At 33.3% G+C, this 68,302-nt stretch overlaps 4 protein-coding genes across 4 annotated transcripts; 1 reads left to right on the forward strand and 3 right to left on the reverse strand.

The window, feature by feature from the left end:
- Positions 1 to 15,745: 15,745 nt before the first annotated feature.
- On the reverse strand, positions 15,746 to 23,222 carry LOC120335168 (uncharacterized). The gene is made up of 14 exons (XM_078114609.1): positions 23,162 to 23,222; positions 22,740 to 22,896; positions 21,868 to 21,987; positions 21,325 to 21,440; positions 20,158 to 20,427; positions 19,985 to 20,087; positions 19,573 to 19,687; positions 19,213 to 19,395; positions 18,683 to 18,887; positions 18,329 to 18,440; positions 17,246 to 17,404; positions 16,891 to 17,000; positions 16,473 to 16,643; positions 15,746 to 15,978 (listed from the first exon to the last, which is right to left on the reverse strand). Exons 1-14 carry the CDS (start codon positions 23,220 to 23,222, stop codon positions 15,746 to 15,748), a joined length of 2,115 nt encoding a protein of 704 aa, XP_077970735.1.
- Positions 23,223 to 32,221: 8,999 nt separating this feature from the next.
- LOC120335096 (uncharacterized) lies at positions 32,222 to 39,527 on the reverse strand. The gene is made up of 12 exons (XM_078114995.1): positions 39,373 to 39,527; positions 38,951 to 39,107; positions 38,083 to 38,202; positions 37,543 to 37,658; positions 37,235 to 37,350; positions 36,705 to 36,909; positions 36,351 to 36,462; positions 35,938 to 36,069; positions 35,271 to 35,414; positions 34,914 to 35,023; positions 34,495 to 34,665; positions 32,222 to 33,992 (listed from the first exon to the last, which is right to left on the reverse strand). The coding sequence occupies exons 1-12, from the start codon at positions 39,431 to 39,433 to the stop codon at positions 33,661 to 33,663; spliced, it is 1,776 nt and encodes a 591-aa protein (XP_077971121.1). The 5' UTR covers positions 39,434 to 39,527; the 3' UTR covers positions 32,222 to 33,660.
- A 7,968-nt stretch (positions 39,528 to 47,495) lies between these two features.
- On the forward strand, positions 47,496 to 49,301 carry LOC120341312 (general transcription factor II-I repeat domain-containing protein 2A-like). Its single transcript, XM_039409801.2, has one exon. It carries the CDS (start codon positions 47,496 to 47,498, stop codon positions 49,299 to 49,301), a length of 1,806 nt encoding a protein of 601 aa, XP_039265735.2.
- A 1,500-nt stretch (positions 49,302 to 50,801) lies between these two features.
- LOC144422846 (uncharacterized) lies at positions 50,802 to 60,200 on the reverse strand. Its single transcript, XM_078112729.1, has 15 exons — positions 60,044 to 60,200; positions 59,640 to 59,796; positions 58,814 to 58,933; positions 58,295 to 58,410; positions 57,265 to 57,534; positions 57,092 to 57,194; positions 56,662 to 56,776; positions 56,301 to 56,483; positions 55,737 to 55,941; positions 55,488 to 55,596; positions 55,069 to 55,197; positions 54,278 to 54,436; positions 53,921 to 54,030; positions 53,503 to 53,673; positions 50,802 to 52,999 (listed from the first exon to the last, which is right to left on the reverse strand). Exons 1-15 carry the CDS (start codon positions 60,102 to 60,104, stop codon positions 52,671 to 52,673), a joined length of 2,337 nt encoding a protein of 778 aa, XP_077968855.1. The 5' UTR covers positions 60,105 to 60,200; the 3' UTR covers positions 50,802 to 52,670.
- Between the last annotated feature and the right edge of the window lie 8,102 nt (positions 60,201 to 68,302).

Raw genomic sequence — 68,302 nt, forward strand, 5'->3', positions numbered from 1 at the left:
ATAGAAAATGATAACACATACTCTATGATATTAGTAAGCTGATTCCCCTTGTGTTTAGGTAGCTTTGGTAGAACAAGCTTCTTCGTTTCCTGTAGTTTTTTGCATCACATTCGAATATAATGGGTTGTTGGAAGGAGTTGCTAATTGGTTGAAAAACAAATTTAAACAATTCCAATTAGATTTAATATATTGGTGTAATGGACTAATATCGAACCAATCCTATTTTAAATTTTAGTAATTTAAGATGGACATGTCTCTCAGATGGGCATTCACATTTATTTCATTATGAAAATTTTCTTGGGGCTTTTCAAATTTGCAAATCTCCGTGTCCTTATATTTATACATCAATAACCTACTAAACTTTTTAAATCTCACTAAAGTTCATTTCATGGTATTATAAATAAATTGAAGATACAAATTTGATTGCGACCATATGTTGTTGTAATTACAATATGAATATTTATTTATTTTCTTGAGTAGTCATAAAACTATTTGGTTATATAGGAACAATATTTTATCCAGGGAATAATGCTTTTCTGAAAAACAATTATTCTAAGTACCTTTTTCTTTTATAGTCTCGTGATTGTGTTTTTTTGCTTCCACATATTTTTCTTGATTATTTATTTTATTCATCAATTTGTATATGATCCAGGCAGGGACTAGCAGAAAGATCAAAGGAATAAGAAAACCGATCACGAAACTGATGACGTTGACTTTTTCTAAAAAAACATATTACTCTGAATTCCAGATTATCTTGAAGCGCTTTGAGTCCAATAAATATTGATAAAATTGGCAAAAATCATATTCTTCAAAAATGGTCGCTGATCATTATTTTCAAATCCGAAAAGATAGTGAAGGAGGCGAGCGTATTCCTAACACTCAGCCCGATGAGTCACACCGCCGCGTTCCTCTAATTTACAACAAAATTATCAATTTCGATAACTTACTAACGCTACAAATATTTTTATTATGTATTTATCATGTTCATAAATATAAACCCTCTCTCCTTTTGTAATTGAGGAAACATTGTCATTAAAAAGAATGCATCGCATTCACTTGTCAATTTTTGATATTGTTAGATTTTACGCTTCCTGCTATACGATATTTGTCATATCTAACCTCGGGATTGAAGAATACGACAAATGAAAAAGTTTCTTGAAGTTTGTTGATAATGGCGTAATTTCTTTTTGAATTTATTGTTGTCAATCTTTTGATGACAGGAGACTATTTGTTCAACAGAAAGTTGACTTAGAAGAAAAATGTTTTAATCCATAATTACTTTTTGACATTTTTTTTATATCTATTCCAGTATTTTTATCATTCGATTTGTTAATTGCAGCGAATTATTTATCGAGATATCATCTGAATACAAGTAAAACTGTTTTTTTTTTTTTTAATTGGGACAAAACTGGCTCAACGGCAATATTAACTGGCGTTAATCATTTAAATGAATTTTCAGGGTCAGTTGCAGAAAAGGACAATCACTATATGTCCTGATTTGTTTGCAAACGAACATTTATGTAATAAAAAATAAATGTGTGACTGAGTGTAGCTCTATATAACAAAACAAATTTCTTACATTTAATATACGTAGTATTTAATCCATTCATTAATTTTTTTTTTCATAACGAAACTATTAATTCTCTAATTATTTAATCACAATTTATCATGCAGTTTTTCCAAATTTAAAAAAGTTAAAAATAATCAGACCGAAATATTAGATTCGAAACATTCTGATTTGAAATTTGATTCAAAAATGAAATATTCGAAAATTACATCCCTATCTTTGTTCATGAGATCTGCTTTGCAACATCCAAGAGATGAGCTTGTGAGAAATGATCCGAGATTAAATTCTAAAAAATCCAAACACGTACAAAAAAGTATCAACATATGCTATTCATTGTAAGTACACGGTTCTTAGTTTTCTTTGTGATAAATATCAGTCATTCAGAAATTAAATGTACAGGACAAGGGACCGTTATCGCGTGGTATATTGCCCCCAATCGTCTTCGACTGTGTATAGATTCAGACAGAAGTTCTTTTTTACTTCATTTATTATTTAACACACCAATTCCTTCTTATGGTATTGCTTTTGGAATAATATTAAAAATTTTGAATCGTCAACAATATGCTTCATTCTCTAACATTATCGTTTTATATACGGAATACAGTTGATTTGGTATTGTATAACTATTGTGCAAAATTAATCAACGTAATTGTGGGTGTAAAAGCAGGATATTATATTGGTATTAATTCGTAGTTAATATTGTGAGTTGTCCAAGCTGAGCAGTTGAGGAAAAATTACAATTACAATTGAAGCCGGGTTTTAAATTTTCGGTTCGACACCAGTTCCGGACTCGAAGGAAGAAATTATATTTTGAAAACTTCATCGTATACAAGCCTACGTCAATACAATGTTAAGAACAATTATGACCTAAATGTGTTTTTGGTTTTCAAAGAAAAATCAGTTTCTATTTGAAATTCCGACTCCAGGGAATTAGAAAGTTGAACTCCGGATTCTGACAGTTCAATAATACGATTTAACACTCAAGCTACTCAACGTTGGGTACTCCTGAAGTATGCGCACCAAGATGTCGCATAACCTGAACCCCAACCTGGTACACAACCTGAGTTCAAGTTGTGCGCCCTCTTGGTGCGCATACTTCAGGACAGTGTTCCCTCTAAGGTGTGCGCGTGTGCGCGCGCACACAACTTTCAGAGGCCGCGCACACGCATAGATTTACTGCGCACATACGTATTTCGATGTAATGTAACAATGTTCTCGGTTGGCAGGTTGAGAAAGTTTGTTGTTGGCGCCCCTATTACCCGGTTAGAACGCCAAAATTTCTTCATTGGTTTTGCACAAATATTAGTCATTTCCAAAATAGTGCGCACACACCAAAATTTCTGCGCACACATACTACAAACAATTAGAGGGAACATTGCTTCAGGAGGTTCCAAAGTTGTTTTTAAAGTGTTCAGAAATTTGTTTCACATTTCATCATATAAAGTGTATATTATAAACAGAAGATATTCTCCCGTAAAATACTTTCCGAAGGGGGTAGGCGCATTTACGCATGCAATCTGTATCAAAAGTTTCTCTTTGATGAGCTGTTTTGATTTGCTAATATATGATGCGGGTGTTAGACTGATCTTATTTATCCGGTGGAATAGATTTAGGAATCATTTCATTTCTGAACGATTGCAATTCTTCCAAACACAATGCTCCTGTCCTGTGTGAACGCTTATATAAAGTTTTTGTTGTGTTGTGAAAGATCATTAACAAAAAAACAAAACAAGGTTCTCACTTTTTATGTGTGAGTAAGAAATAATATCGTAGGAGTGACAAGACTGTTGATTGAACATAGAGACGTTTACTTTTTGAAATTTATTTAGCCTAATAATGATTTGTCGAAAATGAGAGGGGTCCAGTGTAGGATGCGTGGATACCGAGAGTGACGTAGATAAACAAATAATTCATGGTTTTCATAATATGAAATTATGGCTGCAAACACAATCACAGCTGCATTAACGTTAACACATAAAAAAGTGACTCTTTCGTGTGACTTTATGCTATTGAATAAGATATAACTGAATCATGCGCACACAATTCATTATGATTGAAGTAATGTTGATTAAATGTTTATTTTGGCATGAGTAGACAACTATTTTGGTATTGTGGTTGGAGGTAATGAATTGATTCAATGCACAATTGAAAGAAATAATAATATTACTTATTTATTGTATGCAGAGTGGGTGTTAAGAAATGATGATGATAACGTTAGCTGACAGTGCTGAAATTTTTTAAAATGTCATTGCAGTTTTCATATATATCAGTATTCCGTGGTGTCGTCCACTGTGTCAGGGTACTTCCGTGAAAAAAACGATGAATTGCTTCTTGTAATTTACAATTTGACAGTTCTATTGATGTTACCATATATTGTAGAAAAAAAATAATGGATATGTTTGTCTTAGTATGATATCTTGATTAAAGTCTCGTCAGAGTAACTCACTACAAATATAAACAGAGAGCAGATACGTTAGGCCAATTATTTATGATTAACATAAAAACTAATAAACTTATATATATGATAAATGGGGAGTAGAGCGCATTTATGGAGTTTGCTCTACTGTTTTAAATTTATTTTTTATAATAATGACTTTTGATAAAATATATTTTATACATTGCAGTTATGCTAATTGAAAATCTAAGAAAATATAATCAGAAAGAGAGTTAGAATTTAGGTTTTAATATTTGAGTGTACCATAAATGTGAAAAAGTGTTGTTCAGATAATAAAAATGAACTATAGGTTGATTTCGGCAATATTTTCCTTGATCATCAGTACAAGTATTTCAGCTCAAGGTAAGTAAATAATCATAACTAAAACATTTATTTGTGCATAGTTTATACAATCTGATTAGGAATAGGATTTGCATTGTTCGGAAAAATACAATTTTGTTTTGTCCACACTATCACTAAAAGTTTTCTTTTGAAAGAATGAACACAATATATATATTTGATCAATTTTCAAAGTGAATGAAGACATTACTCTCAACCTGTTAAAATTTAAATGTTAACCCATTATTTCCCGCCAATCTGAGCCAATTTTGACACCCCTTATTGACAAATAGTTTTGTGATTATAATAACTTTTCGCCCAATATTAAAAAATGATAACAGTGACAAATAATTCGTCTTAAGATGCCTGGAAAAACGAATGTGTTGATGGGTTAGAACTGCTTTTCTTCAAACAGCGTAGAACTTACATGGATGCAAAATCTTCCTGTGAAGGAATGGGAAGTTACTTGGCTAAAGTTGATACTGAAAGAATGACGGCAGTCATTAATTCAACATTCGGGTGAGCAAGGAAAAATCCACTTTTTTATTATGGGTTATTTCTTATTCAGTATACATAATGAAAAATGTGCAGTTAAGGCGAAAGGTGCCAGCGTAGCTACTTTTTTAACATTTTAAGATCTTGCATCAAGATTCATAGTATTATTTATATGATATTCTGGACAGTTTTGCAATTTCAAATAATTTAAGTACTTCAATTACCTGACAAAAATTTCAGCGTTTACAAAATTTGCAATATTCGAAAAACTTGCAACTTTCGAAAAATTGCAGGTTGTCTTAAATTATTTTTTACATGCATTAAATTCTTATAACAAGAGAGCAGTACTTAAATATATGGACACATGAGGAAAAAAATGGGAAATGGATCATATCTTTTACCGGTAATATTGTTTTCCCAACTACGGTTGACCACCGCAACGCAACGGTCGTAAACGTGGACCCGCCATGAGATGATCAGACAAAAAATTATAGTAAAAAATTAATCACATGATGTCCACTGCAACCTTCGAAATAAATAAAAGTAATAAATAGAGACAACAGCCATATTCAAAAAACTAATTTCAAAGTATTTGGTAAAGGAGTTGGGGAGAAAAGCAACTTTTTCACAGCTAGAAAAAAATAAAGGATACTAAAAACAACATCTTAACAACATAACATAAGAGAACTTCAAAATATTCCAATTATTTTTCGAATGAATTCAATTTTCATAAAATTCACACTCATCATAACTTTTTGTTACTAAATTGTGGTATTTTCTCCTTATTATATACTAAATAACATATAAAATATATTTTGGTCTTAGCGAGTCAGTGGTTGCCTCCTTCTCAATTTAAATTGAGGAGCATAATCCTGTCTTTACATTGAAAAAACTATTTATATATTCTTAGCATACAAAAGAAGGAAAACTCTTTTTATATTGGTGGGAACGACGTAGCTAACAAGGGAGATTGGAAATGGCAAGATGGTATTGATGTGATCATGAGAGGAGAAGCAGGATATCAAAACTGGTTTGTTTGTTACTATGCCCTCAAAAATTGGAAGAAATTAGGGTGTTATATTCGCAGCGTAAATTATTCTCCAAAGCTCATAGGCGTGTAGTTTTTATTATCATTTGTGTCAGTAACTTGTTGTAAGTCGTAGACACAAGCAATTGAGTAACTATGCCGAGCTAAAACATATTGTAATCTTCTCATACTCAGTATCTGCATCGTTACCTGTTAAGTGAATAACTATTCACCAATTACATTTGATTGAAATTTATACGAAGCACTCGATCTAAAGAATATTGTTTAAATTGTTTTTTTTTTCGAACTAGCTTGATTTTTAGATTTAATAATCGCGACTTCTGAATTTACCAGGAAATGGATTCAACCAAACGGCGAGACATCAGCTAACAAAGCTGTTGAAGACTGTTTGTCAGTTGGAAGAGAAACGTACCAGTGGGTTGATGTATCTTGTAATGGAAAATTATACTACATTTGCCAGAAAGTTAAGAATAATTTTTCATGTTCGTTCCAGCTCAATTAAGCGAAGATACTCATTAAATCGTCGTGAGGTGATACTCAATGGTAAATCTCTTAGAACAAATCCTAATCTTTTGTGATTTGTTCTCTTACTGGTATTTTCTACGATTTACGATGATAGGTCGGTCTTCGGGCTTATAGTTTTTAGTTCATCGCAGATTGCATCAAAAGAAGTAGACCGGTAGACCTGGTTGCTAGTAAAATATAAATATATGCAAATAGGCAACTGTGTAGGAATATATATCAAGGCAGGTAGTCATTTTAGGAGTATTCTAGAAAGGAAGGAGGAATGTAACTGACTAAGACTTTATTCTACTATTTTATATCCAATTCCAAGGCCCTTCCACTGAAATACTAAGCATCAACGAAAACCCGAGAATGTGTACACCAACAAACTGCAGCACAGCGACACAAATTGAACGGTACAAATCATCTAACAAAGTATCAACCGCAACTACAAGTAAAGTTTATCAAACGATACAAAATGGATCAGCAACATTGAATCTTCAAAACGCAAATATTGCAGATGCGGGATCCTATAGTTGTCGTTTTCTAATTGGCAAAACCGAGAAAAATACAACTGAAACATATGGAGGTGAATGTAAATAACGATATCTGCCTAATTTTTAATCTCTTTCCTGTTTGCGCTAATTTTTTGGTATTTGATTTTCCAGTGGCTGGTAATCCCACAATTCATCAAATATCCAATAACGTCTGCAACTCTAACTTGATCATCTCATGGCAACCACATACAAATGCTGTTGGATTTCCGCACAAGTGAGATTATTTTTATGAATATTTAGGCATAATTTACAAAATCTTGTTTATGTGTCATCTTTTACTTTAAACGAGCCTGTCTATTCAAGCCGCTTTGTAGCATGTCATAATATGACAATGCTGAAGCGTCAAGTGTCAAATTTTTTCAAGTATATCAATGTCAACTTGGACTTGAGTATCAATGATGAGTTTATAATGATTTATATTGTTCAACGGTTCTGTTTTTTGTAGAATTGAAGTAAGTCCGACCTCAGGGGGATCAACAAGATGGGTGGATTCACCAACATCTGAGAAACAGTCAACTACAATAACCAGTTTGTCGCCCACCACAACTTATCAAATCAAAGTAAGCAATAATGTTTCAATATTGTAAAGTGTAAACAGCCAGTTATTTTTTTCATTAGTTCGTGAGCTCTAATTAGAGCAGAAGATATTCTCTTTTCGGAATACGTTCAACATGCTCTCACTGACGACTGTGTCCAACTTATATGGTGCTTTACTATAAAGTAAATATAATATTTTGTCAGATAACTGCATGTGTGGCAAAATATAAGTGTCCGAATAAATATTCTGCCAACCAAAGCGCAACAACAAGGGCAGGAGCAACCGTATATGCAGAATCGTCGTCTATTATACAGTACAAAAATACGCAAACTTGCGTCATCTCCTGGATCTTTTCTAACAAGTCCGAGACTGGTGATTCATATATCGTGGTAAGTGAATATTTGCACTGTTGATACAAATTATTCAAATCGCTTTCACAACTTGGTGGACGATGTATACATTGAACTTGCTGATTAGCCGCGTAATACGAAGTGAACAAAGGGTCATGAAGTTCACCTGATCACACCTTCATCCATTTTTCGTTACTCACAATCGTAAATATGAATTAGCCCGATATACTGGCATATAGTGTTCAATAATACTTTATATTTGTATTCGAATCCGAAGTTTTGGTTTACGATACCTAACATTCTTATTTGTCATCAATTTTTGACGGCATTTATAGATCAAACATTTAGCAATCGAAACAATATTTTGAGTATTTCTCATGCAAATGTTTAACTGTTGATTTATAGGAACTTAATCTAACCTCATCCCTGGCTTAATCACGAGATTCAAACTTGATGACAGACATAAAACAAATAAACGTGACGTCATCATCAATATTCCGTTTCGATAAAAATATTCGATTGTGCTGGATTTGATCAAACTGTAAGAGTTACTGGTACTTGTCTAGGAAATCCTTCAGGTATATGATTAAAGTTAAATATTAATAATTCATCTTAAGCATGTTTGTCACAACGCATTTGAGAAAACATTGTCTTATATTTTAGCTCCTGCAAAAGTTTTTCCGCCTGAAATTTTTGAAGATGTTCTAATCAGCGTATGTGGAATCAAGAAATTCGGAATACAAGCACCAGATGAGACCAATGGTCTTGTCAGGTAAGCTAGATGGAACAGAGTAGAAAATGCTATAAAGGTAATTATTTATTAAACAATTAAGTACGTCAGTCTTTTTATAAACGACAGTAAAAAATAGGTTCATATTTTATTATGTATCAAAATATTGCGCATCTCTTCTACCAATATAATCACTCTGCTTAATAGACACCAAATTTCAGATTCATTCTGATTATTATATTGTCACAATTTCGACATCTTCAGCAGATATTCCACTTTTCCTATTATTGCTTAATTTATTTGTTTACAGTTGCATATTTGTACTCGTTCACAAAACTTTGAAGACATCTGATGACGTACTTTTTATGACTGACATGATAAAACTTAACAATACAGTGGATAGAGATGAATATATTGCTAAAGCAATATCTGTGAAAAGGTTAAAAGTATTTTTTTTTTCGAATTCTACATAGTTATTTGAGTTGACTATGTGATTTCATGTAAATGATATTTGTCCAATTGAGGTGATGGATGTTATATATTATGATATGAGATTTTGTTTAAAGGTCATACCGGAATATATCATCGGAACTAAATGAATTTGTCTCTTTTATGCTACGCATATTTACGCCGTTCGCTTGAAAATCACATTTTTATCCGTGTGAACTGCTATGCGTTATTAATAATCAATGCTTACAATATTTTGAATAGCATCGGTAATTCTGTATAACAGATCATTGTGTAATCGCCATTGAATATTTTAGCGAGCGAATGAATATTACACTCGGTAAAGAATCAATGACAACGTGTGATGTAATAAAGACTGGAGAGTCAGGAATACAAAAGGAACAATCTCCTGAATAAGAAATTATATTTACGGGAAGAAATAAGAAACTAGATAAAGAGATATTCAGGTAGATATTTATAATCTATACTTCATCCAACACATGCTTCAATTGAAAGTTTTAGCATAAATACAATCAATACCTCTTAGTAAAGAAAAGATAAAGAAAGTAAAGATATTTCTTGACGCAAAATTAAATTTTTTACTTAATTTCTTTTTCAATATATAAATGTACATAAGTATATATTCTTTAATATATACTTTATCATTTTGTCATATTGTATAAGATAACCTATCTTGCTTCAGCATCTCAATCGTTTATTCGACCCCATCTGGCGACCAAATATTTTTCAAACAAAGTCCTTAAATTATTCTGAACAGCGCTGCTATAGACGATGAGGGTAAGGAAGACTTTTCTATATTTCAGCCAAGTGTAATAGATAATTTTGGTCTAGGTCAATAGGTTGAGATAAAAAAAAGTTAGCTGGATCAGGTCATAAAAAAATATTGAGAATGTAAGCTGAACGCGGTTTAGGTCAAAATATTGCGAGGGAATAGTTCTGAGAATTTTCCAGGAAAAGATAACTTGGCAAAACATTGGCTTGAAGATCAAGCGTTATTTTATCGAAAGCATCTTTCGCTATTTTTGATGTTTTGGAAATAAAGATCATGCGATTATCTTTGAAGATTGTGATTTTTGTCCATTTTATCAATATTTATTGAACCAAAAGCCCTTTAAGATCATTTGGAATTATTAGTAATATGGAATTATGAGGAAGATGTTAAAGCAAAAGAACACAATTACGAGACAATAAAAGAAAAAGGTACTTAGAATTAATGTTGATCAGAAAAGCATTATTCCCTGGATAAAATATTGTTCCTATATAACCAAATAGTTTTATGAGTATTCAAAAAACACATAATAATTACTCATTTTTATCGCGATGGTGTCAATGGATTAAAATTCTTACACGTCGACTCAATTATTAATCTCCATCCACTTTCTCTGAAGCTGATATGAATATACTAATACCATACGGCATGTGTTCTCATTTTCAATTAGGAAGAAACTTGACTCAAAGATAGCCACGTAGTAATTCGATGATATGTTCAAAATGCCCATCTTTCGTCGGCCATGGTTTTTCTCCTGATATAGATGTCTTAATCTGGTTCTCTCGAAGTTTGCGTACCAAGATGGCGGACACCGGAACGTAGTATGTGTACCGCATGTGTAATTTTATTCCAATTTTCCATATTTTAGTTCTATTACGAGTTCGAGGACTAGCCAAGTGACTACCGTAGTATTTGTATCTAAAATTAAGGCTTAACTCTAACCTGTTACATATACTACGTTCCAGTGACCGCCATCTTGGTTCACATATATTAATATACATACCCTTTATCTTACAAATCGTTACTAGACATTTTCAAATCACTTGGTTATTTAAGTGAGTATTTAGCGAAACCACGTGATACCTATTTTTATTGTTTATTGCATATTCACTCGCCTTTGTTATTTCGTTTTTATTTTATGTTATTTTTTATTATATCTGAGGGTGTTGTTAGCTCCATAGCTAAACAATCCGTCATTCGCAACTCATAATATTTATACATTTATCGTAACAACTTCGTCAATTCGTGATTTTTTTGTGTAATAAATCCATTAATTCTGATTCTTAATATGAAAAATCATCATTCAATTCTGAACCTTCGCTGACGCTGCAAATATCCCTATTATGTAAATCATTCTCGTACTTTTACTGGAAAAGGCAAATGTGACTTATTACGTTGATGTTATTACCTTGGCTTATTACTTTACCTTACTAGTGTGCCGCCAATATATGCAGAGTGTCCATAAAGTCCCTTTACAATTTTAATTTTGTTATGAAGCCAGTTTATATCTCAAGTATTTTTACTTCATTTAAGACATCTGTGAGGACCAAAATAAGGTGTAGCATCGATAAATTTCCTTTTGCAATTTTAAAAATGTTAAGACTTTATGGACACCCTACATCAGGGGTCGGGAACCTTTTTGGTCAAGAGAGCCATAAAATATACATATTTTCAATTGCATTTCCGTGCGAGCCATATAACATTTCTTCAATTAATCAGACCTGAAATGTTTACTCGAAAGTCAACACATACAATGTCATTATACATTTAATGTGATTTCTGATGCTGCATGTAAGCGCTGCGGACCTTGAACGGTTGCTCACCTGCAGCCCAATGTGGAAATCTACGATACTCATCACCCTTTTTCGTTTAGACATCTCCGTAGTTTTTTTATAACTATATCGCTTTGTGATGTCACAATATATGTTCCGGAATCCCCTTGTTTGTCACAATGCCTGTCTAGTAAATATCTTACATAACATAGACATGTGCTGGGCGCGTGTATTGAAACGTATTGGGAATTTCCTGCCAAATTCGGCTATAAAAGAGTTTGGGATCTCGTAACAATAGTAAGCTTAGTCTTAGAATATTAGATTTTTCTGGGAGCCATATGCCGTCACCAAAAGAGCCATATATGGCTCGCGAGCCATGGGTTCCCGACCCCTGCCCTATATAATGAGGCAAAAATCAAAACAATTTTCAAAGCCCCCAAGTTTATATATTTAAACAAATATATAGCCTACATATACAAAAACTGTTTTATACATAATTGATTTTATAGTAATTATTATTTATTATTAGTTAACCTGCCTGCGGAATATACTAGCAATATTCTTTATAGGCTATCTGGCTTTATCAACATTTTTAATAGTACTTTGCTTTACCACGCAAAGGCTATTATGGTGTTTTAATACGTCTATAGTCTCAACTTTTCAGTCAGTACTCTTTACGATGTAAATTGATGGCTCTGGTCTTTACTTCAAAATAAAAAAAAATGATAAGGTTTATATATTCTAAGCATATAAGGTGATGAAAACACCATTCATATTAGTGAAACGACCTAGCTGGAGAGGGACATTGGAAATGGCAAGATGGTACTGATGTGATCATGATAAGTGAAGTTGGATAAATATATACCAACCAACCAAATTATTCTCTAAACAGTCAAAGTATATACGTACTGCATTTCTAATAATGAGGTAGATTTTAGCTTAAGATAGTTGATCCAATTGGTGACTAGTACTTAACAAGTAATCCAAAAGGAGGAATTCCCCTACGACAGACAATGGCATTATTGAAGTCTCGCTAGCTGTTGACTTTGCTACACTCTTGTGGATACTACACGACATGAAATGTATGAAAAAAAATTTGCGGAGCAAATTTTTTTTGTTCAATTTTTTTAAATATAGTTGGGGACCTAATCAGTTTTGATATCTTACTTCACCTCTCATCATTTAAAATTTAAATTTATAAATACGAGAAAATTGTTTGCCGATCAATAATGGAATGTGTTCAACGTGCTCAATTCTAACTTTCGTTCCGCCAATGATTAAGTTTTTTTTTTTTTTTGCTGAATTGCATTCTAGTCGGAACTGGTGTTGAGACGTGACAACGGTACTGCTGTACTGTCTTGTTTACGTTTTAACCTGTGGTGCAGTGCAAGCTTAGCGATCGCCGTTGTAGTACTTAGCAAGATAGGTAGTAATTCATTCCAAAAGCATAAAGGTAAATTGTGGATAAGTACGCCGGACAATCGCCGAGTGCATAATGATACAATTCGCTGGCATTGAATGAATACCAATAAGGAGCCTACAGATGATGTAAAGATGAGAAGGACGTTAAGGCAGCATGACAGAATCGAAATATAATGAATCAGGTTTTATGAAGAAAAGTAATTGAAATTCAACTAACGCAGATAGGCCTACAGTAAAAGTTTTTATCGGTACTGCAAAATCTACTTATATATTGAATGACAACTCAAACAATATCTTTGGTATTATATATGCATAAACAGTTTTATGGTCCTACAATTTGACCATGCCAATTCGCAACGTTTTCAACATTTTTTTAATGGCGTGTTATTGTTTTGTTCTGTGTGCATATCGTTTTAAGAATATCGGTATTGGCCTCATCAATTACAGAGTTGGTGTGTTTCCTGTGAATTGCTTTTATGAGTGTCTGTGCACAGAATTTACCAACATAGCTTCGATTAAAGTTTGTATTTTGCTTCTTTAAACCAATGCCAAATCAATGAAGTTATTCGTGGCTTTCGACTATTCTCGTTAGTCGTTCCTTTATCGCATTGTATTTGTATCAGATTGTATAGATCATTATCAGCTTAAGTATTTTAAAAGTAGCCTACAACAGCCTGAACGTTCAATACATTCGCGTATTTTTTGCGTGTTTATTTCTGGCCCATTCCTCGTTTAACAAAGTTTGTGTTTTTTGTTAGTGACTTGATCAAGCTACCAAGAATTGGACCCGTCCCGCCATCTATATCATCGGAAATGAAAAGCTCAGTCTGATACCAGCATCAAATCTCAACGCTATCTCATCTATTACTATCAGGTGAAGCAACATTTATATAATATTTACAACGTTGCTAGTTATTTGCGTCAAATCGGAAATCACTGTTATTCACGAAACCACAAGCTTCTTATGTCTTTTGGTTACTGCATGTCGAAACTGTACAAACAGTAGTGACACCTCGTAAAATGATTATAAGTTCACACCCACAATTCATTGAGTCACTTTTGTACATAAGACATGCATTGCTAAACCAACTGTATTTAATCTGTATATACACATTTAATATTAGATGTCAATATCATATTGTTGAGCAATATAATGAACAAATATAAATTTAATACGAAGCAAAAATAACATATATTTTAGTTTCATAGAAGATAATGTGTGAGATTTTTAAGATTGTTGTGAAACGAGTTTGTCAAATATTGTTTATCTGTCATTTTTCCTTTTTCCACGTATATTTACAAAATTTGAAAGATCACATATAAAGCACATGAAGATTTTACACGACCCTGCTCAAATTTTGCTATATCACTTAAAACAGTTTTCATTTGGTTAACTTATAAAAAGCGAAATGCTTGTGCATGTCACATGTTTCCTGATTGCAGTAGACAGTGAAAATATTTTCACATTTAAACGCACCAACACCTATACATCTGAATAAAGGAGATTTTTTAATATATCGAGACTTAATTTTCATATAAACTTTTCTGAGAACGTTCTTGAGAAAAGTTTGAAATATGAAAGTTTTTACCCTTATTTAATTACACATGGCCAACTTTCAGAAAATTTGGAATAAGTAACAAACTCAAATCTGCATTTGCGATCTTTTCAACTGCTTACTCTATTTATACTTCTTGAAAACGTATATGTCTCAGATACAAGTATTTCCAAGCACAATATTGTTCTTCACTAGAAATTAGAGGTATCGGTGCTGGATGTTCAAGTGATATTAACTTTTGCTAGTCTTAATAAGTTTATAATAGTAGGTCTGTACGAATAAAGCAGCCACATTTACAAATAACAATAAAGAAAAATCAACGAAGTAAACAAAATGTCGCAGTAATGTAAAACACTCTTGAAAGTCAGAATTTCCTTTTCTGAGAAAATACAATAAAAATTTAGAAACTTACGAAGGTCTGATAGATCATCATCGAGTCAGCGATACCCCAATATAATTAAAAAGCAAAACAAAAATGTCAAGTGAAAATGCAAAAAACAATAGAATTAAACACCACTTGGTCTAGCTTGAGGCATTTGCAGGACCTGGTAAATAAAAATCTCTAGCCTCAATTGGTGACGATTTGCAAAATTACAGACAGGCGCATCACGTACCAGGAGAAATCCCATGTCCGACGAAATGCGTGCATTTCAGACATAACATCCAATTACTACTATAAGAATAACGGACTATTTTTAGTCGAAAGAAGCATTCTTTCATTTTTGTCTTCTATTTTTAGTCAACAAGAAGAATTCTTTCATTGTTGGAAATGACACTATAAAACTTTCCTATTTTATAGTATATGCGTATTAGTTGTCGGGCATGGAAATTATACCGAACGAGACAAAATGAGTGTGAACTTCTCAAGTAAGTTTTTTGATTTTTATTGCTGTATTATAATACACAGACTTAACTTGAACTACAAGTCGTTTACAAGAATGCATGCTGGAATATACATGTTTGCGACAGACCTACAGAGCTGATTACACTCTGGGCGTAAATGTGAACAGTACTACTGATGATTGCTCTGTCGTGGCTATGGGATAGAGATGTCGATCGACACCAACTTGACTGACTACTTGAATAATAACGACATTATATGTAACAAGTATACCTAGTGTTTTGTAAATAAACAACTCTTTTGAATTTTTCTACATTTTGTTATTTGCTGATAGTTACTGCTTAGCTGAAATTCATCAGGCGTTGTAAGATTCGTAAGCTGTTTCCACTTGTGTTTGCTTAGTTGTCGCAGGCAGAGCTTGTTCGTAACCGGCAGTTTCTTGCAGGAAATTTGATGATGATGGTTGTTCGTAAGCTGACTCCACTTGTGTTTTTTTTGTTGTCGCAGGCAGAGCTTGTTCGTAACCGGTAGTTTCTTGCAGGACATTTGAATATGATGGTTGTGAAGCTGGATTGTTGAAAAGAGTTGCTAATTAATTGAAAGAATGAAATTATCAACCACAGAACAAAAAAAAATTGATTCAAAATGCTTATCTTGATAGAAATCAGATCTATGTAAACCTGTAGTAGACAGTGTGTTAAAATAATAATTTTTGAAATAAAAAATATCACAGTTTTTTCCATCAGTTCATAGAAGGTTTGTTCACAGACAATCTCTTTCAAATTTTTAGTAATATTATGGGCGTGACTCCTAGTAGGGCGTTAATTTTATTCATTTTTATGGCATTCCAATTTTGTATGAACTCGAGATATACAAATTGTATTGCCCCATTATTAGAACCTGTATTGATTGATAAACGTTTTCTACCTCATTAACATTGATGGCATGTGTTTATCATTAAAGTGAGGTTACAACTTTTATCGTGACCGTTTTCTGTTGTGTTTATACACTTTGAATGACACTTCGAATTTGATTTTATGGGAATAATATTTTATACATCAGTTCTGATTATTCCTCACTACCTTTTTTTTTTATAGTTTCGTAAATGTGTTCTTTTACTTCTGCCTTTTCCTTCAAATTCTTTATTTCTTTCTTCAATTTGGATATGATCCAGACAGAGACGACCAAGAAGACGAAAGGAATGAGAAAACCAATCACAAAACTGATGATGTTGAACTCGAACGCTCCTTTCTCTAAAACAAATACGTTACTCTAATTTCCTGTTGATTTTTAAAGGTTTTGGGATTATAGTTTTATTGGATAGGCAACATCATCTCTAGAATTACAAAAATAGTATATAACGTTCATCATAAAAGAACACTTTATTCTTCTTTCAATTCTCAAAACTATTTGCTTGTTATCTTGTGTTGTTTGAAGTTTGCTAATTTTTTTCATAATCTGGCCTTGAACTAACCAAATCTGAATATTTGTTATTCTTACCGGTATCGTTCTTAGCAGTAGTTTCCTGTTCACCTTGTTTCAACGTTATAGAGGGGCTTTGACTGAAATGTATTTGGTCACCAGAGGGCGTAGAATAAACTATCGAGACACTGAAGTAAAATAAGTTATATTATGCATTGCGGAAATAAATTCCTTGAATGAAATACTGATAAAAGATCCGATATATTATATTTGAATTGATAGCACTATTAAATAGGTAAATCAATCTAATTTGACGGTAACATATTTCTTTACTGTCTGTCGGTTTTGAAATAGCATTATAACAATACCAAAACTTTCAATTAAGAATTAAAAGTCTATGATGATCTATAACCCTAAGATATATCTGGAATACCTGAACGTCTTTTTATCTAATTTTTTGTTCCTTCCTGTGAATAAAATTTCTTTTCCACGACTTTGTTCATTTTGTATCCCTGCTTTTCCGATATTTATTACGTCACATGTTGTCATTGATTCATCACCGAGTGTTATATTCATTCGCTTACCGTTCATGCTAAAATATTTTATTCAATGTAGAATAGAATATGATATGTTATGCAGGAAATACCGCTGCTGCTCGAGACAATAGAAAAATCGCGTTGCAACGACGCATACAGGTATATACACATTGAAACTCTTCAAAATACATCTATGGTGATACGAACATATGCAGTATCAAAGTTTCTTCTTGCATGTGCGTTGTATGCCCATACTATAGCCGAAAAGTATTGGAGTAAAGTATTCGTAGTACAAAGCGTTTCGTTATAGTTTTTCGAAAAAATCAACGTCAAAAATCTTATAAATTTATACCGAAATATCGCAGTTGTTCTGATATATTACGTAATACCTACATTGCCCTGGTACCGATTGCGAATAAATCTTTTATCCGATTAGTTAATTTTAATATCGCCAATAAACTTTCAATCATTTTCTTATGTTTCATATTTCAGGCAAATTCTACAAATCATGTTTAACTAAAACGCCGATTTAAATATTCACGTAATATAATTTTCTAGAAATAAAAACTATTTACAATCTTGAAACAGGTATTGCTTTAGCAATATACTTATCACCGCTCACTGTGTTGTTAATATTTATCATGTCAGTCAAGGAGAGGACCACGTCGTGTTCCTTCAAATTTGTGCGCACAAGTACGAATATGCAACTGTAAATTAATAGATTATACAATAACACAAATTGTACCGGCATCTTATTTTGTTGAAGAATAAAGTTCATATTGTAAAATGATACTAATCAAAATTAATCAGAACTTTCGTGTCTAATAAGCCGAGTGATTATATTGGTACAGGAGAGGAATAATATACCCAATATGATATATGAACAGGCACAGTTGATTTTTTTTTTCAGGCTAATAGGAAGATGAATTTACTACCTTTATTGTCGATATATTATTTTTACTCTGTTGCATTTAGCTTACCTGACAAGGCCATTAGTCTCATCTGGTGCTTGTATTCCGAGTTTTTTGAATTCACATACGCTGCTAACTAGGTTATCTTCAAAACTATCAGGCGGAAAAACCTTTGTGGGAGCTAAAATACAAGACAGTGTTTAGTCAAAGGCATTATGATATCCTTGATTTTTGCATTATGATTCACACTTTTGCTGCAAACTGCGTTCTGCAAATGTGTCTAATAATCGTTTCAATTTGAAAATTGATACATATTTAGAACGCAATGACTTACGCAACTTCGCATATCTTGGGTTAATCAGAGTTGTTGAGTAGATTAGTGATTAAAAAATTGAATTCACAAACATTGAATTCTGAATATACCTCTAGGTTTTCCTAGACAACTGCCAGTAACAGATAAAACTTGACCAAATCCAGCACAACTGAATATTTTGATTGAAGCGGAATAGTTACGATTTGATTCTGGTTGAAACGAATACACAGATGATGACGTCACGTTTATAAGTTTCATGTCTGTCTTCAAGTTTGAATCTCGTGAGGAAGCCAGGGTTGAAGTTAGATTCAGTTCCTATTAATCATGAGATAAGTAATTACATCCGAAAGTCACTAAAAATGCTCTGAAAATTGATACCAAATAAGGATGTTGAAGATAACGTAAAACCTTCCAGCTGAGTGGAATAGGAATTGGATATAAATTACTATTAAACAAAAAACCAATGTGCAATTTATATGAGCGGACCAAAACAGATCTACGATCGTAAGTATAAACAGTCAAACTTCACGACTTAATGTGGACTTCATGATACACGTTGGGATTCTAAATTCAATTGAATTATATTCAACCAAAGCTGTGTGTTTCGAATAATTTGAGTCAAAATAAAAATATTGCTTACCACAGTATATGAATCACCAGTCTCTGTCCTGTTAGATAATATCCAAGAGATGACGCAAGTTTGTGTATTCTTGTATTGTATAATAGACGACGATTCTGCAGATAACATTGCTCCCCCTGTTGTTGCGTTTCGGAAAGTAGAATATTTGGTTGGACAGTTATCTTTTGTTACACATGCAGTAATCTGACAAAAGATATTTATATAGGTATTTTAATAACGAAAGTATAAATGGGGCAGAAAACTAATTTAGCTTTACAGGTAAAGGCGATCTTGAGAAGAGAGACCTTCGTCCACAAATATTCGCATAAAATAAGTGCGGAACAATCGATGTGAACAATATAATGAATCGTAAATGCTTACTTTGATTGTATAGGTTGTGATTGGCGAGAAACTGGTTATTGTGGTTGACTGTTTCTCAGATGTTGGTGAATCCACCCATCTTGTTGATCCGCCTGAGGTCGGACTTACTTCTATCCTGTAAAACAGATGTTAGTTTACGCTGGCATTAATGCAAGTAACAACGGGTAGCAATATGCGTAATGGAATTGGGTCGTGACCAGCATGACAGATTTACGTTTTGACTTTTAGTAATACCTTTAGTAAATTTAACAATGTAAATCGAGCAGCTTTAGCCGTTTTCTCAAATGACTCTATAACATTGTTGTCAAAGCGAGTATTCAATCAGATTTGTCTATAGGCCTGTTCCGTGTAAAAGATGGCTCATAAACTAAATCTTGTGGATATATCAAATTATTCATAAAGATAAACATACTTGTGTGGGAATCCAACAGCATTTATATGTGGTTGCCATGAGATGATCAAGTTAGGGTTGCAGTAGTTATTTGATATTTGATAGATTGTGGGATTTCCAGCCACTGGAAAAGTAAATACCAAAAACATAGCTGACAGAGATTACAAAAAGCAGATATCGTTATTTATATTCACCTTCATATGATTCTGTTTTACCATGTTTCCAACTGTTGACTTTTCGAAAATAACAAATATAAGACCCTTCATCTGCAATATTTGCGTTTTGAAAATCCAATGTTGCTGATCCAGTTTGTATCGTTTGATAAACTCTATTTGTAGTTGCGGTTGATAGTTTGTTAGATGCTTTGTGCCATTCGAATTGTGTTGCAGTGCTGCATTCTGTCGCAGAACATCTTTTCTGATTTCCGTTGATGGTTTGTGTTAAAACGGAGGGGCCTTGGAACACTGAAGCAGAATTTCCAAAACCGGTTAAAAATTCGAAAAACTAGATTTATTACATTGGGTTATGTGGGCAGAAATACTGAACACTGAAACTACCTAAATTATTATTTTTTAAACAAATTAAACATTTTGAATTAACACTGATAATGCAACTCTGTATGTAACACAAGTTAAATTAAGTGATCAAAGCCGAATAATCTTATAATAATCATTCAGTGGCATCGACAAGCAATACGGATATTTGTATCGATGTGATCTGTATTGATGAGTCCCAAGTGAATAGTGCCAATTGGGCAATCTATTTTAATTCATATTTAATTCACAACCATCAATTAAGTGCTAGATTTTTGGGAACGAAATGGACCTATGGATTGTTTTGTTATTATGCTGTTGTTGATCATCATGTTATCGGTCTTTCTTTTCCTCACCTTGTTAACAAATTGCCTTTTTAATTACTGGACGAATTGTTTTGACAATTTTTGTATTTCATTTCACGTTAAAATTGGGAGCATGAATCATCATCACGGGACCTGGAAAGGTTAGGACACCCGGGTACCGTTACCCTTATGCAGGTACTGGTAACTTAGATGTTCCACAGTTGAAGCTTCGTTCAGAATATCGTATGAATTTTGTGGTATTGATGAAATATCCCGTATTAGCCATCGTTTAAATATAGTTGAGTTCTTTTTTATTGTTTCTCTAAATAACATCTATATGTAATACTTGTTACGTTCTCTCTACCTCCAGTTGAGCAAGCTTGCACAATCAGGCCACTTATACATTATCATATAGCTAGAAAAACCATGGAAATGTCATAAGGACGATTAATACAAGTTTGTTTTCAAACCATAACCATTTCTAAGGAATGTCATCAAATTGAGAGAAACCAATGAATATTACCTTTCTGGCAAATGTAGTAGAAGTTTTCATCACATAATGAATCAAGCCACAGGTACGTTCCTCTACCGACTGTCAGACAGTTTTCACCAGTCCCACCATTTGGCAGATTATATTTCCTGATAAATTTAGAAGCCGAATTAATGGAATCTAGAAATCACGCAGGCTCTAATAAACTAATCTAAGCAATAGTATTTGACAAAGTGATGCACAGATATAGCTACCAATTAGTTTCTGAACAAGAGAAGTATTAACATATTAAATAGGAAATTAGAATAAAGTGTGGCTTAGCATAATTTATCCAATTGTCGGTAACCGCAATCTAGTAAGAATTGTCAGCATTTCACCGCCGACAAAATGAATTTAACTACAACAAATATGAAATAGCAATATTTGAAGTCTTGCCGTGGTATTTCACTATACTATAATATCGATAATAATGAAAACTGCATGGTATACGAGATCTAAAAACTAATTCACGCAGTAAATGATTTCCTTTTTTTATTCCATTTTTGCAACTTTCCTAAATAATGCTTAGAAACAAACCAGTTTTGATATCCCACTTCTGCCCTCATGATCACATGAGTACCATCCTGCCATTTCCAATCTTTTTCTCTAGCTATATCATTTCCTCCGATGTAAAAGGTGTTATCCTCATGTTGTATTCTAAGAATATAAAAAACTTGGCAGTTTTTTTTTGAAGAAAATACCGAAAACATCGATTAAAATCGAGAAAACGACTGAAAGAAGAGCTGAAATAGACCACGGACAGGGTAAGATAAATAAATAGTCTGTTTCATAATGCAAAGTAGTATTAAAAAGCGTTGATTATGCCAGGAAGTCCGTAATAAATAATAAAAAAACAGTTGGTTCCGGTGTTTACGTGTGATTTGCAAACTTGAATTGATTTGTTTATTAAAAACTAGTTACTGAAAAACCCATTGCGTAAAGAACAATTTTTGCATCAATTCATTCAAATTTAGAAACTTATGAGCCATTAAAATTGATTCGTGCTTTTATTCTATTTAGGATAAACTACTAGCTTCAGTGCAACACACCCAAGGTAAATAAATCGCTATGTAAATGTCAAAACTAAAATGATTTCTGGATACATCAGGCTGGGATTGGATATACGATATTGTGTAAAAATAGAGAAGTACATAGTTGGGATTATTGCAGTACTACTATATGCTTTCTAAAAGAAAAATGATACCTTCAGCTCTTTTACATCACTGTACAGACAATATCCTATTTCAACTCACGCATATAATAAGTGTTTAATCTACATCGAGATGGTACAAACAACAGTGAGATAATCAATTCCGCTTATTTAGTGCTAAAGTTTCATTCAATACATAGAAATATTCACATATTAAATAACACCAAGATATCAAAAATAAGTTTCTTTTTTAACTCACTTGAATGCTGAATTAATGACTGTCGTCATTCTCTCATTATCAACTTTAGCCAAGTAACCTCCCAATCCTTCACAGGAAGATTTGGCGCTGTTGTAAGTTTTTTTTTGTTTGGAGAAAAGCAGTTCAAACCCATCAACACATTCTTTCTTCCAAGGATCTGAAACAAAACGGTATCTGGAATTGTAATCAGATTCAAATTTGAACAAGTGAATAAATAACAATTCTCATTTATTAACATAAAATTTGACAAAAGATAATATTGGAATGATAGATTGAATAAGTATACAATACTTTAAAAGCTGAGATTTTTTAATTTATTACAGGGAAACTTTGTATTTGTCCGTGAGAACGCAACCTATTCATAAACAAAAGGTTTCCATCGAGATATGACCAAAAGTTTTTATTCATAAAATTCAACTAACCTTTAGCTGAAACACTGCTGATAAGGATCGAAAACAATATCACCAAAATTGTAAGATTCATCTTTATTATTCGAAAGACACAGTTTTTGACATTTGTCGTCAACTTAAATATTACAACCTAATTTTATTTCTTTTGGATCAGATTGTTTCGGGTTTCAATTGTCATAACTACAATGTAAAATATAAAATTAATAAATGTCACTTTAATAAATAAAATTATAATTTATTGAAATATAAATCAAGCAACTCAAGTAAATGGACGTGAAAAACATCACAGTTCCTATTGTTGAAGCCATATTATGAATAACGGCAAATCACGTCGACTGATTTGAACCTTTGTGACGTAGAAGATCGACCTTTTCACCAGTATGCCCAGCTACATAAATTCGTCCCTTCTCTTATATTCAGATTTTAGTTGATCATAGGTCGTTGTTCGCTTAAGACTTAACTGGTTATTAATATATTTCGACATTGCGGCAATACCCATGAGTCTTTCTTGTGGTAAACTACAAGCAGCAGAAGTGGCTGTACCTGCTATGAAGCGAAAGCCTTGAAACACTTTTTCACGAGAATACTTTGATAGAGTGATAATAATTACATAACTTATGCGTAAGTTTCTTCATTCACATTTTGAAACTCCTACAAACTGCTACTAATATTACCGTACCAACATTTCTCGAAACCCGCTCTACATACAATCATGAGAAGTGAACGTAAATTGTCACGTAGGAGTGTTCAACTGTTTACGGTTTACTGAGTCAGTCTACCACTTCCCTCAACAATAACAAAATAGTTGGAAACGCACCGAAACAAGGACGTCCAATAACCGTTCCTAAATCACAATGAATTGTGTGTTCATGCATCAGTTATACCTGATGTAATAGCACATATGCATAAGGAAGTATTGCCTTTATACTCGTTAAGCAAACACTGAATTGTGATTATGCTTAGAATTGTTGTCACGAGTGCATATTATGAAAAACAAATATTATAACCAAGTGGAAATCGTTTTCCTCTGTCTTTTATTAGTGTGTACCTATAGCATCAACCCCCCAAATGCAATTGAGATCTAATCGCAACACACCCACCATACACTGTATCACACAGATCTTCGAGATGTTCGATAACAAATCAGAATACGTTAATTACAAAACGTAACGTCTCATACAAATATGCTAACTTGAACAAAAAAATTTCTCACACTTAAGAAATTTGCATTATTGTGATTTAAGACAAGTATTCCTTACCAGCTAGAAGATGTTTGAGGTGAACGAGTCTAACTCCCTATCTTCATCTAAGCCTTTATGCTAGAGATCTGCTTGAAAATAATGTAGGAACATATTTTATCATTATGTTGTTTTCTTCCATATTGAAAATACATCGAGTTCTGAATGAGGAATGCCGCATTGAACTAACTGCAAGACGACATTGCTTTAGTGAATTTTATTGAGGAAACGATATTTCCCGAGGAAGCTATTAGGCAATAACTTTATACGTCGTTTACATAATCTTTTCATGCTTTGTCACAACATTTAGGATTGTTCATTGTTTCAGGATAACCCATTTCATTTCTTACACTTTCGAGAGAATACTTTTTTAATGAAACTATTTTTTGCAAAAATGGACGGAACACGCGACTAGGTGATAAAAATGCATTATTATAAAGTGTAAAGTTTAATTTGCTCAATATAGGCCACGAACACCTCTGTATTCATGCTCCCGTTTTAACAACATATAAAATCTTACAATTAAAATTTGTTTGCTGAATATTTCAATATGTTTATTTTTTTTTAATCGGATGAATTGAGTTCTAATTCCCAAAAAGGTAAAATTTGACTAGTTCTATTCGTCCGCGTCACGTCGTGATACAACTTGGTCATTTCGAATCCAACACATACGAAAACAAACCACTATCGTCAATAAACGTTTTAACAATATGCCTTACGCGGGAACTGGTCACCAGAGCATGAATTCGCATTTTCTTGTAGTTTATGTCAGAATACGCTATGTTAGTCGGACAGCTTGGGTCGAGTGTTCGAACAAATCAGTTTGGCTAAACTAAAACTCCAAATCTCGACACTAGACCGGTACTAATCCCCGGTGTCGGTACGGAGTACGGAGATTGATGTTATCGCATTACTTTTAAAACACACTAAACTCCACCGCCTTATGTGGCTTGATCAAGCTCCCAGTAATTGCACCGGCCCCGCCATCTATGCCACCGGGAAACATGATCAGTCCAATATCGACATCACATCTCAACACCATCGTCGCAACAGCCCAATACAGCACTTTAAGGACGACCGTTTGGCATTTTGGCACAATAGCCATTTTTTGGATTAGGAGTCACAAGGGATTCACAACTTTGCAAGTTATTAACGCCGAACAGGAAGCTATTGTTCTTAACGAAACCAAAGTTGTGTATGTCTTTGGGTGACTGCAAAACAGAACAAACAGTATTGACGCCTCGTAGAAATACTAAAAATTCACACCCACAATTCATTGAAACTATTGTTTTTACCGAAACCATGGCTTTGTATGTCTCTGGGTGACTGCAAAACGGAAAGAACAGTATTGACGTCTCGTATAATTACTAAAAATTCACAACCTCAAATCATTGAGTCACGTTAGTATATGAGGTATGTATTGCTAAAGTGACAGTATTTTATTCTGTATATACAATGTTAATATATGAAAGACATATTGCTAGGCAATTTCATGAACATATATAAATTTAATGTGGAGCAGAAATAGAATATATTAATATAATGTATATATAATATCGTTTCAAAGATGGCAATGTGTGGGATTTTGAGTTTGTTGGAGAACAATTTTGTCAAATCTTGTTTCTCCGTCATTTTTCCATAGTTTAATTTTTGCAACATCACTTAAACTGTTTTAATTTGGTGAAATGATAAAAAATTTAAATTATAAAAAACAAAAACATCATAAGTTTCCTGATTGCAGTAGTCAGTAAAAATAATTTCACATTCAAATTCACCAATATTTATATATACATCTAAAAATAAAACAAAACTTTTAATCAAACGATGGTTCATTTTTACATCAATTACAATCTGGGTACGTTCGAGAGAAAAGTTTGCAATGCGAAAGTTTTTGGCATTTTGTTATTATACATGGCCGGCTTCCCGGAAATTTGAAATAACTGACGAGACCAAAACTGCATTTGCGATCATTTCAACTCATCACTCTATTTATACTTTTTGAAAACGTATATGTCTCAGATACAAGTAATTCCAAGGACAATATTGTTCTTCACTATAAATTAGAGGTATCGGTGCTGGATTTTCAAGTGATATTAACTTATTGCTCTTCATAAGTTTATATTACTTATATCTGTACAAATATATCAGCAACATTTAGAAATAATAAAAATGAGAAATCAACAAAGAAAACAAAGTGTCGTAGTAATCTGAAACACTCTTTGAAGTCAAAATTCCCTTTTCTGTGAAAAAGCATTAAAAATATAGAAACTCACGAAGGACGGATTTCTCATCATCAATTCCCCATGATATTTAAAAAGCGAAACAAAGAGGGCAAGTAAAATTCGACAAACAATATATTTAAACACCACACAGTATCGCTTAAAGCATTTGCAGGACCTGGCGAATAAAAACCTCTAGCGTCAACTAGTGACGATTTGCAAAACTACAGACAGTCATAACACGTATATTGTCACAATTTCGACATCTTCAGCAGATATTCCACTTTTCCTATTATTGCTTAATTTATTTGTTTACAGTTGCATATTTGTACTCGTTCACAAAAATTTGAAGACATCTGATGACGTACTTTCTTTGACTGACATGATAAAACTTAACAATAAAGTGGATGGAGATGAATATATTGCTAAAGCAATATCTGTGAAAAGGTTAGAAGTATTTATTTTTTTTTCTTTAAATATTCTACAAGGTAATTTGAGTTGATTATGTGATTTCATGTAAATGATATTTGTCAAATTCAGGTGATGAATGTTATATATTAGGATATGAGATTTTGTTTGAACGTCATACCGAAATATATGGAACTAAATGAATTTAACTTTTCTATGCTACGCATATTTACGCCGTTCGCTTGAAAATCACATTTTTTGTCCGTGTGAACGCCATGCCATTGAATATTTTAGCATGAAGGGGAAGCGAATGAATATCACACTCGGTGAAGAATCGATGACAACATGTGATGTAATAAATATCGGAGAGTCAGGAATACAAAATGAACAATCTTCTGGAAAAAAAATTATATTAACGGGAAGAATTAAGAAACTAGATAAAGAGATTTTAATCTATACTTCTTCAAACACATGCTTTAATTGAAAGTTTTAGCATAAATGCAATCAATACCTCTTAGTAGAGAAAAGATAAAGAAAGTAAACATATTTCTTGACGCAAAATTAAATTTTTTACTTTATTCCTTCTTTAATATATAAATGTATATAAGTATATATCTTTAACTTATACTTTATCATTTTGTCATAATGTATAAGATAACTTATCTTGCTTCAGCATCTCAATCGTTTATTCGACGTCATCTGGCGACCAAATAATTTTCAAACAGAGTCCTTCAATCACTCTCTATAGATGATGAGGGTAAGGAAGACTATTCTATATTTCTGTCAAGTGTAATAGAGAATTTTGGTCTAGGTCAATAGGTTGAGATAAAAAAAGAAGTGAGTTATCTCAGTGAGAATATGTGCCTAACTCGGTTTGGGTCAAACTTCAAGCAATGTTACGAGAGAATACTTTTGAGAAATTTCCAAAAAAAGAAATCTTGACATTGAACATTGGCTCGAAAATGAAGCGTTATTTTATCGGAAACACTTTTACTATTTTTTCGGATTTTTAAATAATGATCATGTGACTATTTTAATGATTATGATTTTTTTCAATTTTATTAGTATTTTTGAACCCAAAGCTCTTAAAAATCATCTGGAATTAATAGTAATATTTTTTTTTAGAAAAAGATTCATTCGAGTTCAACATCGCGAGTTTCGTGATCGGTTTTCTTATTCCTTTTGTCTTCTTGGTCGTCTCTGTCGGGATCATATAAAAATTGAGGAAGAAAATAAAGAATCTGGAAAAATATGCTGAAGCAAAAGAACACAATTACGAGATTATAAAAGAAAAAGGTACTTAGAGTTAATGTTAATCAGAAAAGCATTATTCTTGTAGAAAATATTGTTCCTATATAACCAACTAGTTTTATGAATATTCAAAAAAATAATAATAATTACTCATATTGTAAACACAACAGAATATGTTCGGGATCAAATTTGTATCTCCAATTTATTTATTATTACATAGAATGAATCTTAGTACGATTTAAAAGTTTAGTAAGATATTGATGTACAAATATTATACACGGAGATATGCAATTTTGAAAAGCCCCAAGAAAATTTGCATAATAAAACAAATGTAAATGTATTTTTGAGAGACATGTTCATCTTGAATTACTGAAATTTAAAATGGATTGGTCTATATTAGCCCATTACACCAATATTATAAATTTTATTGGAATTTTTATTTAAATTTGATTCTCAACCAATTAGCAACTCCTTCCAACAACCAGTTGTATCCGAATGTACTGCAAGAAAACTACCGCAAACGAACAAGCTTGTCCTGCCACAACTATCCAAACACAAGGGGAATCAGCTTACGAAACTTACAACGCCTAATAAACTCAATATGTATTCGCATATTATAAAAAGAAAAAAAGATGGTCTTCATAAAACACTCGGTGATGTTGTGACTAACAATGTCTTAGCTGTTGGTTAGAATATTTCAATCGTGATGGTGTCAATGGATAAAATTCTTACAAGTCGACTCAATTATCAATCTCCATCCAATTTCTCTGAAGCTGATATGAATATACTAATATCATACGGCATGTATTCTCATTTTCAATTATGAAGAAAATTGACTTAAAATTAGCCACGTAGTAATTCGATGATATGCCCAAAATGCACATCTTCCGTCGGCCAGGGTTTTTCAATTGATATATATGTCTTAATCTGGTGCTCTCGAAATTTGCGTACCAAAATGGCGGACACCGGAACGTAGTATGTGTACCGCATGTGTAATTTTATTTCAATTTTCCATATTTTAGTTCTATTACGAGTTCGAGGACTAGCCAAGTGACTACCGTAGTATTTGTATCTGAAATTAAGGCTCAACCCTAACCTGGTACATATACTACGTTCCGGTGACCGCCATCTTGGTTCACATACTTCCCTTAATCTTACAAATCGTTACTAGACATTTTCAAATCACTTGATTATTTAAGTGAGTATTTAGCGAAACCACGTGATACCTATTTTTATTGGTAATTGCATATTCACTCGTCTTTGTTATTTCGTTTTTATTTTATTTTTTATTATATCTGAGGGTGTTGTTAGCTCCATAGCTAAACAATCCGTCATTCTCAACTCATAATATTTAAATATTTATCGTAACAACTTCGTCAATTCGTGATTTTTTGTGTAATAGATCCATTAATTCTGATTCTTAATATGAAAAATCATCATTCAATTCTGAACCTTCGCTGACGCTGCAAATATCCCTATTATGTAAATCATTCTCGTACTTTTACTGGAAAAAGCAAATGTGTCTTATTACGTTGATGTTATTACCTTGGATTATTACTTTACCTTATTAGTGTGTCGCCAATATATGCAGATTGTCCATAAAGTCCCTTTACAATTTCAATTTTTGTTATGAAGCCAGTTTATATCTTAAGTATTTTTACTTCATTTATTACATCTGTGAGGGCCAAAATAAAGTGTAGCATCGATAAATTCCCTCTTGCAATTTTAAAAATGTTAAGACTTTATGGACACCCTATATAATGAGGCAAAAATCAAAGGAATTTTCAAAGCTCACAAGTTTATATATTTAAACAAATATATAGCCTAAATATACAAAAACTGTTTTATACATAATTGATTTTATAGTAATTATTAGTTATTATTAGTAACCTGCCTGCGGATTATATTCTTTATAGGCTATCTGGCTTTATCAACATTTTTTAATAGTACTTTGCTTTATCACGCAAAGGCTATTATGTTATCTTAATACGTCTATAGTCTCAACTTTTTAGTCAGTACTCTTTACGAGGTAAATTGAAAGCTGTGGTCTTTACTTCAAAATAAAGATAAAATTATATGGTTTATATATTCCAAGCCTATAAGGTGATGAAAACACCATTCATATTAGTGAAACGACATAACTAGAATTGGAAATGGCAGGATGGTACTGATGTGATCATGATAGGTGAAGTTGGATATTAATATATACCAACACCAACCAACCAAATTATTCTCTAAACAGTCAAAGTATTTACATACTGCTACTGCATATGTAAAAATGAAGTAGATTTTAGCTTAAGATAGTTGGTCCAATTGGTGACTAGTATTAACCAGTAAACCAAAAGAAGGAATTCCCCTACGACAGACAATGGCATTATTGAAGTCTCGCTAGCCGTTGACTTCGCTACACTTTGCTACACACGACATAAAAGTTATGAAAAATAATTTACGGAGAAATTTTTTTTTTTCAATTTTTTTAAATATAGTTGAGGACCAAATCAGTTTTGATATCTTACTTCACCTCTCATCATTTAAAATTCAAATTTATAAATACGAGAAAATTGTTTGCCGATCAATAATGGAATGGGTTCAATATGCTCAATTCTAACTTTCGTTCTGCCAATGATCAAGAATTGATTTTTTGCTGAGTTGCATTCTAGTCGGAACTGGTGTTGAGGAGTGACAACGGTACTGCTGTACTGGCTTGTTCACGTTTTAACCTGTGGTGCAGTGCAAGCTTAGCAATCGCCGTTGTAATACTTAGCAAGATAGGTAGTAATTAATTCCAAAAGCATAAAGTTAAACTGTGGATAAGTACGCCGAAAAATCGCCGAGTGCATAATGAAACAATTCGCTGGCATTGAATGAATACCAATAAGGAGCCTACAGATGATGTAAAGATGAAAAAAACGTTAAGGCAGCATGACAGAATCGAAATATAATGAATCAGGTTTATGAAGAAAAGTAATTGAAATTCAACTAACAGCAGATAGGCCTACAGTAAAAGTTTTTATCGGTACTGCAAAATCTACCTATATATTGAATGACAACTCAAACAATATCTTTGGTATTATATATGCATAAACAGTTTTATGGTCTTATAATTTGACCATGCCAATTCGCAACGTTTTTAACATTTTTTTAATGGCGTGTTATTGTTTTGTTCTGTGTGCGTTTTAAGAATATCGGTATTGGCCTCATCAATTACAGACCTGTACACGCGTGATTGGTGTGTTTCCTGTGAATTGCTTTTCTAAGTGTCTGTGCACATAATTTACCAACATAGCTTCGATTAAAGTTTGTATTTTGCTTCTTTTAAACCAATGCCAAATCAGTTAAGTTATTCGTGGCTTCCGACTATTCTCGTTAGTCGTTACTTTGTCACATTGTATTTGTATCAGATTGAATAGATCATTATCAGCTTAAGTATTTTAAAAGTAGCCTACAACAGCCTGAACGTTCAATACATTCGCGTATTTTGCGTGTTTATTTCTGGCCCATTCCTCGTTTAACAAAGTTTGTGTTTTTTGTTAGTGACTTGATCAAGCTACCAAGAATTGGACCAGTCCCGCCATCTATATCATCGGAAATGAAAAGCTCAGTCTGATACCAGCATCAAATCTCAACGCTATCTCGTCCATTACTACCAGGTGAAGCAACATTTATATAATATTTACAACGTTGCTAGTTATTTGCGTCAAATCGGAAATCACTGTTATTCACGAAACCACAAGCTTCTTATGTCTTTTGGTTACTGCATGTCGAAACTGTACAAACAGTAGTGACACCTCGTAAAATGATTATAAGTTCACACCCACAATTCATTGAGTCACTTTTGTACATAAGACATGCATTGCTAAACCAACTGTATTTAATCTGTATATACACATTTAATATGAGATGTCAATATCATATTGTTGAGCAATATAATGAACAAATATAAATTTAATGCAGAGCAGAAATAAAATATATTTCAGTTTCATAAAAGATAATGTGTGAGTTTTTAAGATTGTTGTGAAACAAGTTTGCCAAAAATTGTTTATCTGTCATTTTCCTTTTTCCACGTATATTTACAAATATTTGAAAGATCACATATACAGCACATGGAAGTTTTACACGACCCTGCTCAAATTTTGCTATATCACTTAAAACAGTTTTCATTCGGTGTAACTTATAAATAGCGAAATGCTTGTGCATGTCACATGTTTCCTGATTGCAGTAGACAGTGAAAATATTTTCACATTTAAACGCTCAAACATTTATCCATCTGAATAGAGGAGACTTTTTAATATATCAAGACTTAATTTCCATATAAACTTCTCTGAGTATACTGAGTATACTCTGAGTTAGAAAAGTTTGCAATATTTAAGTTTTTAACTTTATTTAATTACACATGGCCAACTTCCCGGAAATTTGGAATAAGTAACAAACTCAAATCTGCATTTGCGATCTTTTCAACTGCTTACTCTATTTAAACTTCTTGAAAACGTATATATTTGTCTCAGTCACAAGTATTTCCAAGCACAATAATGTTCTTCACTGGAAATTAGAGGTATCGGTGCTGGATATTCAAGTGATATTAACTTTTGCTCGTTCTAATACGATTATAATAATAGGTCTGTACAAATAAAGCAGCAACATTTACCAATTACAACAAAGAAAAATCAACAAAGTAAACAAAATGTCGCAGTAATGTGAAACACTGTTTAATGTCAAAATTTTCTTTTCTGAGAAAATACAATAAAAATTTAGAAACTTACGAAGGACTGATAGATCATCATCGAGTCAGCGATACCCCAATTAGTTAAAATGCGAAACAAAAATGTCAAGTGAAAATGCAAAAAACAATAGAATTAAACACCACATGGTTCTAGTTTGAGGCATTTGCAGGACCTGGTAAATAAAAATCTCTAGCCTCATTTTTGTCTTCTATTTTTAGTCAACAAGAAGAATTCTTTCATTGTTGGAAATGACACTATAAAACTTTCCTATTTTATAGTATATGCGTATTAGTTGTCGGGCATGGAAATTATAACGAGCGAGACAAAATGAGTGAACTTCTCAAGTAAGGTATTTGATTTTTATTGCTGTATTATAATGCACAGACTTAACCCGAACTACAAGTCGTTTACAAGAATGCATGCTGGAATATACATGTTTGCGACATGACCTACAGAGCTGATTACACTGTAAAAGTGTAAAAGTGAACAGTACTGATGATTGCTCTGTCCCGGCTATGAGATAGAGATGACAATCGACACCAACTTGACTGACTACTTCAATAATAACGACATTGTATGTAACAAGTATACCCAGTGTTTTGTCAATAAACAACTCTTTTGAATTTTTTTACATTTTTGTAATTTGCTGATAGTTACTGCATAGCTGAAATTCATCAGGCGTTGTAAGATTCGTAAGCTGTTTCCAATTGTGTTTGCTTAGTTGTCGCAGGCAGAGCTTGTTCGTAACCGGCAGTTTCTTGCAGGACATTTGATGATGATGATGGTTGTTCGTAAGCTAATTCCACTTGTGTTTGCTTAGTTGTCGCAGGCAGAGCTTGTTCGTAACCGGTAGTTTCTTGCAGGACATTTGATAATGATGGTTGTTCGTAAGCTAATTCCACTTGTGTTTGCTTAGTTGTCGCAGTAAGAACTTGTTCGTATCCGGCAGTTTCTTGCAAGACATTTGAATATGATGGTTGTGAAGCTGGATTGTTGGGAGGAGTTGCTAATTAATTGAAAGAATGTAATTAGCAACCACAGAACAAACAAAAATCGATTTAAAATACTTATCTTGTTAGAAATCAGATCTAAGTAAACCTGTGGTAGACAGTGTGTTAAAATAATAATTTTTTAAATAAAATATCTCAGTTTTTTCCCATCACTTTATAGAAGGTATGTTCACAGACCTAGCTCTTTCAAACTTTTAGTAATTTAATGGGCGTGACTCCTAGTAGGGCTTTAATTTTATTCACTTTTCATTTGCGGTGGCATTCCAATTTTGTATAAACTCGAGATATACAAATTGTATTGCCCCACTATTAGAACCTGTATTGATTGATAAACGTTTTCTATCCCATTAACATTGATGGCATGTGTTTATCATTGAAGTGGAGTTACAACTTTTATCGTGACCGTATTCTGTTGTGTTTATACACTTTGAATGACACTTCGAATTTGATTTTATGGGAATAATATTTTATACATCAGTTCTGATTATTTCTCACTACCTTTTTCTTCTATAGTTTCGTAATTATGTTCTTTTACTTCTGCCTTTTCCTTCAAATTCTTTATTTCTATCTTCAATTTGTATATGATCCAGACAGAGACGACCAAGAAGACGAAAGGAATGAGAAAACCAATCACAAAACTGATGATGTTGAACTCGAACGCTTCTTTTTCTAAAACAAATACGTTACTCTGATTTCCCGTTGATATTTAAAGGTTTTGGGATTATAGTTTTGTTAAAATTAGCAACATCATCTCTAGAATTACAAAGATAGTATATAACGTTCACAATAAAAGAACTCTTTATTCTTCTTTTAATTCTCAAAACTATTTGCTTGTTATCTTGTGTTGTTTGAAGTTTGCTAATTTTTTTCATAATCTGGCTTTGAATTAACCAAATCTGAATATTTGTTATTCTTACCGGTATCGTTCTTAGCAGTAGTTTCCTGTTCACCTTGTTTCAACGTTATAGAGGGGCTTTGACTGAAATGTATTAGGTCACCAGAGGGCGTGGAATAAACTATCGAGACACTGAAGTAAAATAAGTTAAATTATGCATTGCGGAAATACATTCCTTAAATGAAATACTGATAAAAGATCCGATATATTATATTTGATTTGATAGCACTATTAAATAGGTAAATCAATCTAATTTGACGTTAACATATATCTTTACTGTCTGTCGGTTTTGAAATAGCATTATAACAATACCAAAACTTTCAATTAAAAATTAGAAGTCTATGATGATCTATATAACCCTAAGATATATCTGGAATACCTGAACGTCTTTTTATCTAATTTTTTGTTCCTTCCTGTGAATAAAATTTGTTCATTTTGTATCCCTGCTTTTCCGGTATCTATTACGTCACATGTTGTCATTGATTCATCACCGAGTGTAATATTCATTCGCTTACCCTTCATGCTAAAATATTTTATTTAATGTAGAATAGAATATGATATGTTATGCAGGAAATACCGCTGCTGCTCGAGACAATAGAAAAATCCCGTTGCAACGACGCATACAGGTATACGTATACACCTTGAAACTCATCAAAATACATCTATGGTGGTACGAACATATGCAGTATCAAAGTATCTTCTTGCATGTGCGTTGTATGCCCATACTATAGCCGAAAAGTATTGGAGTAAAGTATTCGTAGTACAATGCGTTTCGTTATAGTTTTTAGAAAAAATCAACGTCAAAAATCTTATAAATTCATACCGAAATATCGCCGTTGTCCTGATATATTACGTAATACCTACATTGCTCTGATACCGATTGCGAATAAATCTTTTATCCGATTAGTTAATCTTAATATCGCCAATAAACTTTCAATCATTTTCTTATGTTTCATATTTCAGGCAAATTCTACAAATCATGTTTAACTAAAACGCCTAATTAAATAATCACGCAATATAATTTTCTAGAAATAAAAACTATTTACAATCTTGAAACAGGTATTGCTTTAGCAATATACTTATCACCGCTCTCTGTGTTGTTAATATTTATCATGTCAGTCAAGGAGAAGGCCACGTCGTGTTCCTTCAAATTTGTGCGTACAAGTACGAATATGCAACTGTAAATTAATAGATTATAGATTATACAATATCAGAAATTGTACCGACATCTTGTTTTGTTGAAGAATAAAGTTCATATTGAAAAATGATACTAATCAAAATTAATCAGAACTTTCGTGTCTTTAAAGCCGAGTGATTATATTGGTACAGGAGAGGAATAATATACCTAATACGATATATGAACAGGCACAATTGATTTTTGTTTTCAGGCAAATAGGAAGATGAATGTACTACCTTTATTGTCGATATATTATTTTCTACTCTGTTGCATTTAGCTTACCTGACAAGGCCATTAGTCTCATCTGGTGCTTGTATTACGAGTTTTTTGAATCCACTTACGCTGCTAACTAGGTTATCTTCAAAACTATCAGGCGGAAAAACCTTTGTGGGAGCTAAATTACAAGACAGTGTTTAGTCAAAGGCATTACGATATCCTTGATTTTTTCTTTAGGATTCACATTTTTGCTGCAAACAGCGTTCTGCAAACGTGTCTAATTATCGTTTCAATTTGAAAATTGATACATATTTAGAACGCAATGACTTACGCAACTTCGCATATCTTGGGTTAATCAGAGTTGTTGAGTAGATTAGTGATCACAAAATTGAATTCACAAACATTGAATTCTGAATATACCTCTAGGTTTTCCAAGACAACTGCCAGTAACAGATAAAACTTGACCAAATCCAGCACAACTGAATATTTTGATTGAAGCGGAATAGTTACGATTTGATTCTGGTTGAAACGAATACACGGATGATGACGTCACGTTTATTAGTTTCATGTCTGTCTTCAAGTTTGAATCTCGTGAGGAAGCCAGGGTTGAAGTTAGATTCAGTTCCTATTAATCATGAGATAAGTAATTACATCCGAAAGTCACTAAAAATGCTCTGAAAATTGATGCCAAATAAGGACGTTGAAGATAACGTAAAACCTTCCAGCTGAGTGGAATATGAATTGGATATAAATTACTAATGGACAAAAAACAAATGTGCAATTCATATCAGCGGACCAAAACAGATCTACGATCGTAAGTATAAACAATTAAACTTCACGACTTAATGTGGACTTCATGATACACGTATGGATTCTAAATTCAATTGACATATCTTCAAGCAAAGCTGTGTGTTTCGAATAATTTGAGTCAAAATAAAAATATTTCTTACCACAGTATATGAATCACCAGTCTCTGTCTTGTTAGATAAGATCCAAGAGATGACGCAAGTTTGTGTATTCTTGTATTGTATAATAGACGACGATTCTGCAGATAACGTTGCTCCTCCTGTTGTTGCGTTTCGGAAAGTAGAATATTTAGTTATGATTTTTGTGGAATTGTTGTTGAAAATTATGTTTGAACTTCGTGTGCATATATTTGAGTTTTGCTCCATTGTTTCTTTAGATAGAACCTATGCAACTTGTTACGTTTCCTTTACCTCCAGTTGCGCACGAATTGAGAAAAATCAATGAATATTACCTTTCTGGCAAATGTAGTAGAAGTTTCCATCACAAGATATATCAACCCACTTATACGTTTGTCTTCCAACTGCCAAACAATCTTCATTGCCAACATTGTTTGGTTGATTCGATTTCCTGATAAATTTAGAAGCCGAATTAATTATTCTAAAAATTATGCAGGCTCTAAGCAACTAATTTAAGAAATAGTTAGTGACAAGTTGTTACGCAGATATACCTTCTAAATATTTTCCGAACAGGAGAAGTATTGATATAATAAATATGGAATTAAAATTTTAAATTTTAGCTAGACATAATTTATTCAATTGCCCCTAACAGGTATCTAGTGAGGTTTTTCGGGATTTCACCTCCGACAAAATGAACTTGACTACGACGAATAATAAATGGCATTTTTGAAGTCATGCCGTGGTATTTCTTTTCGCTATAATATTGATAATATGAATACCGCGTGGTATACAAGTTCTGAAAACTATTTCACGCAGAAAATATATTGTTTATTAAATTCTTTTGCAACTTTTATAAATAAAATTGAAAAACAAACCAGTTTTCATATCCCACTTCTCCCCTCATGATCACATGAGTACCATCCTGCCATTTCCAATCTCCTTCTATAGCTATGTCATTTCCTCCAATGTAAAAAGTGTTAACAGTATCTTGTATGCTAAGAATATAAAAATCTTTTCTTTTCTTTTTAAAGAAATTATCAATTAAAAAATTGAAAAAAACGTCTGAAAGGAGAGCTGAAATAGACCAAGGACGCGCTAAGATACCTAAATAGCCTTTATTTGTTGAAGCAAAGTAGTATTGAAAAGCGCTGATTATGCCATGTAGCCCGTCATCGAAAATCCGCAGTTACCGGTAGTTCCGGTGTTTGTGTGTGATTTGCAATCTTGAATTGATTTGTTTAAATACTAATTCCTGAAAAACCCATTGCGTAAAGAACAGTTTTTGCTTCAATCTATTCAAATATACAAACTTGTGAGCTATATAAATTTTATTGATTCTTGCTTTTATTCTATTCACGATAGACTACTTGTTTCAATGCAACACATCCAAGGTAAATAAATTGCTGTGTAAATGTTAAAACTAAAAGGATTTCTGAATACATCAAGCTGGGGTTGATGATACGATATAATGTAAAAATAAAGAAGTACATATTTGGGAATATCCCGATCCTACAACATGCTTTCTAAAAGAAAATAAATCTTTAGCTCTCGTGCATCACTATGCAAACAGTATCCTATTACAACTCACGCATATAATAAGTGTTTAATCTACATCGAGATGGTACAACCAACAGTGAGATAATCAATTCCACCTATTTAGTGCTAAAGTTTCATTCAATACATTGAGTAACTACCATAGTAAATAACACCAAGATATCAAAAAAAAAATTATTCTTAACTCACAGGAATGACGAATTAATGACTCTCGTTATTCTCTCATCATCAACTTTAGCCAAGTAACCTCTTAATCCTTCACAGGAAGATTTTGCCTCGTTGTAAGTTTTACGTTGTTTGAAGAAAAGCAGTTCAAACCCATCAACACATTCTTTCTTCCATGGATCTGAAACACAACCGTATCTGGAATTGTATTCAGTTTCAAATTTGAACAATTGAATAAATAACAATTCTCATTTATTAACATAAAATTTGACAAAAGATAAAATTGGAATGATAGATTGAATAAGTATACAATACTTTAAAAGCTGAGATTTTTTAATTTATTACAAGGAAACTTTGTATTTGTCCGTGAGAACGCAACCTATTCATAAACAAAAGGTTTTCATCGAGATATGACCAAAAATTTTTATTAATAAAATTCAACTAACCTTGAGCTGAAACACTGGTGATAAGGATCGAAAACCATATCACCAAAATTGTAAGATTCATCTTTATTATTCGAAAGACACAGTTTTTGACATTTGTCGTCAACCTAAATATTACAACCTAATTTTATTTCTTTTTGATCAGGTCGTTTCGGGTTTCAATTATCATAACTGCAATGTAAAAAATAAAATTAATAAATGCCACTTTAAAAAATAAAATTATAATTTATTGAAATATAAATCAAGCAACTCAAGTAAATGGACGTGAAAAACATCACAGTTCCTATTGTTGAAGCAATATTATGAATAACGGCGAATCACGTCGACTGATTTGAACCTTTGTGACGTAGAAGATCGACCTTTTCACCAGTATGCCCAGCTACATAAATTCGCCCCTTCTCTTATATTCAGATTTTAGTTGATCATAGATCGTTGTTCGCTTAAGACTGAACTGGTTATTAATATATTTCGACATTGTGGCAATATCCATGAGTCTTTCTTGTGGTAAATTACAAGCAGCAGAAGTGGCTGTACCCGCTATGAAGCGAAAGCATTGGAACACTTTTTCACGAGAATACTTTGATACACTGATAATAATTACATAACGTATGCGTAAGTTTTTTCATTCACATTTTAAAATAATTCTACTGCCCCAAACTGCTACTATTATTACCGTACCAACATTTCTCGAAACCCGCTCTACATACAATCAGGAAAAGTGAACGTAAATTGTCACGTATGGATGTTAAACTGAGATGGTTCACTGAGTCAGTCTACCACTTCCCACCATACTAACAAAAGAGTTGCAAACGCACGGAAACATTAACTTCCAATAACCGTTCCTAAATCGCAATGGATTGTGTGTTCATGCATCAGTTATACCTGATATAATAGCACAAATTCATAAGGAAGTATTGTCAGTATATTCGTTAAGCAAACACTGCATTGTGATTATGCTTAGCATCGTTGTCATGAGTGGATGTTATGAAAACCAAATAACATAAACAAGTGGAAATTGTTTTCCTCTGTCTTTCATTAGTGTGTACCTATAGCATCAACCCCCCCAAATGCAATTGAGATCTAATCTCAACATACCCACCATACACTGTATTACACAGATCTTCGACAGGTTCGATAACAAATCACTTAACAAATTTGCATTATTGTCATCTAACTAAGACAAGTGATTCTTACCAGCTAGAAGAGGTTTGAGGTGAACGAAACTAACTCCCTATCTTCATCTATGCCTTTATGCTAGAGGTTTGCTTGAAAATAATGTAGGAACATATTTTATTATTATGTTGTTTTCTTCCATATTGAAAATACATCGAGTTCTGAATAAGGAATGGTGCATTGAACTAACTGCAAGACGACATTGCTTTAGTGAATTCTATTGAGGAAACGATATTTCACGAGAAAGCTATTGGGCAATAACTTTATACGTCTCTTACATAATCTTTTCATGCTTTGTCACAACTTTTAGGATTGTTCATTGTTTCAAAATAACCCATTTCATTTCTTACACTTTCGAGAGAATACTTTTTTAATGAAATTATTTTTTGCAAAAATGGACCGATTACGCGACTAGGTAATGAAAATGCAGTATTATAAAGTGTAAAGTTTAATTTGCCAAATATAGGCCTCGAAAACCTCTGTATCCATGCTCCCGTTTTAACAACATATAAAATCTTACAATTATAATTTGTTTTCTGAATATTTCAATATGTTTATATTATTTTTTTTGAATTGGATGAATTGAGTTCTAATTCCCAAAAAGTTAACATTTGACTTTAATACCAGTTATATTCGTCCGCGGCACGACGTGACGGCACAACTTGGTCATTTCGAATCCAACACATACGAAAACAAACAACTATCGTTAATAAACGCTTCAAAAATATGTCTTACGCGGAATCTGGTCACTAGAGCATGAATTCGCATTTTCTTGTAGTTTATGCCAGAATACGCTATGTTGGTCGGACAGCTTGGGTCGAGTGTTCGAACGAACCAGTTTGGATAAACTAAAACTCTAAAGCAGCTCGACACTAGACCGGTACTAAGCCCCAGTGTCGGTACGGAGACTGACGTTATCGCATTACTTTTAAAACACACTAAACTCCACCGCCTTGTGTGGCTTGATCAAGCTCCCAGTAATTGCACCGGCCCCACCATCTATGCCACCGGGAAACATGATCAGTCTAATATCGACATCACATCTCAACACCATCGTCGCAACAGCCCAATACAGCACTTTAAGGACGACCGTTTGGCATTTTGGCACAATAGCCATTTTTTGGATTAGGAGTCACAAGGGATTCACAACTTTGCAAGTTATTAACGCCGAACAGGAAGCTATTGTTCTTAACGAAACCAAAGTTGTGTATGTCTTTGGGTGACTGCAAAACAGAACAAACAGTATTGACGCCTCGTAGAAATACTAAAAATTCACACCCACAATTCATTGAAACTATTGTTTTTACCGAAACCAAGGCTTTGTATGTCTCTGGGTGACTGCAAAACGGAAAGAACAGTATTGACGTCTCGTATAATTACTAGAAATTCACAACCTCAAATCATTGAGTCACGTTAGTATATGAGGTATGTATTGCTAAAGTGACAGTATTTTATTCTGTATATACAATGTTAATATATGAAAGTAAAAACATATTGCTGGGCAATTTAATGAACCTATATAAATTTAATGTGAAGCAGAAATAGAATATATTAATATAATGTATATATAATATTGTTTCAAAGATGGCAATGTGTGGGATTTTGAGTTTGTTGGAGAACAATTTTGTCAAATCTTGTTTCTCCGTCATTTTTCCATAGTTTAATTATTGCAACATCACTTAAACTGTTTTAATTCGGTGAAATGATAAAAAATTTAAATTATAAAAAACAAAAACACCATAAGTTTCTTGATTGCAGTAGTCAGTAAAAATAATTTCAAATTCAAACTCACCAATATTTATACATCTGAATATACAAAAAAACTTTTGATCAAACGATTGTTAATTTTTACATCAATTACAATCTGGATACGTTCGAGAGAAAAGTTTGCAATGCGAAAGTTTTTGGCATTTTGTTATTATACATGGCCGGCTTCCCGGAAATTTGAAATACCTGACGAGACCAAAACTGCATTTGCGATCATTTCGACTCATGACTCTATTTATACTTTTTGAAAACGTATATGTCTCAGATACAAGTAATTCCAAGCACAATATTGTTCTTCACTAGAAATTAGAGGTATCGGTGCTGGATTTTCAAGTGATATTAACTTATTGCTTTTCATAAGTTTATATTACTTATATCTGTACAAATATATCAGCAGCATTTAGAAATAATAAAAAAGAGAAATCAACAAAGAAAACAAAGTGTCGTAGTAATCTGAAACTTTCTTTGAAGTCAAAATTCCCTTTTCTGTGAAAAAGCATTAAAAATATAGAAACTCACGAAGGACGGATTGCTCATCATCAATTCCCCATGATATTTGAAAAGCGAAACAAAGAGGGCAAGTGAAAATTCGACAAACAATATATTTAAACACCACACAGTATCGCTTAAAGCATTTGCAGGACCTGGCGAATAAAAACCTCTAGCGTCAACTAGTGACGATTTGCAAAACTACAGACAGTCATAACACGTATATTGTCACAATTTCGACATCTTCAGCAGATATTCCACTTTTCCTATTATTGCTAAATTTATTTGTTTACAGTTGCATATTTGTACTCGTTCACAAAAATTTGAAGACATCTGATGACGTACTTTCTTTGACTGACACGATAAAACAATACAGTGGATGGAGATGAATATATTGCTAAAGCAATATCTGTGAAAAGGTTGGAAGTATTTATTTTTTCAAATATTCTACATTGTTATTTGAGTTGATTATGTGATTTCATGTAAATTTCATTTGTCAAATTCAGGTGATGGATGTTATATATTATGATATGAGATTTTGTTTAAAGGTCATACCGAAATATATCATCGGAACTAAATGAATTTGACTTTTTTATGCTACGCATATTTACTCCGTTCGCTTGAAAATCACATTGTTTGTCCGTGTGAACTGCTATGCGTTATTAATAATCAATGCTTACAATATTTTGAGTAGCATCGGTAATTCTGTATAACAGATTATTGTGTAATCGCCATTGAATATTTTAGCATGAATGGGAAGCGAATGAATATTACACTCGGTGAAGAATCAATGACAACATGGGATGTAATAAAGACTGGAGTGTCAGGAATACAAAAGGAACAATCTCCTGAATGAGAAATTATATTTACGGGGAGAAATAAGAAACTAGATAAAGAGATATTCAGGTAGATATTTATAATCTATACTTCATCAAACACATGCTTCAATTGAAAGTTTTAGCATAAATACAATCAATACCTCTTAGTAAAGAAAAGATAAAGAAAGTAAAGATATTTCTTGACGCAAAATTAAATTTTTTACTTAATTTCTTTTTTAATATATAAATGTACATAAGTATATATTCTTTAATATATACTTTATCATTTTGTCATATTGTATAAGATAACCTATCTTGCTTCAGCATCTCAATCGTTTATTCGACCCCATCTGGCGACCAAATATTTTTCAAACAAAGTCCTTAAATTATTCTGAACAGCGCTGCTATAGACGATGAGGGTAAGGAAGACTTTTCTATATTTCAGCCAAGTGTAATAAATAATTTTGGTCTAGGTCAATAGGGTGAGATGAAAAAAAAGTTAGCTGGATCAGGTCATAAGAAAATATTGAGAATGTAAGCTGAACGCGGTTTAGGTCAAACTATTGCGAGGGAATAGTTCTGAGAATTATTCAGGAAAAGATAACTTGGCAAAACATTGGCTTGAAGATCAAGCGTTATTTTATCGAAAGCATCTTTCGCTATTTTTGATGTTTTGGAAATAAAGATCATGCGATTATCTTTGAAGATTGTGATTTTTGTCCATTTTATCAATATTTATTGAACCAAAAGCCCTTTAAGATCATTTGGAATTATTAGTAATATGTTTTTTTTTATAAAAAGATTCATTCGAGTTCAACATCGTCAGTTTCGTGATCGGTTGTCTTATTCCATTTTTCTTCTTGGTCGTCTCTGTCGGGGTCATATACAAATTGAAGGAGAAAATAAAGAATCTGGAGGAAGATGTTAAAGCAAAAGAACACAATTACGAAACTATAAAAGGAAAAGGTACTCTTAGAATTAATGTTGATCAGAAATGCATTATTCCCTGGATAAAATATTGTTCCTATATACCCAAATAGTTTTATGAGTATTCAAAACAAAAAATAATAATTACTCATATTGTAAACACAACATAATATGTTCGGGATCAAATTTTTATCTCCAATTTATTTATAATTACATAGAATGAATTTTAGTAAGATGTAAAAGTTTAGGAAGATATCGATGTACAAATATTATACCCGGAGATATGCAATTTTGAAAAGCCCCAAAAAAATTTGCATAATAAAACAAATACAAATGTATTTCTGAGAGACATGTTCATCTTGAATTACTGAAATTTAAAATGGATTGGTCTAATATTAGCCCATTACACCAATATTATAAATCTTATTGAAATTTTTATTTAAATTTGTTTCTCAACCAATTAGCAACTCCTTCCAACAACCAGTTGTATTCGAATGTACTGCAAAAAACTACCGAAAACAAACAAGCTTTTCGTGCCACAACTATCCAAAGACAAGGGGAATCAGCTTTGTAAACTTACAACACCTAATAAACTCAATATCTATTCGCATATTATAAAAAGAAAAAAAGTTGGTCCTCGTAAAACACTTGGTGAATTTGTAACAAACAATGTCTTAGCTGTTGGTTAGAATATTTCAATTGTGATGGTGTCAATGGATTAAAATTCTTACATGTCGACTCAATTATCAATCTCCATCCAATTTCTCTGAAGCTGATATGAATATACTAATATCATACGGCACGTATTCTCATTTTCAAATATGAAGAAAATTGACTTAGAAAACAGTCACGTAGTAATTCGATGATATGCCCAAAATGCCCATATTTCGTCGGCCAGGGTTTTTCTCCTGATATAGATGTCTTAATCTGGTTCTCTCGAAGTTTGCGTACTAAGATGGCGGACACCGGAACGTAGTATGTGTGCCGCATGTGTAATTTTATTCCAATTTTCCATATTTTAGTTCTATTGCGAGTTCGAGGACTAGCCAAGTGACTCCCGTAGTATTTGTATCTAAAATTAAGGCTTAACTCTAACCTGGTACATATACTACGTTCCGGTGACCGCCATCTTGGTTCACATCCTTCCCTTAATCTTACAAATCTTTACTAGACATTTTCAAATCACTTGGTTATGTAAGTGAGTATTTAGCGAAACCACGTGATACTTATTTTTATTGTTTATTGCATATTCATTCGCCTTTGTTATTTCGTTTTTATTTTATTTTAGTTTTTATTACATCTAAGGGTGTTGTTAGCTCCATAGCTAAACAATCCGTCATTCGCAACTCTTATTATTTATATATTTATCGTAACAACTTCGTCAATTCGTGATTTTTTATGTAATAAATTCATTAATTCTGATTCTTAATATGAAAAATCATCATTCAATTCTGAACCTTCGCTGACGCTGCAAATATCTCTATTTATGTAAATCATTCTCGTACTTTTACTGGAAAAAGCAAATGTGACTTATTACGTTAATGTTATTACCTTGGCTTATTACTTTACCTTATTAGTGTGCCGCCAATATATGCAGAGTGTCCATAAAGTCCCTTTACAATTTCAATTTTTGTTATGAAGCCAGTTTATATCTTAAGTATTTTTACTTCATTTAATACATCTGTGAGGGCCAAAATAAAGTGGGGCATCGATAAATTTCCTCTTGCAATTTTAAAAATGTTAAGACTTTATGGACACCCTATATAATGAGGCAAAAATCAAAGCAATTTTCAAAGCCCCCAAGTTTATATATTTAAACAAATATATAGCCTACATATACAAAAACTGTTTCATACATAATTGATTTTATAGTAATTATTATTTATTATTAGTTAACCTGCCTGCGGATTATACTAGCAATATTCTTTATAGGCTATCTGGCTTTATCAACATTTTTAATAGTACTTTGCTTTACCACGCAAAGGCTATTATGGTGTTTTAATACGTCTATAGTCTCAACTTTTCAGTCAGTACTCTTTACGATGTAAATTGAAGGCTCTGGTCTTTACTTCAAAATAATAATAAAAATGATAAGGTTTATATATTCTAAGCATATAAGGTGATGAAAACACCATTCATATTAGAGAAACGACCTAGATGGAGAGGGACATTGGAAATGGCAGGATGGTACTGATGTGATCATGATAAGTGAAGCTGGATAAATATATACCAACCAACCAAATTATTCTCTAAACAGTCAAAGTATATACGTACTGCATTTCTAATAATGAGGTAGATTTTAGCTTAAGATAGTTGATCCAATTGGTGACTAGTACTTAACAAGTAATCCAAAAAGAGGAATTCCCCTACGACAGACGATGGCATTATTGAAGTCTCGCTAGCTGTTGACTTTGCTACACTCTTGTGCAGGCCTGGGCAAGCTCCGGCCCGCGGGCCGCATCCGGCCCGCGGCAACGTTTCATCCGGCCCGCGAGCAGATTTCTAAATTAAGACACTTACATTTTTTATTTACATATAAAATATACTTTGAGGGCAAATTTCATTAATGTAATAGAAATAAGCGTTTTGGTAGCTTTGTGTATTTTAGATTAGACCATGGCATAGTACCAACTGCTATCTGTAGTCATCTTTGTCGCAACGATCAGCGCTTGTTTTTGCACGTGATTACTGAACAGCAGAGTAATCGAAGCGTGAATTTTGCGCGCGTAATTTCGATGAGTCGCGTTTTGATTCGTGTCCCAATTAAGAAGGATACAGTTAGGCTAGTCAGCTCTGCGCTACTCAGCGTTTCAAATATTGTAGAAGTAGTGGTATGTAGATAAATTGTTGAATTGCGCCCAGCTTTATTTTATTCTTTGTTTATCCTTTTATTTATGTAACTTGAACTGTAGCGTCAATTCTAAACCTGTGCTAGATCTACAAAGTTGCAAAATGTCAGCCGAAAACAAGAAAAGAAAAGTTGACACAGAATGCAGAATTTTTAACAAAAGTTGGACAGCGAAGTATTTATTCACAGAAGTCGATGGGATAGCTGTTTGTCTGGTTTGCAAGGAGAAGGTCGCGGTTATTAAGGTTTTTAATTTAAAAAGGTATTTTGAGACAAAACATGCAAAAAAATACAAAAATCTAAGTAATAATGAAATGGCGCAAACAGCGGAGAGTATGGTAGCAAAGCTCGAAAAACAGCAAAGTTTTTTCACACGACTCCATGCATCTAATGATGCAGCTGTCATGGCCAGTTTCGTAATAGCTCACAAAATCGCTCAAAACAGCAAACCATTTTCTGAAGGGGAGTTCGTCAAAGAATGTTTAGTAGAGACGGCAGCAATTGTTTGTCCTGATAAAACAGATGCTTTTAAACAAGTTCCGCTATCGAGAAGAACTGTCACCAGAAGGGTTGAGTGTATCGCAGGAGATTTAAGAGATCAGTTGCTACATTATGTCAAACAATTTGACTTCTTCACTTTAGCGTTAGACGATAGTTGTGATGTACGCGACACTGCTCAGTTGCTTATTTTCGTTCGTGGAATTACTTGTGATTTCAAAATTACTGAAGAAATAGCTGCTATAAGACCAATGAAAGGAACAACAACAGGTGCAGATATTTTTAGCGAGGTAGATGCATCCATGGATAAGTTGGGACTTAAATGGGAAAAATTGGCGGGAGTGACGACAGATGGGTGCCCAAATCTTACAGGAAAAAATGTGGGATTGTTGAAGCGCATGAAAGACAGAGTTAATGAAATTGACCCAAAGCAGCAGTTAGTGTTTTTACATTGTATCATACATCAACAGGTATTGTGCAAGTCAGTGCTAAAAATAAGCCATGTCACTGATGTTGTTACAAAACTAGTTAACTTCATCAGGTCTCGAGCACTAAATCACAGACAGTTTATTTCCCTGTTGGAAGAGCAAGAAAATGAGCACACTGACATAGGATATCATACAACTGTGAGATGGCTCAGTTTAGGCAAAATACTGAAGCGAGTTTGGGACTTGCAGCAGGAGATTCGAGAATTCTGTCAAACAAAGAACAAGGATATTCGGCAGCTTTCAGATAAGAAATGGTTATCTGATTTTGCTTTTGTTGTTGATGTCACTGCTCTATTGAATGAGTTGAATTGCAAACTCCAAAGTAAAAAACTGTTTGTGCATAATATGCACAGCTTGGTAAAATCGTTCATAACGAAATTGCAGTTTCTTTCACGCCAATTACAGAACAATAATCTCGCTCATTTTCCCACACTCAACACAGCTACCACATCTGCAAATGATTTTCAAAAGTACTCTACAATGCTAGATGCACTGCATGCTGAATTTTTAAGAAGATTTGAGGATTTCCGATTAATTGAAAATAAAATGAGCATGGTCTCTTCTCCTTTCACCAGTAACGTGGAAAACATACCATCTGATGCACAACTCGAGCTTATTGATTTGCAGTGTGACACTTTACTTCAGGAAAAATTTAAATCATCTGAAATTCTGGATTTTTTATCCTCTCTAAATAAAAAAAGTTTTCCCAACATAAGGAGACATGCTCAAAAGATGCTAGTTCTTTTCGGATCCACTTATATTTGCGAGCAAACCTTCTCAGTAATGAATTTTACCAAATCGAAATTTCGGTCGTCTCTCACTGATGAACATCTTTCTGATTTGCTGAGAATATCTACGTCTGCCATTGAACCCGACATTCAAGGACTTGTTAAGGCGCAGCAGAGCATACACACGTCTCATTAAAAATAACAATTGTATTAGATTTTGTTTCATTCAATTGTGTAATAAAATACAATCAAAAACGCAATGTGGGTTGACTCAAATTAGTCCGGCCCGCCACTGCATTTTGATTTGCAATGTGGCCCTCGAGCAAAAATAATTGCCCAGCCCTGCTCTTGTGGATACTACACGACATGAAAGTTATGAAAAAAAATTTGCGTAGCAAATTATTTTTTTCAATTTTTTAAAATATAGTTGGGGACCTAATCAGTTTTGATATCTTACTTCACCTCTCATCATTTAAAATTTAAATTTATAAATACGAGAAAATTGTTTGCCGATCAATAATGGATTGTGTTCAACGTGCTCAATTCTAACTTTCGTTCCGCCAATGATCAGGAATTGTTTTTTTTGCTGAATTGCCTTCTAGTCGGAACTGGTGTTGAGACGTGACAACGGTACTGCTGTACTGGCTTGTTCACGTTTTAACCTGTGGTGCAGTGCAAGCTTAGCAATCGCCGTTGTAATACTTAGCAAGATAGGTAGTAGTAATTCATTCCAAAAGCATAAAGTTAAATTGTGGACAAGTACGCCGGACAATCGCCGAGTGCATAATGATACAATTCCCTGGCATTGAATGAATACCAATAAGGAGCCTACAGATGATGTAAAGATGAAAAGGACGTTAAGGCAGCATGACAGAATCGAAATATAATGAATCAGGCTTATGAAGAAAAGTAATTGAAATTCAACTAACGCAGATAGGCCTACAGTAAAAGTTTTTATCGGTACTGCAAAATCTACCTATATATTGAATGACAACTCAAACAATATCTTTGGTATTATATATGCATAAACAGTTTTATGGTCCTACAATTTGACCTTGCCAATTCGCAACGTTTTTAACATTTTTTAAGTGGCGTGTTATTGTTTTGTTCTGTGTGCATATCGTTTTAAGAATATCGGTATTGGCCTCATCAATTACAGAGTTGGTGTGTTTCCTGTGAATTGCTTTTACAAGTGTCTGTGCACATAATTTACCAACATAGCTTCGATTAAAGTTTGTATTTTGCTTCTTTTAAACCAATGCCAAATCAGTTAAGTTATTCGTGGCTTCCGACTATTCTCGTTAGTCGTTACTTTGTCACATTGTATTTGTATCAGATTGAATAGATCATTATCAGCTTAAGTATTTTAAAAGTAGCCTACAACAGCCTGAACGTTCAATACATTCGCGTATTTTTTGCGTGTTTATTTCTGGCCCATTCCTCGTTTAACAAAGTTTGTGTTTTTTGTTAGTGACTTGATCAAGCTACCAAGAATTGGACCAGTCCCGCCATCTATATCATCGGAAATGAAAAACTCAGTCTGATACCGGCATCAAATCTCAACAACACCTCTGTAACACAACATAACAGCTATTTAAGTAAACATTGTTCACAGGTTGGGGGAATAGCTATATTTTGGATTGAGATTTCATGCGCAAATATTGCACTATCTCATCTATTACTATCAGGTGAAGAAATATTTATATAATATTTACAACGTTGCTAGTTATTTGCGTCAAATCGGAAATCACTGTTATTCACGAAACCACAAGCTTCTTATGTCTTTTGGTTACTGCATGTCGAAACTGTACAAACAGTAGTGACACCTCGTAAAATGATTATAAGTTCACACCCACAATTCATTGAGTCACTTTTGTACATAAGACATGCATTGCTAAACCAACTGTATTTAATCTGTATATACACATTCAATATTAGATGTCAATATCATATTGTTGAGCAATATAATGAACAAATATAAATTTAATACGCAAAAGCAAAAATAACATATATTTTAGTTTCATAGAAGATAATGTGTGAGATTTTTAAGATTGTTGTGAAACGAGTTTGTCAAATATTGTTTATCTGTCATTTTCCCTTTTTCCACGTATATTTACAAAATTTGAAAGATCACATATAAAGCACATGGAGATTTTACACGACCCTGCTCAAATTTTGCTATATCACTTAAAACAGTTTTCATTTGGTTAACTTATAAAAAGCGAAATGCTTGTGCACGTCTCATGTTTCCTGATTGCAGTAGACAGTGAAAATATTTCCACATTTAAACGCACCAACATCTATACATCTGAATGAAGGAGACTTTTTAATATATCGAGACTTAATTTTCATATAGACTTTTCTGAGTACGTTCTTGAGAAAAGTTTGAAATATGAAAGTTTTTATCCTTATTTAATTACACATGGCCAACTTTCAGGAAATTTGGAATAAGTAACAAACTCAAATCTGCGTTTGCGATCTTTTCAACTGCTTACTCTATTTATACTTCTTGAAAACGTATATGTCTCAGATACAAGTATTTCCAAGCACAATATTGTTCTTCACTAGAAATTAGAGGTATCGGTGCTGGATGTTCAAGTGATATTAACTTTTGCTAGTCTTAATAAGTTTATAATAATAGGTCTGTACGAATAAAGCAGCCACATTTACAAATAACAATAAAGAAAAATCAACGAAGTAAACAAAATGTCGCAGTAATGTAAAACACTCTTAAAAGTCAGAATTTCCTTTTCTGAGAAAATACAATAAAAATTTAGAAACTCACGAAGGTCTGATAGATCATCATCGAGTCAGCGATACCTCAATATAATTAAAAAGCGAAACAAAAATGTCAAGTGGAAATGCAAAAAACAATAGAATTAAACACCACTTGGTCTAGCTTGAGGCATTTGCAGGACCTGGTAAATAAAAATCTCTAGCCTCAATTGGTGACGATTTGCAAAATTACAGACAGGCGCATCACGTACCAGGGGAAATGCCATGTCCGATGAAATGCGTGCATTTCAGACATAACATCCAATTACTACTATAAGAATAACGAACTATTTTTAGTCGAAAAAAGTATTCTTTCATTTTTGTCTTCTATTTTTAGTCAACAAGAAGAATTCTTTTATTTTTGGAAATGACACTATAAAACTTTCCTATTTTATAGTATATGCGTATTAGTTGTCGGGCATGGAAATTATACCGAACGAGACAAATGAGTGTGAACTTCTCAAGTAAGTTTTTTGATTTTTATTGCTGTAATATAACACACAGACTTAACTTGAACTACAAGTCGTTTACAAGAATGCATGCTGGAATATACATGTTTGCGACAGACCTACAGAGCTGATTACACTCTGGGCGTAAATGTGAACAGTACTGATGATTGCTCTGTCCTGGCTATGGGATAGAGATGTCGATCGACACCAACTTGACTGACTACTTGAATAATAACGACATTATATGTAACAAGTATACCTAGTGTTTTGTAAATAAACAACTCTTTTGAATTTTTCTACATTTTGTTATTTGCTGATAGTTACTGCTTAGCTGAAATTCATCAGGCGTTGTAAGATTCGTAAGCTGTTTCCACTTGTGTTTGCTTAGTTGTCGCAGGCAGAGCTTGTTCGTAACCGGCAGTTTCTTGCAGGACATTTGATGATGATGGTTGTTCGTAAGCTGACTCCACTTGTGTTTTCTTTGTTGTCGCAGGCAGACCTTGTTCGTAACCGGCAGTTTCTTGCAGGACATTTGATGATGATAGTTGTTCGTGAGCTGACTCCACTTGTGTTTGCTTAGTTTTTGCAGGAAGTGGTTGTTCGTATCCGGCAGTTTCTTGCAAGACATTTGAATATGATGGTTGTGAAGCTGGATTGTTGGAAGGAGTTGCTAATTAATTGAAAAAATGAAATTATCAACCACAGAACAATTAAAATTCGATTTAAAATACTTATCTTGATAGAAATCAGATCTAAGTAAACCTGTGGTGGACAGTGTGTTAAAATAATAATTATTTAAATAAAATATCTCAGTTTTTTTCTATTACTTCATAGAAGGTATGTTCACAGACCAATCTCTTTCAAACTTTTAGTAATCTAATGGGCGTGACTCCTAGTAGGGCGGTAATTTTATTTATTTATTATTTGCGGTGGCATTCCAATTTTGTATAAACTCGAGGTATACAAATTGTATTGCCCCACTATTAGAACCTGTATTGATTGATAAACGTTTTCTATCCCATTAACATTGATGGCATGTGTTTATCATTGAAGTGGAGTTACACCGTTTATCGTGACCGTATTCTGTTGTGTTTATACACTTTGAATAACACTTCGAATTTGATTTGTATAGGAATATTATTTTATACATCAGTTCTGATTATTTTTCACTACCTTTTTCTTTTATAGTTTCGTAATTGTGTTCTTTTACTTCTGCCTTTTCCTTCAAATTCTTTATTTCTTTCTTCAATTTGTAAATGATCCAGACAGAGACGACCAAGAAGACGAAAGGAATGAGAAAACCAATCACAAAACTGATGATGTTAAACTCGAACGCTCCTTTAGCTAAAACAAATACGTTACTCTCATTTCCTGTTGTTATTTAAAGGTTTTGAGATTATAGTTTTATTGGAACGGCAACATCATCTCTAGAATTACAAAGATAGTATATAACGTTCACGATAAAAGAACACTTTATTTATCTTTTAATTCTCGAAACTGTTCGCTTGTTATGTTGTGTTGTTTGAAGTTTGCTAATTTTTTTTATAATCTGGCTTTGAATTACCCAAATCTGAATATTTGTAATTCTTACCGGTATCGTTCTTAGCAGTAGTTTCTTGTTCACCTTGTTTCAACGTTATAGAGGGGCTTTGACTGAAATGTATTTGGTCACCAGAGGGCGTGGAATAAACTATCGAGACACTGAAGTAAAATAAGTTGTATTATGCATTGCGGAAATAAATTCATTAAATGAAATACTGACAAAACATCCGATATATTATATTTGATTTGATAGCATCATTAAATACGTGAATCAATCTAATTTGACGTTAACATACATCTTTACTGCCTGTCGGTTTTGAAATAGCATTATAACAATACCAAAACTTTCAATTAAAAATTAAAAGTCTATGATGATCTATATAACCCTAAGATATATCTGGAATACCTGAACGTATTTTTATCTAATTTTTTGTTCCTTCCTGTGAATAAAATTTCTTTTCTCAAGCTTTGTTCATTTTGTAACCCTACTTTTCCGGTATTTATCATGTCACAAGTTGTTATTGAATCTTCGCCGAGTGTGATATTCATTCGCTTCCCATTCATGCTGAAATATTCAATGGGATTAAAATATGGTCTGTTTTACAGGAATTACCGCTGCTACTCGAGACAATAGAAAAATGACGTTGCAACGACGCATACAAGTATATACAAATTGAAACTCTTAATATAGCAGTTTATATGAATTCAAAATACATGAATGGTGCGGTGGTACGCACATCGCAGTATCAAAGTATCTTGTTGCATGTGCTTTGTATATGTTATAGCCAAAAATTATTGGAGTAAAGTATTAGTAGTACAATGTGTTTCGTTACGCTCGTTAGAAAAATCAACGTCAAAAATCTTATAAACTCTACAACAAATAATCGCTGTTGTCCTGATATATTACATAATACATCCACTAGCTAGACGTAAAATCACGTTAACCGGGTAATCTAATTAAATGTTACTTTCCAATTAGCTTTGTCGGATTAGCAACCAGAAATAGCAAATGGAACAAATCATCCTAGTACTTCTTACGAGTGGGACTTTCACCCGATCTATTAATTTTAATATTACAAATAGAATTTTAATCGTTTATCTTATAATTCGTATTTTTTGTTTATAAATCCCGTTCAACTGAAAACACCCAATTGACAGATCACGTAGAATATTCTCCTGGAAAAAACGATTTCCAACCTTGTCATAGGTATTGCTTTAGCAATATATTCATCTCCGCTCACTGTGTTGTTAATATTTATCATGTCAGTCATAGAAAAGTCGTCGTCAAGTTCCTTCAAATTTGTGCGTAAAAGTACAAATATGCAACTGTAGGTGAATAAAGTATACAATAATAAAAGTTGTACTGATAGCACTATTTGTTGAGGAATGAATTCCGTATTGTGGAATGATATTGATCAAAATAAATCAAAACTTCAGTGTCTAGTAAGCAAAGTGACTATATTGGTGAGAGAGATGCATAGTATACCTAATATGATATATGAACATGCTCGGTCGATTTTCATTCCAGGCTAACTATCAACCGTAGAAAAACAGACGTACTAACTTTTTGAATACCGATATATATATTATTTTCTACTCTGTTGCATTTAGCTTACCTGACAAGGCCATTAGTCTCATCCGGTGCCTGTATTGCCAGTTTTTTGATGCCACACACGTTGATTAGGTTATCTTCAAAACTTTCAGGCGGAAAAATCTTTGCAGGAGCTAAAACACGAGACAGTGTTTGCTAAAATAAATTGCGACAAACATGCTTACGCATTTTCACATATATTGGTTTGAATGGAGTTGGTAAGTAGACGGGTAATTGCAAAATTGTTTTCACAAATATTAACTTCTCAATATACCTGTAGGTTTTCCCAGACAAGTGCCAGCAACCAATAATTCTTGACCAAGAATAGCACACTTAAATATTTTGATCGAAACAGAATAGTTACGATTTGGTTCTGGTTGAAATGAATAAACGGATGATGACGTCACGTTTATTAGTTTCATGTCTGTCTTCAAGTTTAAATCTCGCGACGAAGCCAGGGTTGAAGTTAAATTCAGTTCCTATAAATCATCAGATAAAAGTATTGCATCAGAAATATTGAAGTTTTTATTTTAAATTTCCTGAATATTGGTTTCAAATGAATTGTTGGAGATTCCTTCCAAAACTTCCAGATAAGTTGAATATAATTTTGATATAAAATATTGATAAAACAATATCTGTCATTTATATCAGTGAACCAAAACAGATTTACGATCGTAAGAAATAGAGTGGATGGCTGTAGAATCAGCCAAACTTCGTGACACAGAGTGAAGTCATATTACACGTATAAATTCTCAATCCAATTTACACACCATCAACCAAGTTGTTGTAGGACATGTGTCTCAAATAGTTTGTGTTAACAATGCAATTATCGACTCACCACGGTATAAGAATCACCAGTCTCTGTTTTGTTATATAAGATCCATGAGATGACGCAAGTTTGCGTATTTTTGTATTGTATTATAGACGACGATTCAACAGATAACGTTGATCCGACTGTTCTTGCGCTTCGGATGGTAGAATATTTGGTTGGACAGTTATCCTTTGTTACACATGCAGTTATCTGAAATTTATTTTAACAATATAATAAAGCAACGTATAATTTGGGTGATGGGGTCAAGTAGCTTAGAACGTTTCGTACGTATTCCTGAGAGAGGAGACTTTTTGCCGGAAGTAGAACCCATGCAATAAAAATTAAAAAGAACTGATCATTTACGGTATATTGAAACAATATTACTTACTTTGATTTGAAAGGTTGTGGTAGGCGACAAATTGGTTAATGTGGTTGACTGTTTCTCAGGTGTTGGTGAATCCAACCATCTTGTTGATTCACCTGAGGTCGGACTTACTTCTATTCTGTGAAACAGATGTGAGTTGACAGTGACAAATTGATGCAAGTAAAACAACTTGTAACAATACGCGTAATAGTGTTGGGTACACGGGTCGTGACCAACATGATAGATTTACATGTTGACACTCACCAATACGTCTAATAAATTTACCATGGTAACTTATACAGCTCCAACCGTTTTCTTAGATGACATTATATCATTGTTGTGAAAACGAATATTGACTTAGATTTGTCTAACGGCATTTTCGGTTCGGAGGAAGAGATGACGCATAAACAAGATGTTGAAATTTATGCCTAAATATTCATAAAGGTAAACTCACTTGTGTGGAAATCCAACAGCATTTGTATGCGGTTGCCATGAGATGATCAAGTTAGAGTTGCAGACGTTATTTGATATTTGTTGGATTGTGGGTTTTCCAGCCACTGAGGAAAGTAATGACCAAAAGATTAGTTAACATAGATTACAAAATTAAAGAACGTTATTTATATTCACCTCCATATGATTCTGTTTCGCCGAGTTTCCAACTGTTGCCGTTTCGAAAATAACAACTATAGGATCCCGCATCTGCAATATTTGCGTTTTGAAGATTCAATATTGCTGATCCATTTTGTAACGTTTGATAAACTCTACTTGTAGTTGCGGTTGATACTTTGATAGATGCTTTGTGCCATTCAACTTGTGTTGCAATGCTGCAGTCTGTTGCAGAACACCTTTTCTGGTTTCCGTTGATGGTTTGTATTCTAACAAAAGGGCCCTGAAACACTAAAGCAGAATTTGTGAAATTTGAAGCCATAAATAACACAAATTGGTTAAGAATAAGACAAACTAGGTTGATTACTTTGGTTCATGCAAGCAGTAACACTGAACATTGGAAGTACCTTGATTATATTTTTAGCAAATAAAAAAAACATATTCGATATATATAATACTGTTAGTGCAACTCTATTTGTAACACAATTTGAATTAAGTGATTGGAGCCCAATAATTAAAAACAATACCTGTATCGAATACCTGTATATGTGATCGGTATTGATCAGTTCCAATTGAATATTCCTAATTTGACAATCAATTTCAATTTATATTTAATTTACGATCAATAATCAAGTACTAGCTTATTGGTCAGGAAGTTGATATATTTGAGTATTGCTGGGACAGTGCGATAGTTACTGTAGTGTTCTGGGTACTATAGCTTTTCCACAGTTCAAGCTTCCTTCATAATATCGTATGATTTTTGTGGAATTGTTGTTAAAATATTACGTTTGAACTTCGTGTGCATTTATTTGAGTTTTGCTCTATTGTTTCTTTAGATAGAACCTATGCAACTTGTTACGCTCCCATTATCTCCGATTGAGCAAGCTTGCATATGCAGACCACTTGTAGAATATTAGACTAATTTATTACATAGCTAGAAAACCCACGTAAAGATGATTATGAGGACGATTTATACAAGTCCATTCTCAAACCAAAGCCATCTATTTTAAGGAATGTCATCAGCGAATGGAGAAAAATCAATAAATATTACCTTTCTGGCAAATGTAGTAGAAGTTTTCATCACAAGATATATCAACCCACTCATACGTTTGTCTTCCAACTGCCAAACAATCTTCATTGCCAACATTGTTTGGTTGATTCCATTTCCTGATAAATTTAGAAGCCGAATAAATTATTCTAAAAATTATGCAGGCTCTAAGCATTTAATTTAAGAAATAGTTAGTGACAAGTTGTTACGCTGATATAGCTCCTAAGTATTGATATACTACATATGAAATTAGACTAAGTGTTTGCTTGGCATAATTTATTCAATTGCCCCTAACATATATCTAGTGAGGTTTGTCAGGATTTCACCTCCGACAAAATGAATTTGACTACGACGGATTATAAATAGCATTATTGAAGTTTTGCCGTGGTATTTCTCTTTACTATAATATTGATAATAAGGAATACCGAGTGGTATACAAGTTCTGAAAACTATTTCACGCAGAAAATATGTTGTTTATTAAATTCTTTTGTAACTTTTTTTAAATAATGTTGAGAAACACACCAGTTTTGATATCCTGTTTCTCCTCTCATTATCACATCAGTACCATCCTGCCATCTCCAATATCCTTCGTTAGCTATGTCGTTTCCTCCGATATAAAATGTGTTTTCACCACCTTGTATGCTAAGAATATAAAAATAGTATTCGTTTTTTTTTTGAAGAAAATACCTGAGCCATCAATTGAAAATTGATAAAACGACTGAGAGAAGAGCTGAAATATACCACGGAGCGCTAAGATAACTAAATAGCCTTTGTGTGATGAAGCAAAGTAGTAATAAAATACGTTGATTATACCAGGTAGTCAACAGTTAGTTCTGGTGTTTTGTAAACTTGAATGTATATGTTTACTTAGTAATTACTGAAAAACTCATTGCGTAAAACAGTTTTTGCTCAAGTTTATTCAAATATACAAACTTGTAAGCTATAGAAATTCTATCGATTCTTGCTTTTATTCTATTTACGAATAACTACTAGCTTCAATACAGCATATCCAAGGTAAATAAATTGCTGTGTAGAAATTAACATAAATACTGAGGCTGGTTTTACGATTATAAAGTGAAAATAATGAAGAACTATTTGGAATTATCCCGATCCTACAACATGATTCCTAAAAGTAAAATAAATCTTTAGCTCTTGTACATCACTGTACGAACAATATCCTATTTCAACTCAAGTATATAGTAAGTGTTTAATCTACATTGAGATGGTACTTACAACAGTGAGACAATCAATTCCATCTATTTAGTACTAAAGTTTCATTCAATACATAGAACAATTCATATATTAAAAAACACCAAGGTATCAAAAATAAGTTTCTTTTCTAACTCACTCGAATGCTGAATTAATGACTGTCGTCATTCTCTCAATATCAACTTTAGCCAAGTAACCTCCCAATGCTTCACAGGAAGATTTTGCGCTGTTGTAAGTTTTACGTTGTTTGAAGAAAAGCAGTTCGAATCCATCAACACATTCTTTCTTCCAGTGATCTGAAACGCAACAGTATTTGCAGTTGTTCCAGTTGATATATCAGTTCTAATTCTAATATTTGTTTTATTCAACAAAGAAGTCATTTTTAAATAAATTGAATTATAATACTCCAACTGCTTCTAATGTTGTTGTTTTCTTCATTTATTATAAAGAAACAGTTGTATTTGTTTGAGTGTAGGAAAATTCTATTCATCAACAAAAGTTTTGATAAGATATAAATGGTTTTATACATAAAATTTAACTTACTTTGAGCTGAAGCTCTTGTTATGAGGGTCGAGAAAAATATCACCAAACTTGTAAGATTCATCTTTAATATTCAAACAACACAAAATTAGTGGTTAACTCAGATATTCTACTTTAATTTTAACTCCCTCTGATTAGGTCGTTTTGAAATTCAATTGGAATAACTGCAATGTGAAATATATAATCCATTCAATGTCATTTTAAAAAATGAAACAAATAGCTACTGATTTTTTGTAAATATAAAAAATAAACATATAACTATAAAAATTGAAAATATATCTCAATTATTGGCAAAGCAACTTAAGTGTATAGACGTGACAAACACCACAGTTATCATTGTTGAAGCAATATTGTGAATAACGGAGAAGACGTCGACGGAATCAATCCTTTCGTGAAGCAGTAGATAGGCCTTTTAACCAGCATGCCCCACTACATCAATGCGCCTTCGCATGTTGATCATAGATAGTTGTTGGCTCAAGACTGCACTGTCCTTTAATATACTTCTTCCCCAATATCCATGAGTCTTTCTTACGGTAAATTAAAAGCAGCAGGGCATGTACATGGTGTGAAGCAAAAGCATTGAAACACCTTTTCACGAGAATACTTTGATACAGTGATAACCACACAACTTATACGTAAGTTCTTTCATTCACATTTCAAAATAATTCCACTACTGCAAACTGCTAATATTATTAAATTACTAACATTTATCGATACTTGCTCTACATACAATTATGAAAAATATACGTAGATTATTACGTCTTTCTTGTGGGTGGTTCAACTATTCACTGAATCAGTCTATCACTTCCGCAAACAATTGACTTCTGAAAACCGTTCCTCGGCCATAATGGATTGTGTGTGCATGCATCAGTTATATCTTATGCAAAAGCACAATGCCATACTGGGAATGTGCTCGCCGTCGTTATCATACGCGGATGTTATGAAACCAAGTAACATAACCAAGTAGAAACTTCTTTCCTCCGCCTTTCATCAGCTTGCACACATCCTACATCGCATCACACTTATCTTCGACATGTTTAACAATTCATGATAACGTTAATTTCAAAACGTAAATGTCCAACAACGTACTATCCACAATTAAGTTTATCTTACATTTTTTTTAAGATCAAAAAGTTTGCAATATTGTCCCATAAGTCGGGGGTGTGCAAACTACGGCCCGCGGGCCAAATGCGGCCCGCAAGAAAAAACGAGTTTTTGGTTTAGGTAATGTGGAAAGTGCGAGCAATTGCAATCTCATTACGTAGTAGCCTATAGCAGTCATATTAGCAAAACTAGCGAGCAATATCCTGTTGCAAACTACACAATGTAATAAAAACGTTTTTCTCACTGAATTCGTTTAAAGTAGGTGTGATAATAAATTTGAATAGCAGTTTATTTAGCAATTTATGCGTTTTAACTCACCATTTCTGCAAGGACCTCTAACACTGCCGTACGACCAATAACAAAAAGAATACAATTTTTGGTGTCTGAAGCTACCAGAAAGACTATGTTCAATAAAGATGCGGCCCGCGGCTTCACCCAGTTACTTTTATCTAGCCCTCCTGTAATAAAGGTTGCCCACCCCTCATCTAAGTTATTCCTTCCATCTAAACCTCTCAGAAGTTTGAATAGAATGTAGAAACAGATCGAACATATCTTCATTAGGTTATTGTGTTTAAATATTTGATAAAATACAGCATGTTTTAAAAAACGATGCCGCATTTAACTAACTGCCAGACGACCTTGCTTTATTGCACGTAATTGAACACCTAATTGAACCTTATTGAGGAAACAATAGTTATATAGCAAGCTGGTAAAGAATTAGCTTTTGCCCTGTTCGTATTTAAATTATGTATTTTATTAGAGCTTTTCATCTCCACAAGTCTCTTTACAATCGGTTCTTAGGCACTTAGGCTCGGAGGTTGAATCGTTCATTCGTAAAAAATAACAACGTTGAGACTTCGACTGTAATACCGCTTACATAATATTTAATATAATAATATAATTCGATTGTAATATTCACACGACACCGCGTATTAGGTTTTAGTCTTAGTCTTAGTCTTTTAGTTTAATCTAAGCGCACGATGCACGAAAAGTTTTTTTTATTATTTAAGTATTACGTGGAATTTTGGTGAGCATGCAACTTATTTTCGAAGTATTCATCGATCCACGCAACGTTCGAATGAAAGTTTTACAAATATGTGCTCCAATGATTCATATTACGACGATTTTACAAATGAGATTTTTTCACCCCATGGTACAATTTCCCATTAACAACGCTTACATTCAACGTCCTAATTAAAACAAAGGGTGAAGAGTTTCTGCTCGCAAACAAAGACGTAAGTTGAAGAAAATTACAAACTATACACATTTATGACTAATGTTGCCAGTATTTCAGTGTGGGATGCGCTTTCAATGAAAAGGTCTGATTTCTGCCAATATTTTTCTTTGGAACACATTAGAGTGATTTCTGGGGCTGGAACCTCGAATACTTAAGAGATGTGTAATTGTATGTGACTATTTTATGGAATGGGTACTCTTATCACATGAGTTTCTGAAAAAACACAATCCATCACTCATACAGTTCACTAAGTGCTTACACACAATAAGAAACATTGTCTCAGATTTCCGCTCTAGGAGACTTTTATTCTGGGTCGTTCTGTCTGTTTTTCTGTAGCGTCTAAACTACTGGGTCAGTCTGGTTAAAATTTCTCACGTGGTTTGTACTGTCACCCTAGTATTGTGCGTTTCGCCAAAAGCCCAGATTGATGTTTCATTTCCATGGCAGCAATAAAAAACGCGCTGATCGTTGAGAAATTTTTAGTTTTTTTACAATTTATCGCAATTATCTCGTAAACTACCTCAAGAATTAAAATTTACATCGCTATCGCCACCGGCAGGTTTATCAATAACTCACTGGGACGGAAAGATTCCGATGTCAGGATTAAATTTTAAAAATGATGCTTCAATAAAAAAAAATATATGTGTTTTCGCCTCAAACTATGGCGGACAGGAACAAAATCAAGGTGGCGGCAATGCGAAGGTTTGGTTCGAATCGATTCGAATAATTCACTATTCGATTCGACTCGAATATTTGATTCGAAGTGCCGACCTCTATTGGTATCTTGCAAAATGACTAGGAATTTACACAATAGCACACAATACCAAACCAACAGTATTTTAATCCGTATATGTGTGTATAATATATATTATTAGATAATGAAACATACTATTTGGCAATATAAGAAACAAATATCATTCTGACATTTGAATAAAAGGGTTTTTGGTTTCATAATTGATTATGGGAGTCATCGATCCCCAAAACGTTCGAATAAAAAACTTCCAATATGTGCTCCATTTGTTCGTAATATATATATATTACAATTTCACAACAGGGATGTTTCACCCTATTCATATTTCACCTATCATTAGTATAAGTATCATTACAGGTGAAATGTCCCTTTTTGAAGCGTTTACATCAAACGCAATAATTAAAACCAGAATGCGATGATCAAATATATGGGAACGAAGACCAAAACGAAGTAGTATGAGTATGCAATCTGTCACATTATACTACCGGGACCGCCTGACCACCAGATCGCGAAACCACCACAAGGTTGCACGATTGTTTATTTTGACGACGTCATCGCACATAAATGATAAAATGGGTGCTAATATCGCAAATTTTCTGATCGTAGTTGATAATAAAAATAGTTTTATACACACATATATATATATATCTTAATAGTGGAGACTATTTATATTTAGTCTAATGGGTTTATTCTTGCGAATATATATATTATAATATATTTGAATAAACTCAGTCTGTATAATATAAGTTTGTGTAACAAGTTTCCTAAACTTGTGTTTCCATAAGTTACCTAATATTCACACAAAGGTCCACTTCTTGTCCATCCTACCCCAGCATTGTGCAAACCTTGCCCTCTTGACTTTTGGTCCAATTGGGAGGCTAAAGCTATCAAGGTGACTTGTGGGATAGTACGAGAATAACCAAAGTGCCAAGGTAAAGTGGGTGCTCTGGCTCCGTTGGCAAGCATCACTTTTTTAGCCTGAAAAAAAAAAATGTTTTGCTAAAATATTAGGTTTGTTCTAGATTTAGACACTATAGGCCGGAAGTGGAGAGCTTCTCTCAAAGCATTTGTATTTTAACCAGGGCTCTGGTGCTGGATTATCGGGTATTCCGAAACTAATGTAGTTTGAGTTAGTTTTAAAAAAATCCAGCGTCCAGTCTAAAATGGTGTTATCCGATAAATCGGGATCAAAATCTTTGTGAAGCCGGAATATGGAATAGGCGACGAAGCTCGTAGGGATTCCGTAAATAATTTTATGTAACCGTATATATTAGTACTCCAATCCACTGGATTACACAGATTTTTTATTCATCCAAATAATTACGAATATCATAAAACAATTAGGAAATTTAGGAATAAATCATAAAAATATCAATTATCATGAAAACAAAATACATATTCCTAAATTCATCCTCAAAACACTTCTTCGTTGATAAAACAAAATTGCACCAAAACGGAAGGATATCTTCGGTAAAGAAGACACGAATATTGTCACAAAATTTTGCCCCATGAAACATTGAAAATTCACTTTGGCTGTAAAACGTTGCAAAATAGTGACACAAAAAGGAATTTTATGTATATAAAATGTAAAAATAAATTCAGGGTGATGATATTATTTCGATCATACTTTCTTTAACTACCAGATTCAAAATTTCTTCAGGCAACAGATTTATGGTTCAAAATAAGATGGAATCCGAATACTTTATGAGTTTGACTTGTATGAAGTATTATCTATTTTGATATTCATATCCGAAAAAATATTCCATAAAAAATATGGAAATTAAATAATGGGTCAAATTACCAAATCGACACAAATGACAAGCGAGGGGGTTTTCAATAATAAAGTTTTCGGTATTGTCTTACTATGCAGCAAGATATTGAAATTGATCGAAAGATAAGTAGGCTGATTGATTGATAGAAAAAACTCTAAATGGGTAAGGCTACAGTTGCCTCACTTCATATGCAGGCTATAGATGCATTACTATGCATAATGCTCCTCAGAAGGCTCCCAAGAAGGGAATTTTGCAGTTTTGGAGGCGGAATTTGATTTGTATTCGATGTCGTATTGAATAAATAAAGTAGTTTCATGCATGGAGAGTGAGGAATGAAGAGTTCCGAAACAGGCATAATCAGGGATTCAGCAAAAAAGGTTGGGAACCACTGATTAAGTCGATTAGGATTCCCGTGGGCGAATAGGGAATTATTCTCTTGAGATATCACTAACGCCCTTGAGCAGCGGAACCCTTTCAGGGTTTTCCGTTGATTGAGGGGAGTTCGAATTACGAATTCTGATCCCAGTGTTAGTAAGTGGATTATGTGATCTCCTAATATCAGCGTCCCCCATCATTGCGTTCTTCTTTTTTACTTTGTTAATTATAGTCATTAATTTGGAATCATGACTTCTCACATTCTTTTCCAGTGTTGATAACATATTTTGAGCAAATTCAGCATTTTGGTTACGCTCCACGGAAGGATTTGGATCGTTTTCTTGTGGCACTCCTTCCTCTTCGGGTTGGGGGTCATCAATAGGTTGAGTTTGCCGCAGTCGTTGTTCTTGTTGACCTTGTTGCTGAGGTTGAAAAGCCATGTTTCTAATAAACCTTATTTGACTTCCAGGATCACGGTTATTGATATTTTGATCTCCAGGTTGACGAACATTTAGCTTTGCTGCTGGAGTAAGATTAGTATGATTTTTAAACCATTTTGTAGGTTCGACAATTAACTCTTCCAAACTATTCTCAACTGTTTTTATTCCGTCGTTGCACAGAAAGATATAAATGTCAGCAAATGTCTCCGAAAGTGAGTGCCGTTTTTATATTTTCCTTCATTTTATTCAAAATTTTATCACTTGAACTAAGTTCTAGTAACCGAATAGTTGATTCGTAAAGACAACGAGAATGTCCACTAAAGTTTCGAATAAAATCATTTTCTTTGCTCTTGTCTTTCGCATAGCAACACGATATAAATTTTCGTGTAAGGATAATTGACAAGACTCCAATGATCAACAGCACAATTGTGAATATTAAATATACGATCGTGTATGGGCACATTTTCTGTGGAAGCTCGGCTGCACAAATCATTGCTCTCGTCCCAATGGCTGTTACATCTGACGAGGTGAGACTGCAATAGAATGTATTGGAAGCATGGCAATGTCCCAGACAGTATGTTCCCCAGCTTTTCTCTTTAGGGGGGGTGTTTTAAAATTTAGGGGGTGGTAAATAATTTGCTATTAGAGATAAAACTAGGCTATTTGTATTCCTAAAAAAATGGTATGTATTTAAGAAACGATGTATAGGGGGGGGGCAAGTTTATTGACGGCGAGCCAAAATCCACAGCAGAATGAAATTGTAGGGCCAGAAAAGGGGAGCGAGGAAAAGTGCGGGACGACACGGCTGGAGTTCAGGGCGCGCTTAAGCGCCCTGAGAAAATTTTGAGAAATAGGCATCAAAATAGGCTCTAAGCTTGATTTTAGATACACCTAGCATCGCAGTTTGTTATGTAATAAAATCAATAATTATAATATTTAGCTGATAGAATTCTCGGGGAATAGATAACAAGCACGGCTTTCAACCGTAAATATATACTACTACGTTTCAACAAGTAATAGGCAACTGATAGTGACTAATGAAGTTACTTGCTCATCTGGCATTGTATGAATGGCTACTTATGGCTTGTTTTGTTACACATTTCTAATTTTTTTGAACATGTTTGTTTGACTTTTGTATGAATCAAATTTTGAAATACGCTCGTCAACTGATCATAATGTCGCATAATGTTGTATTCCTCTAGAACTGAAATATTTTGTAAGAAGACAAATCGCTGAAGTTTGATTCTTTTCAATAAAGAAATAAAAACGCTGTCATCCATCTAAAAAACGTCTGTTTTCAGTGCCTAGTTTTCGTTTTGTGACATCTTTAAGCTTTCTTAATATATGGCTGATATCTAAAATACTGCAGTGTGTAATCATAATACCCATACCTATACATAAGATACCGGAATAATTCAATTGTTATGAAATAAACGTGCTTAAACTGATAATGATGTAACAATAGACGGTATCTAAAACTCAGAAGGTACCACACAAAGGGTTAAACTATTTCACTTAAGTTCGGCGGGCCATTTAAAATCGTTACGCGGGCCGTAATTGGCCCGCAGACTGCGGTTTAGAACCCCTCAGTGCGGAATCGCACCTCAAAATTAGGGGGGGTGTTTGAAATTTTAGGGGGGGTGTTCACCCCCTATAGGGGGGGTGTAGGGAAATCACTGGTCCCAGATATAAATATACGTTTAGAAATATTAAAATTGATGCAACAACTGAGGAAGAAATATTTCTAATCATGTAAATTCTAGGGATTGAAAGGTCATCCTTGTTCTGTGGAGATGAAAAATTCTGTATGAATAAGCATTGTAGCATCCGTTTACGCTCAATCGTATCTGGGCGTTTTGCCAGCTCAATGGCATCTTCAATTTCTTTCGCTATTCTACGACAAGGTTCCTTCATGTTGCGTATGACGTCTTCAAATCCCTGTTTAATTTCTTTCCCCTTTATGTCGTCATATATAAAAGGTATAGTGATGGTGTCTTCAATTTCTTTAGATGTAACGGAACTGCCCATGGCTACATCATCAGTCCGTTTCACTGTCGAAAGTCTCGTGATAACTCTAGGAAATAGATACCATAGAGAGAAGCAGAAATAGAGTATTGCAGACGCAGAAACAGCGATAATTCCTGCAAACCTTAAAGTAATATCCTGTTGATGATAGCAAACACTATTGGCCACCTGTGACTGTGTTGTGCTCATTGTATATGTATGGCGTCGGATACCTCGGCGTACATTGGGTTGGCTTTGCAGTCAACTCCTCAGATATTGCGAGGAATGACGTCACCATCAATCCCCTCATTGCGTATTCTCTGATCTTCTCCCACCAAGGTTTGAATCGAGATTCATCCAGAATATTTGAACCAAAAATATCTGAAAGACCCACAGACATTTTTCAAGACTACGTGTACTTCTCGGAAGATTATATTTAAAAAAAGCTGACAGCAGTAATTTCCAGACTCACAAAAACTAATCAGGTTGATTTTCGTTCAAAGTCAGAAGGCTCTAGCCAACAGACTATTCGTTATTCAAGTAAACAGCTATTTTTCAGCAGACCCCTGAGTAGAGACA

This window comes from Styela clava, chromosome 1 (assembly GCF_964204865.1).
Source record: "Styela clava chromosome 1, kaStyClav1.hap1.2, whole genome shotgun sequence".
NCBI classification, from domain to species: Eukaryota; Metazoa; Chordata; class Ascidiacea; order Stolidobranchia; family Styelidae; genus Styela; species Styela clava.

Bases quoted from the DNA above. Each gene is read 5' to 3' on its own strand.
- LOC120335168 (XM_078114609.1), bottom strand. From the start codon at position 23,222: ATGAATCTTACAATTTTGGTGATATTGTTTTCGATCCTTATCAGCAGT. The intron at 22,897-23,161 runs GTTAGTTGAATT...GTTTTGTTTCAG, and splicing joins CAGCAGTGTTTCAGCTAAAG to ATCCTTGGAAGAAAGAATGT. The intron at 17,001-17,245 runs GTATTCCAGATA...ATTTTACTTCAG, and splicing joins TTAGATAAAAAGACGTTCAG to TGTCTCGATAGTTTATTCTA.
- LOC120335096 (XM_078114995.1), bottom strand. From the start codon at position 39,433: ATGAATCTTACAATTTTGGTGATATGGTTTTCGATCCTTATCACCAGT. The intron at 36,910-37,234 runs GTAAGAAATATT...CATGATTAATAG, and splicing joins CTGGTGATTCATATACTGTG to GAACTGAATCTAACTTCAAC. The intron at 35,415-35,937 runs GTAAATAGTTTT...AAAATATTTTAG, and splicing joins GCAATACCTGTTTCAAGATT to CATGAAGGGTAAGCGAATGA.
- LOC120341312 (XM_039409801.2), top strand. From the start codon at position 47,496: ATGTCAGCCGAAAACAAGAAAAGAAAAGTTGACACAGAATGCAGAATT.
- LOC144422846 (XM_078112729.1), bottom strand. From the start codon at position 60,104: ATGAATCTTACAAGTTTGGTGATATTTTTCTCGACCCTCATAACAAGA. The intron at 56,777-57,091 runs GTGAGTTTACCT...TCTGTTTCACAG, and splicing joins GCTGTTGGATTTCCACACAA to AATAGAAGTAAGTCCGACCT. The intron at 55,198-55,487 runs GTAAGCTAAATG...ATTCACCTACAG, and splicing joins GAGACTAATGGCCTTGTCAG to TTGCATATTTGTACTTTTAC.